The 56,410-nt window shown below is 34.3% G+C and overlaps 4 protein-coding genes across 4 annotated transcripts; 3 read left to right on the forward strand and 1 right to left on the reverse strand.

Annotated features, from left to right (window-relative positions):
• Nucleotides 1-8,043: 8,043 nt before the first annotated feature.
• On the forward strand, nucleotides 8,044-8,957 carry LOC127788802 (fasciclin-like arabinogalactan protein 11). Its single transcript, XM_052317416.1, has one exon. The coding sequence runs from the start codon at nucleotides 8,082-8,084 to the stop codon at nucleotides 8,955-8,957; it is 876 nt and encodes a 291-aa protein (XP_052173376.1). The 5' UTR covers nucleotides 8,044-8,081.
• A 2,059-nt stretch (nucleotides 8,958-11,016) lies between these two features.
• LOC127788856 (fasciclin-like arabinogalactan protein 11) lies at nucleotides 11,017-12,008 on the forward strand. The gene has a single exon (XM_052317507.1). It carries the CDS (start codon nucleotides 11,070-11,072, stop codon nucleotides 11,820-11,822), a length of 753 nt encoding a protein of 250 aa, XP_052173467.1. The 5' UTR covers nucleotides 11,017-11,069; the 3' UTR covers nucleotides 11,823-12,008.
• A 1,538-nt stretch (nucleotides 12,009-13,546) lies between these two features.
• On the forward strand, nucleotides 13,547-14,431 carry LOC127788803 (fasciclin-like arabinogalactan protein 12). The gene is made up of 2 exons (XM_052317417.1): nucleotides 13,547-13,792; nucleotides 13,932-14,431. Exons 1-2 carry the CDS (start codon nucleotides 13,570-13,572, stop codon nucleotides 14,429-14,431), a joined length of 723 nt encoding a protein of 240 aa, XP_052173377.1. The 5' UTR covers nucleotides 13,547-13,569.
• A 2,874-nt stretch (nucleotides 14,432-17,305) lies between these two features.
• Nucleotides 17,306-19,730, reverse strand: LOC127787965 (zinc finger protein JACKDAW-like). The gene is made up of 4 exons (XM_052316072.1): nucleotides 19,201-19,730; nucleotides 18,721-19,117; nucleotides 18,066-18,283; nucleotides 17,306-17,970 (listed from the first exon to the last, which is right to left on the reverse strand). Exons 1-4 carry the CDS (start codon nucleotides 19,319-19,321, stop codon nucleotides 17,408-17,410), a joined length of 1,299 nt encoding a protein of 432 aa, XP_052172032.1. The 5' UTR covers nucleotides 19,322-19,730; the 3' UTR covers nucleotides 17,306-17,407.
• Between the last annotated feature and the right edge of the window lie 36,680 nt (nucleotides 19,731-56,410).

The raw sequence follows: 56,410 nt of genomic DNA on the forward strand, positions 1-56,410 counted from the left end.
TATTAAATAGATGATTAATGTAAAATCAAGACAATTCCTTTATTTTCTTTGTTTTTATTAACGCACCATCACGAATGCCCTCGCTATTCGGCCTCATGATTTCAATAGAATAAGTAAATTAGAGAATCCAACAGACAGGTTTCGACCACTAGTATAACTGTAAATGTGAGGGTGGCAAGCATTTTTCATTATTTAGGGTCGCTCATTACCTACTCAACTATCTCCTAGCCAGAGCATTTTTCATTAAGATGATTCTTTTGATTCGAGGTAGTGTGGTTTTATTTTCACAAAAAGTGTTTAATATTAATTAATTAATTAAATTAAATGAGCTTTGCATAATATAGTTGAGAGGAAAGGAGGGCTTGTTTGGGAGTATCATTTCTCATTTGATTAACTGTGAAAGCAGCTAGTCATGATAACATAGGACAGTGCTTTAACTTGATGGAGGCTAGATAGCTAGAGGCAGTTGATTTTTTATTTTTTTTTAAATATGGGGTAAGACTAAGAATTAAGAGACTCAGACTTTGAGTCTGATATGGTCTCAAATGATGCTTTATCCATCTGAATTAGGCATTGTGATTGATAATTGTTTTTAAAATTGACATGACACGCATAATTATCAAAGAATTGAATTGTACCCTTATTAAGTATTATTAGTAACATCATTTACCTTTTTATTTCTTAAACTCGATAAATAATGATAAAAAGAGCACAAATTTATCTCCGAGACATAGATCAACTCTCAAAGAAAGAATCGTTGGGTGTTGTTTTTTGAACCCTTAAGTTCTGTGTTCGAGTTATATCTATAAGAGAAAATTCAACAATAAGGAACTATTCTGAAAATTGAAAAAATGTCAGATCGCTCTTATCTCAACAGAGAAAGGCTAAAGATAAAAATTGACTGATGGGTTCCCTGATTTACATCTCTTGCTGAAATTATGGGACCGAGCAACAGGGGTACTCATGATGATGCGTTAATTATTAAAAAAAATGAAAAAAGTAAAAATAAAAAAAAAATAATAGTAAAAGGAGTAAAGTTTAATAGATGCACTGATTGGCAAAAGGAGTAAAGTTTCAAAAGCAAATACATCACATTCTCTAGCCTTGGTCAAACCATAAGTAGGGGGCAAAGTAGTGGAAGAAGAAAATGCAAGCATCATTTGGCCCTTTTCAGATGGTTAAAGAGAACAAAATAGAAACTTTGTATAGAAAAGTATTTGATAAAAAGATTAGAACTAACTTGAATTAGGATATTAAATGATTACAGAGAACATAAAAAATTATAATTATATATAAATATGTAAACAAACTAATTATATATACATTTTAGCGTTAATTTAAATTACTATTTTAACAAATCTTTGTATAATTTGTAATATAAAATAAATATATTTGTTAAAATATTTCTAAATATATATGTGAATATAAAGAAACATAAAATGTATTATATATAAATATAAAGCTTTGAAAGCATGTATATAAATATATAATAAAAAATTAAATGGCATAGAGGAGTCATTTTCCCATTTTCGAATCATTTCCTATTTCTATTTCGAATCATATTTATGTCTATTTTTTTAGAAAAATGTTTATTTTTACGTTTTCATTTTGTATCAAAAACGTTTTTCATTTCTTTTTCCATGTAATCTAGTCAATACCAACATATATGATTTTTTCATTTGTGATAATAAAGATGTTAAACGGGTTAAGTGACTTATGGGCTGGTCAAATCCTACACGTGATGAGCTCGATGAGCTGAATCAAGCCTAGTTCATTATATAAATAGAGTTGGGTCGACCCAACAAATTTGGGCCCTTGACTCAATCCACCAGGTCAATTTGTTGGGCTTAACTCATTGGGCTACCCTAAATTTATTTTTTAAAAAGAGAAAGTTATAATTTTGTATATCTTATCACAATTATATATAGTCATGCACAAAATGCTATGCTCATTTTAAGTAAATGTTAAATATATGTTTATTGAATGAGGAATTTTTATAAGTTTTAAATATTTATAAACTTTTATATAGTTCTAAAAGTATAATTAGATCATTAAAAACTAAAAAGTTGAAAAGATTGAAAGATAAAAGTTTTAATTTTCAAACATTTAAATTTTAATACTAACTTCTAAGTTCTTAAATTTTTTATTTTAAAAGTTGAATTAGTATTTTTAAAAATACTTTTATATCTCATACATAACATAAATAAATATAATTTTTAAATTAATTTGTAGACTATATAAAAAATAGGCTAATCTAATAGGCTTTTGTTGGACTCAGCCTATTTAGGTTCTTGAGCTTGAGCCTTGCCCAACTCATGAGTTTGGTGGGTTGAGTTGGTTCAATTTATCTTAGGCAAGCTCATAAGTTGAGTTAGGCTCTATTTTACATTAATGAGCCAGGCCCAAATTTGACTGAGCCCATTTGACATCACTATGTGATGGGTGAGAAAAAATAAAAAAGGAAAAGAGAAGAAGAAAAAAGTGAATGCTATGTGATGGGTGAGGAAAAATAAAAAAGGAAAAGAGAAGAAGAAAAAAGTGAATGCATGTAATTGTCGATCACTCTTCCTTGGTAGTGGCAAATACCTCTTTTCTTTAGTGAGAGAAAGAATAAAAGAAAAACGATGAATAGTTTTAGTTAGGGTTTTTATAAAGACATGGAAGAAATTAAAATTTGTGCTAATTCTTTGGGTATATTAAAATATTTTAGCCAAACTCAACAGCAACCTAGCCATTTGGATGATGATACATTGAGTCTTCTCAACTCAACCAACTCAATGCAATTGGTCTTCGAGTTGGGATTGCCAAACATTTTGTGTTATTATGTTTGAGCCGCAACTATAAAATGATTCTTTTTTGTACATAAGAAATTATAAAAAATGTAAATCCTCAGTGGACCTTATTTTAATGAAGCCCATGAGGCATTCGGTAGACCTTTTACCAAGGGAAGGGCCTATTAAGGCACATTTGCATGAAAGAGTTTAAAGGCCTCAATAAAATATGCCTCTTCCAACATTGTCATTTCTATGCAATTGGTTGAACATCTCCCTTTCATTCTCTATTTTCTTGTCCGATTTTATTCTAATCTCCTTATGTTTTAATCCCAAAAATTCCACCATGGGATCATTCAATTTAGTATGTTATTCCTTTCTTCACTAGATTTATGGATCTCTTCTTTATAGGTTTGATATAAACCCTACTCATAGTCGATTTTTACATATTCTCTCTCTTTCTCTCGACTATTCTCTTGCGATTGCTATTAGTTGTTAGCCTTGAAGAATTTGAGCAATTACTGTAAAAAACAAGTAAATGCCTACCTTTCGTCATCTTTTTTATTAGTTCTTTTTTAGTTTTGTTTTAGGGGTGAAGGTCGAGGCCAGACTTCTGATTTTTTGTCTTCAATCCTCTAATCCCTCTCAATTTAATCCATTTATTACCAAGCCTTTAGTCTAGTTGTGAGCCTTTTACATGTAATTTACGTCTCCTTCCTCTTGTTGATGAAACCCTAGATCTATCCCTTAGGTGATTCAATCTCGTTACCCTTTCATCCCATCTCAACTACCCCCAAACAATAAACAACCAAGGTATGTGATTGCGACCAAATAATTGAAACACTCATCTCTTTAGAGTGTTTTTTCACATCACAATTTAGTGTTTTTTTTTTATTTTTTGGAAACATTTATCTTAAAAGGTTTCGCCTAACTCTTAAGATTTATATATTGTTTTCAAAATTTTCATTAACTCATAAGATTTACAACTTGTTTTCAAAATCTTCATTTGTTTGACCTTTTATTTTCATAATTTTTTTTTCTAAATTTACTAAAGATTATTCTCATAAACAATGCTTAGGGAGGTTTATCTTTAGTGGTCTTGCATTTTCATTGAAACTCTGGCATTCGATTTAGTTTTTCAAGATAAAATATTTGTGAGTGCGCTTATTTTAATAGATCAAATTTAGATTAAGTCATTACTCAAATTAAGAAATCTAAATTTCAAAATCATATTATACTCATTCTATTCCATTCGTCAAAATCGTTCTATCCTTGAGGTTAGCTTGTAGATTAGAACGCTTGTTTTAGGCTGTTGATTACTTTAGTTCTTGATTTTTATTTTAAATGTTTCTTATGTGCTTTCATATAATGTTAAGTGACTTTGTTACTACCCAAACAAGCAGCAATTGAAGGTTATACCTTCTCAAGCAGTGTGAATGGGGATTTATATTATGTTGGTAACATTTCGAATTGAGCGATAGGAAGAACCGAAATAATTTATTCTGATAGGTTTATGCGAACTTCTCAGGGGATTATCCATTATTGAGCTTCCCCAGCTCAAACACGCTTAACCCGAGAGTTCCTTGCATACATTCAGCCCAAAAGATATTCAACTAGTGTTGTTTTTTCCTTACTTATCATCGATATATACTACCATTCTCCAGACTCTTGGGGTATTACATTTTCCTCACCTTGAGCACATGACGTCAGCGTCATGCAACCTTACAACCGATCCCAAATCTCCCCCCTTTGCATAGCCTGATGTGGGATTCGCCTGAGGTGCCTACACGCACCCCCCTTAGGGACTAACATCCTCCCTAAAGTTTGTCCCACCATCGCGCTCAAAAGTTCGGGGGTCGGCTCTTATACCACCTGTAACATCCCAAATCGAGTGACAGGAAGGACCAGAACAATTTACCCTGATGGGTCTATGCGAATTTCTCAGGAGGTCATCCATCCTTGAGCTTCCCCAGTTCAAGTACGCTTAACCCGAAAGTTCATTGTCTACATTGAACCCAAAAGGTATTCAGCTAGTGTTGTTTCCTTTCTTACTTATCATCGATATATACTACCCTTCTCCAGACTTTTGAAGTATTATAATGTTAATTTTACCAAATTCATATACTTGTTCAATTTATAAATTTTACTACATTTCACTTTAATTGCATTTAAATGGGAAAGTAAGAATGGATAGCATGATTCGTCGTATCTTCATAATGTCATAAATCATGTATGATATCTTATAAATATAAACAATAAAAATGCATTAAATTACTTATTATGGGTTTAAAATAAAACTAACTCCTTACATGACACATGAAGTAGCTAGTTAAAACCTTGTATGCTAGCCTCTAGGGCATGGCGTAAGTGACAAAATTCTTAAGGTTTTTTTTTGGCAATAGTGGGGGATTAACTTTTGGTAGAAACAAAAATATCCTATTTGATAGAGACTAACCGCATATCCGCTTGGAAGTGTATAAGTTTGCGACCACATCCAATTTACTCGAAAATGAAACCAGAGGAAGACTAATCTCCTCTAAAATTAGACGGACAAACCTCAGACACTTGAGCCATAATAAAAAAAAAAAGAAAATCTTATATGCTAACTACCATGTTAGGTAGCCGTTGGTGCATTGCATCCCTATCCTAATTGCTTACTTGGTATGACAAAACATGGGATAAATTGTTGCATCATTCTCATTTCCCAACTTCATAATATTTATTGTCTTCACTGAATTTGTGGAACATTTGACTCACCCCACCACAAATTTTAGTGTGTAGGTTGGAGATTGGGAATCCGCATTCACGACATTCATTAAAAACTAATGATCATGGTACCTATGCTTTAGAATACTACATACGCTACTATCCAATAATTAGAATAGATTTTTTGACTTAGAGGTTAGAACTCTTAATTTAAATATGTAATGAAATATTGGCACATTACCCTTAAGAATTATGGGACGTCGATAAATGAATTCTATAAACATTTACAATATTATTATGTTTATTTATTCTCATGAATGTGAATGGATGAATAACTATAAAGGATGATAGGTTTACTATTTCTTGGTGAGACTTACAATCCCATTAAGGAATAGTGACAGTTATGATCTTCTAATTTGGTTCATGACAAAAAATGTTCATTGTTTAAGAGTATAGAAAGGTTTTGAACTCACGACTATATATTTATGATAAGGAATAGATCATCGACAGAGTCACATGATTAGATTATCAATAGAGTCAAGTGATTCTCATTCAAATTTTTTATAAAAATTTATTTGTTTAGCATTACTTGTCTCTATTATTACATTTGCATATAAAAACAATGGGTTAAATTCATATCCACATTCACATGGCTTTTCAATAACAGAAATTGTGGTCCATGGAGAATCTGTCTCTTTATTCCATCTGTTGATCCATAGAACCAAGGGCCCTTTGCAAGTTTGCAACCTTGTTCACATCTTTCTCTACTTGTCCTTTTTCACTTTCATTGGCAAATGAGAATGGGGCTTTGCAGTTCAGTTGGCCACTTGGTTTAGCTCACTTTGGCAGTAGTTAATATCTGAGGATTTTAAATGGGTTCTGTAACTCGTTCTAGTTTTGGGCTTTACATGCCTTTGAAACTTTTTCCAACTTCTCCTTCCAGTGTGGATTGACCTCGGGGCTCCCAAATTTCCTATGAAAATGATATACAAATTTTCATTAAAAATACTTAAATAAATAAAATAATATAAAATGGCATTTATGAAACTATGACTGGGTCGTTTTGTATGAAACTTTTGTGAAGAAATTGTCCTTCTACCAACATTATTCTTTAAAGGATTATACTATTACTGTTTTTGAACATGTAAAGTTCTTTATAAAACTTTGTCTTTGCATAGCAAACTTCAAATTTCCCATGGGCATGTGCATGGTGATATTTCTTACGGACATCCATCCAATACTTCCAAGTGCTAAAACATATACTAATAGTATGAATGACGGATGATATGTTGCTTGACGTGGACTAGTAACAATATGAGTGAGGGATGATATGTTGCACGACGTGGACTAGCAGGGGGTGTGTGGGTCCCTCCTCCTCTCATGGGACTCACACCCCTTGTCTTGATTTACTTGCGTCAGGGCAAATTTTATATTACCTGATGCGGGCATACAAGGGGGAGAGGGTCACGGTAGGGCCCACGCCACTCTCTGAGTTTGTCTGTGTCGAGCAAATATTATGTTGTCCGACGCGAGCAACATAACACTTCACTATATATATATATATATATTTGAATAGAGGATGAATTTTAATAATGACAATAAAATTCATCTTTTACAACATGATATAGGTTTGAGTTGTGAAAATAAAATAAGATTAAAATTATGTAAAACAACGACGCTCTCTCGACTTTCGTAAAGTGGAGTGTCTCACCTGACAATTTAATTGGTGGCATTACTAACTAAAAATTCATACATAGAAATAAAAATTTCCCCTCATATATGATATTTAGATGCAAGTATATATGCACTGATTTTTGCATTAGCTCACAAGTCAAGTTTACACATCCCCCCTGAACAGCTGAAGGCTCAAGCCCAATCAGATGAAAGAAGTGCTTAATCTGCTTGATTTTACATTAGGCTTTTAGCGCATTAAGTAAGGTGTCAATTAAATGGTTCTCAATGCTTATCTATGAACCATCGAGGGAGATGCTAAACAGTGGAACACCACTGCCACAGCTGGGAAAAGATTGAATGATTGTAATTTTGAACCTTAAAATCTCTAAGAAATTCTGCACCAAAATGATATAATAAGACATGAATAATTTTTATTGTTTCAATATTGGAACATTGAGGAACAAAGAGATCAAATTCGGGTATTTCTTGAACTATACTTCATCGAGTATGTATAGTTTGGTTGAAACTAGGTTTACAAATGTAGGCTTTGTAGTATAATTAGAGTTAATTAAGGTTTCCTAAGAAACCGATAAGATGGAAATGGATTGTATTCTAGTGGATCTGGTTCTTACACCAAATGTTGGATGAAGAAGCTTTTCTCATGAAGAACTTCAATCAGTCACTTAGGCTGGTTTGTTTTCCCCATCAGCTACTTAACTCTCCGTCTCTACCTTTCCAGGATGGCTAGGACATTAATGTTCTCTTGCCACCTTATAATACAAACCTCTTACCTAACTTCATGCCTCTTTCCATCTCATCCAAACTCAATAAAAGGCCAATTCTCTTGCAGCAAAACATGTGCAATTCTCCAATTCAACACAAAAAGCAGTAGCTTGCCTCATACTGCATACTAGAGCAAATCCCACAAAAATGGTGAACCAAATCCTCTTCCCATTGTCACTTGTAGTGATCATCCTCTGCTTCCCCAATGTCTTTGCTCAGGCTCAGGCTCCGGCACAACCCCCGGTTACTCTGCCTCCACCAGTGGCCCCGGTTACTCTGCCTCCACCAGTGGCCCCGGTTGCTCAGCCACCCCCAGTAGCCCCGGTTGCTCAGCCTCCAGCTCAAGTGCAGCCCGTGACAATGGGGCCGGCACCAGCAGGGCCAACCAACCTCACTGCCATCCTTGAGAAGGCTGGTCACTTCACCACTCTCATCCGGCTGCTGAGGAGCACACAGATTGATGCTGAAATCTACAAGCAGCTCAACGATTCGAGCCAGGGCCTAACAGTTTTTGCCCCAACTGATAATGCCTTTGGCAACCTCACCCAAGGAATACTCAACTCATACAGTGATCAGCAGAAGTTCCAGCTGGTGAAGTTCCATCTCCTCCCCTCCTTCTTTTCCCTCCCCGAGTTCCAAACTGTCAGCAACCCGATGAGCACAGAGGCCGGGAGCAACTCTCAGTACCCGCTAAACGTGACCACTACCGGCAGCGTGGTGAACGTATCAACCGGGGTTGTTAATGTAACAGTAGATGGCACAGTTTATACTGATAACCAGTTGGCAGTGTATCAGGTGGACCAGGTGCTTCTTCCATTATCCTTTTTTGTGACTCCAGCACCGGCTCCTGCACCATCATTATTGGTGCCCAAGAAGAAGGCTCCATCTCCTTCAGCCCAATCCACCAGTAATTCTGATGATTCTGATACTAGTACTACTACAGCTTCCGGCGCAATTCGATTGGCAATCAATGCCATGTCCCTTGCAGGATTTGTTGTTGCAGCACTGTCTTTATGTGCTTGAGTCGAAAACCGGTTGCTGTGGATTGTGCTTTGTGTACAAGTGTGCTGCTATGCAGGCACTGCCTCTCTTTTATTGTTTTGACTTGAAAACTGTTTGATGTTGATTGTCTTTTATGTCACACTGTTTCTATTTTTTCATTGAAATAGAATAGTTCCTTTTGAGTAATCTCTCTCTCTCTCTCTCTCTCTCTCAGTGAACTGTTCCCTTTAAAAAAAAAAAGAACTCATCTATCAAGGAAACATGTTTATCTTTGAGCAATTGGTGGCTGAATAGTTAGGTTGTGTGGAAATTTGAAGATAGAAGTAGTCCCCCCCCCCCCCCCCCCCCCCCAAAAAAAAAAAAAAAAAAAAAACAGCCAAGATTAGTGAGTGTTGTATTTAAGTGAAGCTTCAAACGGCAGCGTTTTGCGGAAGGGCAGTAGGGTCTTTTGGCAACCCCCATGACTGCCCAAAACAGCAGCATTTTGGGCCCTAGGTGGAGGGCCAAACGGCAACCGTCTTTGCTGTTTCCCTTGGCGTGCTTCTCTTTGTCTTTTAGCCTGCCTCTTCCCTGATCGTTGATGCTCTGCTATGCCTTTATACGATGTAATCTGCATCACTTGAGTCTTCTTTATATCAGCTACAGTCGTCTCGAGATGTGTAGTGGGATAGCCTCCAATTATCTGCTTCCATTAGGGTTTGTTCAATCATTCTCTGATTCATTCTTTCTATATAGATGCTTTGTTCATTTTCTCTCTAGTAAGCCTCTAATCTTTAGCTTGTGGTTATGGGGCTGTTTTAATTTAAGAGTCGATTTTTGTACAGTGAGATCTGAGAGTATTCTTTGTTTGTAATCGGTGGCTGTAAACAGATTTTATCCCTATAGTGCAGTGAACTCCTTTTGTCGGAACTCAACATGAACGTAGCTCTCTTTAACGGGTGAACTACAGTAAATTGTTTATGTTCTTTGTTTTAATTTGTTGATTTAGGGTTGAGCTTCATCTCATCCCAACAGTGAGACATATGCAATTATTTTGAACAGATGAGAGAACTCATTCAACAAATTATTGAATTATCCATAAAATATTTCTGTAATCAAATTGATTAATTTCAGCACCTACTTTCACCAGATCCATGGCTTCGATGTGTTTCCTTCTGCCATATCCTGCCCGTCATCAGATGAAAGCAGTGTTCAACCTGATTAATGTACCCGAAAGCCGAAAAAGAAAACAAAAACAATAACACAGTTTGAATGTAGAAGGTTCTTTAGTATGAAATGCATACAAGCAAACAATCTGGATGCCTTCTCCAAGCTCATAAAAGCTGTTCCTTTTTTCTTTTTGCTAAGCCGTCAGATTTGAGTGGTAATATGAGAATAAACTTGCACTGCAATTTGAAGTGTTAGGAATCTGTAAGAAGTTATATTTATGCCAAAGAATTTAAAGCTACTTTTACTCCATCTGTTGAGCACAATTGTAAAGACACAGATTTATCCATTCAAGGATAAGCAAGTGGCTGTTCCTAAAAGTTTTCTTGTCAAATTAAAAGTCTTGTTCATAATTCAACATTCAGAACTCAGAGAAAGTAAAAGAACAAATTCGGCTATTTCTTGAAGACAAACACAAGAAGCTGCCGGTAAAATTCTATTGCAGAACATAAGAATACACCTCTTGATCCCATTGATACTGCACGAATTTCTTGAAAATACAAGTGTTCCGTCAACAGATCTTTCAAAAAAGAAAAGCCATCTCACTTGACATCTGGTTCCAAGAGGGGATCTAACAAAAAGTTAGAAGTGGCCTTAATTTCTACATAAAGGCTGTCCCAACCTCAAAAATGAAGAAAACATGGTTCACTGATACTAACAGTACCTCAACGGCTTGCCAAATTGTTTTTTCCCCATTGCTAAGCAAACTGCTAGCTGCTTGAACATAATCTCTCCTTTTCTGTATCTCTCTACCTTACATGAAAAGTGGGATATGAATGTATTCTTTCAACCAGTAAAATGTGTCCCATTACCTAACTAGACAATCACTTGCCATCTAACCCCACTCAATAATAACCCAATTCCCTTGCAACCCTGCCTATCGAATTCTTCTGCATTTTATGTTCATAACAGCTAGGTTTTCAGCAGATGCAGAGTAGCAGAAAGCTCGATAAAATGTTGAAGCAGCTCGTCCCACTATTGCCACTTATCCTGATCTTCTTCCTCTATTTCCCAGCAGTTTTTGCTCAGTCTCCAGCACCAGCCCCGGCTCCATCTGGCCCGCCTAATGTTGTTAAGATCCTAAAGAAGGCAGGTCACTTTTCCAAGATGATCCGGCTGCTAAAGAGGACAAAGATGGATGACAGAATTTTCTCACTGCTCAACAACTCAAACCCCCTAACCATCTTTGCTCCAACCGATGAGGCCTTTGCTCACCTCAAATCAGAGACTCTAAAGTCGTTAACTTTCCAGCAAAGGATTCAGCTGGTGCAGTTTCATGTCATCAATAATATGCTTTCCTTCTCAGACTTCGAAACAGTTACCAATCCATTGAGCACACAGGCAGGCGACAACCGCAAGTATATGTACCCGCTCAACGTGACCATGACAGGGAATCAGGTGAACATATCAACCGGGATTGTTAATGCAACAGTGACAAACACTATATATACTGATAACCTGTTGGCATTGTATGAGGTGGACAAAGTTCTCCTCCCTCTGCACTTCTATGTCTCACCACCTCCCGTTCCTCCACCGCCAGCAAAGCCAGTGGTGGAAGTTCCTCCTCCGGAATCCCCTCCAGCTGATGATTCGTCCGATGCAACACATAAGATTCACCATGGACTCACTGTAATATCTTTCATAGGCTATGTTGTTGCAACAATTTATTTATGCCTTTGATCCGACAGCTGCTTCATGATCATTGGCTTTTGTGTGTGGGCAATGTTATTTTTAATTTCAACAAATGATTCCATTTCTCTTGAATAAACTCTCTCTCCCTCCCGCATTGATTCCAACGATTAAAACTCATGCAAAATTTTCCAATAGATACATGATTCTGCCAAAAGAATTGGCAAAAACTTAAAACTGCAATTTCTATTTAAACCGTATTCAAGACTGGAACGTATTTCATTTGAAGTCAAAATCATTAGATTCATTTATACTGAATGGAAAATTACCAGAAAAACCTTTCTTGTAAATACTAGCTTCTATCTTAACATAGTATGAGAATTGATGGGGTATGCTTTAGTCTCTTTGATCAACTCATTACAACAATGCAGGCCTTTAAGATCCAATTGATCCACAGATCAAAACCCCTTTATTTTGACAATCATGTAAACAATTGAACGGGATGTTTCACCAACCAGAACCTGTCAGATCAGTTTAATGCTTTATCCTGTCAAATCCAAAACATAAATAGGAAAGAAGCCCCGATTGATACTCTCACTTTTATTAAGTGATGCTTACTTCTGATCTTCCTGACAGATATGAAGAACAAAATAATAAAGAAAAAGATCGAGGGAAAGTAGCATCTGTCACCAACCTCTAGACATCCAAATCAAAAGGCTTGAAAAGAGGCCTCAGAGAAAGTTGCATCAGTCACCAAACTTCATATCATTTGCAATTGTGACACATTCTGTTCTGAATGAATTATGCCAATCCTAACCCTCAGAATTCTGCCAGAAACTATGTATGAAACCAATTCAAACTACTTCACTGCTTGCTAAGAACAAGTACACGAACAAAACGAAAAGAAAAACCAAGGAAGATCATATTTTGCCAGAACTTCTTTGATCTTGTACCAAGTTACTGCATAGATGACTTAACAGTAAGACTTGGTACATCCATTCCATGGATATGTTAACAAGGTATACTGTGTACAGGCAGAACATCAAGGCTAAGATGCATCGACAGACTCAGAACAGTAATGCTACGTTTTGTACTAGGTATCAAATGGGTCTGGGTAGAACTCACTCATAAAAGCTAACGCAGAGGAGGAGAGTGCCCAAACCAGATATAAACAATATAACAAGTAACTTAGCAATATGGGACAAATCACAAATGTAACTTCTAACACTAGGATCTGCGGATTCCAAACAAGCAAGGGGAAGGCTTCGAACAAATATGATAATCTGTTCCCTCCCCTGACTCTCACATGCACAAGAGAAACAGCCCCCCTCCCCCCCCACCTTCTTTTTTTTTTCTATTCATCGACAAATCATTGTTCCAATCATAGTCATAGCCCAGGTAAGAGACAGAGCTGGCTAAGTGCTGTTGAGGGGAGAAACACAATCAGCCATTTTCTTTTCTTTTCCTTCCACAAATCCTTGCTCCAATAATAGAAAATGAAGCTGTTGCCGAGTAATTCGAGCTACAGAACGGTGATAATTCCAGCCATTGCATCAAAATCCGGTGGAGGAAGGTTTCTTCATATCATTCAGTGGCAATCACATTACCAGCTGTTCTTCCCCCATTAGCAAGCAACTTCTCTGCTCTCACACCTTACTGATAATGCCAGAATATGAATATTACCTTAAAATCTATCCTGCTACCTAATTTCACTCTCAATAAAATCCGAATTCCCATTCATCCATCGCAAGCCAGACTAAAGAAAGTTCAGAAAACAGTACTGATCTTCTTCATATCAATGGCCAACAATCTTCTCTCACCGTTGCCTCTTCTTCTTATCTTCTTCCTCCACTCTCCCACGGTCTCTGCTCAGCCTCCGGCAGCTGCTCCTGCGCCGCCCGGTCCGCCCAACATAACGGCAATCCTCGAGAAGGCCGGCCACTTCAGTAAACTAATCCGGCTGCTAAAGCACACCCAGATGGACGACAGAATCTACAAGGAGCTCAACAACACCGAAGAAGGTGTTAGAATATTTTTGAGAATATTGCTAAATTATTTACTTATAATTCTTTATATATCCAACGCAACATAATGCATTTGGATCGATATTTTCTCTCTTAGCACATCATTTCTAATAATCTCAAAATATTCTAACTGAAGGTCTGACTGTCTTCGCGCCGAACGATAAGGCCTTCACTGACGTGGAGAAACGCCGGCTGATAAAGTCCTTCTCGGAGCTGCAGAGGATTCAGCTCTTGCAGTACCATGTGGTTCCGACTCTGATTCCCTTCTCGGAGTTTCAAACTCTGGGCAATCCGGTGAACACCGAGGCCGGAAGTAACACCGACGATCAGTTTCCGCTGAACGTGACAACGTCGGAGGATCAAGTGAACGTGACAACTGGGGTTGTGAATACTACAGTGTCAAGCACAGTATATATCGATGACAAGCTTGCTGTTTACGAGGTGGACAAAGTGTTGCTTCCCTTGCATTTCTTCCCGGCGACGTCTGCTCCTGCTCCGGCGCCGGCCAACCCGGAGAAGAAGGCTCTACCTCAGCCGGAAATTTCAGCGGCGATGGCTGTGACTAGGCGGGAACCGGAACTTGAACGCGTCATGCTGTTTGCTTTGCAGTTTCTGTTTTTCCAGTATTTTCTTTGAGTTTGAGATGAGAGCTGCTGGTGCATGCAACATGGACTTTTCAATTTTCTGCTCGTTATAAACTCAATTTTCATCTCTTCTATTAAAAAAAAAAAAGGAAAAAAAAATTCATCTTTATAAATGGCCTCATCTAAATTACACCACCAAATGCTAAATTTAGATAATATTGGGTATTCCTAAAATGATCCAAAAAGAAGAGTTAATCATATTAAAATTAAAAAATAAAATAAACTTTACCCTTTTTTAAATTTTAATTGAATTTTTATTTTATCACGTATAACAGTAGCATATCTTGGATCGTGCTATATATACAAGTCCGATGACCGAATCAGACTTCATCATCAATCATCGAACTTTATATCAATCATGAAGTCAGACCTAATATCATCATGAAATGTAGCCTTATAAGATTTCATCTCGACCAGACTTCATCCAATTGGGCTACATCCATAGACAACAAATTACGTTAGGGTATTTTTAAATTTTGACATCTTCAATTATCCTTTCGATAACTTGATTAATTGTACAAGTAATATTTTTCAGCGTATCTTAGTTTTAGTCTCATTCAGTTGAGTCACCACCCATATTAGACCTTATTGGTAAACTATGATAAATTTTTTTGGGCCTCTGCATCGAACAAATTATAAAGTTACACTGTGGGCTAAGCCCATTTAACTATACAGTATACAAATTGGGCCGTTTGTGGCCCAAATGAATTGTTACTAATTGAAGAGGCTGACTAAACTAAACTAAAATATATATTTAATTTACTAAAATATCCCTAAGGTCTAACATATTTATGAAATTGCCGCAATTGCTGTAAGTAGCCCTCCTAGTCCTAGCTAGGCAACAACACTTACAAAATTTGTTTTAATATATATGCAAAATTTGTTTGATTGTCTAATCCACCAAGGTTTATATTAATTTGGTTATTTTGGCTAATTTTAGTTATTTTAGCCATTTTTGCTAACATTTTTTAATTTAATTTATAAGTTAATTTGATCGATAACCAACTTCTCTATTTTGAATTGTAGAATTCATTTTTTTATGTAAATTAAAAATTAAGTTGCATTTTAATACGAAAAAAATGTTAATAAAAATAATAAATGCTTGACTATAAAGGGAAGAATTTTATGCGCTAAATTTCTTTTTTTATAATTATTTTAATAAATAAAATATAAATCCTTTATTTTATATATATCATTATGCATGGGAAAAGGGTTTCTCAAAAAGCTTGCCATGACAAGGGTGCCCTTATTGCAATAAAGTTGGGGAATACTTTAAGGTCTCAAAATGGTATCCCTTTTTGTACATATTTCCATGGATGCGTAAAGGGGCACTTTTTAAATGACTTGTACAATATGGTTTTCCCCACCACTGCCTTTAGGGTTCCCTATTCCAAAAATAAAAAGGTGCTTTGGTAAGTCAAAACTCAGTGAGTGTCCTTTGGAGTGAACCCTATAGGCTCCTCCTAGGGACAACAGTGGCCTGATCTACGAGGCCTCTCTTATTGGTCTCCTACGTACGTACCCTAATCACAATACAACACAAAGTCATTGAGCAAATACGATATAAATAATATTTTTATACAAAATAATGTATTTTATATATGTGTGTGTGTGGTTGAGAAAGAAGAAATTTATTAAAATATCATATTGTAATGAAATAAAGTCACTTAATACTTAGTTATTACTTGGTTCATAAATACTAGCTAAGTTGTCAGTACTGCCACATCATTTCGATAACTCTTGTGTACAAAAATTCAGCAAAAACTAACACCATTTCATTGCAATAAATTATGGGGCTTCACAGTGGATTTCGCCAATCTGGGGCCTAAATATTTGGAATAAAGAAAAAAAAAATTAATTAACATAGATTTGAAAAGAAGGGGAAAGATTTATTTTGAGAGAGAACATCAACTGAAACATTTCCCCAAGGGGCCTTCTTGGGACACTGGACATTCTGTTCCACAGTTCCAAGATTTTACTTTGTTAATTCATTCAATCAAGAGAGAATAATATATAAGATTCACTTTTAATTTAATTTTATACATAAGCACAAAAGTCAAGGCCTACTTCACATCCCATTCTTTTAAGAAACCCACCCCTTTTTGAAAGTGAAAAGTTCCCCCAAGAATTGTTTGGGGAAAAGGTAAAAATTGAGGTTACCCAAGGCACATCTAACCTTTTTTTTCTTGAACAAAACAAACAGAACTTCCAAGTACGTACAGGAAAGATTATTTAGTTTAGTTTTGAAAACAGATAAATTGAATAGAAAATTATTCAGTCTTTAGTATATGTTTTCAATTAGGAAAATATGTAAAATGTAATATTTATGATGGGTGGTTTGTTTATGATTTGATGAGAGGATGACGATGGTGATGGTGAGGGTGTGGGTGAGGAGGAAGGGGCCAATGTGAAAGAAGATGAGAGAAGAGAGACAATAAAAAGAAGGTGGCATATAAAATCAAGAGAAGAGAACAGAGGGGAAAGCAACACATCATTCGTGTGGCATCCATTGCTGCCCTTGTCACTTCACTTGTTCACTCTCTTTTTCTTCAGGTCATCTCACAATTTTAATTAATATATAATTAGGACGAGAGACCCCAGAATTTGTTCAACTATTAATTCTTGTTACATCAATTTTAATTTGGTTTGAATTTTTTGCAATTAGGCTAATTAATTAATTCGAAATCTGAATTACAAATCCCATCATAATTATATAATAATAATTCATGTAAAACTTGAATCTACCTCACCCAACCGGCCGGCCTCTCGCTTCAAGTCGCGGTTTATCGATCTAATTAAGATGTTTACTTGGCATTGGGTTTTGTTGAAAATATATATATATATATATATGATAAAATCAAGATGATTTGCAAGGAAGAGATTTGCTGTGCCACATGAAGAGTAGATTAACTAATAAATAAACAACGTACACTCAGGAGTTGTAAGATTCATATGTAATATTACAGCTTCAGTGGTTACCACCGAAATGGCTCAACCCCATGGAAGATGCAAACTTAGCCAGCTCCTCATGCAAAAATGGAGCTCCACCTCCCATGCCCAGAAAATCTCTCGTCAGGTTGCTCTCCACCCGGTTCAATCCAACCGATGAGCTCAAATTTGAACCACCCATTATCCCGTCGCCGGCGCTTACCAGAATCTCCGGCGCCTTCGAAGCTGCCGAATTCATTGCTCCTAAAGTACTGTGGGCCATGAATGGCGGACTGGTGCTGGTTGTGGAGCCCATCTGCGCCGCCTTCTGCAGCAACGCCGTGGCCGACATCGGCGCCACCGACGAGCTGGGTTGGAGCGCTTGCTTGTCGGAGTAGAGAGAAGTCATGGCTCTCGCCATGCTTGACCCTTTGTTTTCTGCTCCGGCTCCGGCTCCAGCCAGGGCAAGGTTGGCCGGCTTTGAAGTTGCAATGTTCTTGTCACTAATCCATTGTGATTGGTTATAGGTTCCGAAACATGGCATCGGGCCGAGCAGATTCGCCGGCGCCATTTGCAGCATATCAGGCAAAGAACTGGAAGAGCCTGATGAAAAAAAATATATGACTATAATTAAGAAGAGTTATAATATAATTAAAAGTTAAATTTAAAATTTTCTATTTTTGGGTTCTGGTGCTCACCCATGAGTGAATTCCCCGCCGGAAAGACGCCATAATTTGGTCTGAAACCTGCACCAAACTGGAGGTTTCCGGCGTCGGGGCCGGAAATTCCAGCCGGCGGAAAATTGTTGACACCCTCGTTTCTGAAGTTCAAGTTGGTGGCTGCAACAGAAGTGAGTTTTGCACTCTCTTCAGCCAGGGCGTCACAGAAAGCTCTGTGGGTGATGAAGCTGTCTTTCCTGAGCCAATAAAACAAGAGAGCCCATTTCAAGAAAAGATACGAATTTCCGGGAAAATTCAATGCTCGTCCATAAGCCGGCATTAAATTCGATTCTATTTGCATTAAATTCCAACAAAAATACCACTGTAATAATTCTATCTGAAGCATTTATTTCTTCCACAAAGTGCCAGCTGAAGTTAATTACTCACGGCCGAAACTAGAACAACACTGAATTGAAGCTCAGAAAGTTGCCTTTTATGATTGCAATATTCTGAATCCTAGCAATTTATCACCTATATATACATATATATACAACTCTCTCTACATACAGTTCTACATGATTAAACATATAATTTATTCAAAATAATACAAATTAATCACTCTAAATGTTACGTGTTAAGATTATCATATTTTGAGCTTCATCTCTTAGGTTTATGCTCATCCTTCTAATAATACCTGGAAAAGAGGGTGCCACAATCGCACTTGTACTCTCTAGTCCCGCAAGTCTTCGAGTGGGCTTTCCAGTCGGATTGAACCGCGTATTTCTTCGAACACTTTTCGCACTTCCACTTCTTCTCGCCGTGCTTCCGGCTGAAGTGCTTCTTGATTCCGGTGAGGTCGCCGAGGGCCCGGGACCGGTCGTGGTGGACGCAGGTTTTCTCCGGGCATATGTAGACCTTCTTCCTCACCTCCTTGGTGGACTTCTGCTTCAGCTTCCATGGCAGATTGTGGCCTCTTCTGTGAAGCTGCAGGTTCTGGTCTCTTTGGAACCCTTTGTTGCAGATTTCACAGATGAATCTGTTAGTCGCCATCAGAGTCTTTGGCGATAGAGCAATCACCTCAGCATCTGGATCTGCAAATTACAATAAATTAGATTAAACTACTGCATATGCATATATGTATGTATGTATAAACAATAAAATTAAGCTTGCTTGCCTGGAGTTCCAGGGAGATTTCGCTTCTTCTTGGCTACTGAGTTTGGTTTAGGGTTAGGGTTAGGGTTAGGGTTCGGATTGATTGAAGTGGGAATTGAAAAGATTTCAGGGGACATCATCATTTGGATCGAATAATAATTCAGTAGTGATTTGTGTATCAGGAGATGAAGTAGTGGAAGTGGTACTAATTAGAAGCTGCAACGAGCAAAAGCCAAGAGCTTTGGAGAGCAAACACAGTAGAAAACAAAAGCGATTCCAAGATTTTTAACAAGAACAAGGAGATAAATTCTGGGTATGATTTATTATTCAAATGTCGGACTCCCTGGACCGTGCCAAAAGAACAAGAAACCCCCAAAAACCAAACTCGAATCGTGAAACCAGGAAAATATTCTAAGACTTCGGATGCTTCTTACACAGAGAGAGAGAGAGAGAGAGAGAGAGAGAGGGAGGGAGGGAGGGAGGGAGCGAGCTAGCTGGGCTACTACCCTTTTTGATTTCAAGAAGAAAACACCAAAAGAACCATGAAAGCTATAGAGAATATTTCACTCTTCTCTCTCTCTCTCTCTCTCTCTATGAATTTACCCTTTTGTGTCCTCTCTCCTTTTATCTTACCCTTACTTTCAAGGTCGGTTAGCAGTAGAGTTGGATAAGATCACAATCTTACCTAAAAATTAAGAAAAAAAATATGGCATAAAAAATTTAACATAATTCATCTTTAATGATTATGTTCACAATTCTAAAAATAAAGACTAATCCATTTATTTTATAATTTTATAATTAATCTCAATAAAGCAATAATTAACAAGTGATATATTTTGAAGCTGGACCACGTCTCTTTCTATCTCTACAAATATTATTATATTATATATAACGCATTGAAATAGTGAATGTATGTAAGTAGGAATTGGCTGTATGCTGCTTGAAACCAGAATGTGTAGAGTTGTGTGTGATTTGTCGCTTTTGGAGCTCAAACTCCGAGAACCAAAACAAATAATTAAGTACAGAATTTTCATATTTATTTTTTATTTTCCAATGAGGAAACACCCAGAAAGTGAATAAAATTATAAAATAGCTGATGAGCTGCTGACCAGGAATGCTGCCGTTTCAGTAGTCTTACTGCTACTAATAAAGTACTCTTTAATAATTATTTTCCTCTTTCTTTGAATTGCAAAGTTACCCTTTTTACCTGACAGAGAACTCAAGATGATCAAGTTGCATGTGTGTGTGTATGTATGTATGTATATATATATATATATTATTATATACGTTAACATCATAATATTAATTGTAAAGAGTAGATTTTGTATAGATTGTGCCGAACTCATAGATATGTGTACATGAGTCACATGCACGTATAAATGAAGAGCAATATATTGGTTTCCTTTTTGAATATTAAACATTAGGAACTTTTGAACATATATAATTCTTGAAAGAAATGTATCAGTTAAGTTTCATGTTGAGTTTCATCTGCATTATTAAACCAAATACTTGTTTGTATAAGTATATAGATACCCCTTTCAAAAATTCATTTAATTAAATAGCAAAAACAAAACCTATTTTTTCTTCGCTTGATAAAAAAAAAAAAAATCATTTGATGAATAAGTTTTCCAACATGAATATTTCAGAAAAATCACCCCTATTGGAATCTTTAGAAAGAGCAAAACCTCTTGCAAATCGAAAATCCTTAATTATTTAAGTTGTCATTGTTGAGTTTCATCATCAATAGTACTATTGAATCAATTATCATTGACGATGTGATTATAACATCCACATCAACATGCTGCGTATATTGTAAGGGACCAAGTTGCCAACCAAAAAAATGGGCTTTGCCCTAGCCACTGCTATCCTTGGGATATTGCAGCCTCTCCTTTGGCGGCCTCTGGAGAGGGGAGGGCTGAGAAGCAGCGTTCTTCAAGCAAGTTTTTTGGCTTCTTGTGCCCTCACTAGTAAGGGGTTTATCCAAGGAGGCATTTTGATGTGAGGGTTGAACACTTCGTAACTCGCCATTAATCTAAGAGAGAAAGAAGCTACCTTTCTTCGATCCACCTTCCAAGCAAGGAAGAGAGCAAAAATGGATCGTGGATGGTGATCATTTAGGTTTGAGGATCTCATGCGATGGAGCAAACTCTTTGATCGTGTTGCATTTCCTCTAGCAACCTAGCTAGTTGCACACCCACGATCTATTACGTTGGAGCAACTTAATTGAGAACAACGATTAGGGTAACAACTTCAAATTAGGTTTTTCCAAAACCAAGGAACCTCATTGCAGCTTATTAAGTACCCTCCTTGGCTATACCTATAAAGCCTTGCCTTGATTTGACAAGCCCTACATTGGCGTAGTAAGTGTCACACCCTCTATTAAGCCCATGAGCATTAATACCTCGACTCTAAGGTCCAACACAGGCTACAAACAATGTTCTCTCCATGAACATATCTCAACATATAAAGCATGACCACTACTTAATTAGGGATTGTCGTACGCTAGTGTCGTCAATATATTGAACATTGTGACACATTTCTGACACATATAAGACATACCCATCTAGTGTATCTAATAGTTTATTAAATTTTTTTAAAAGGATAAGGGAGGGCTCATGTGTGTCCCATATGAAACCACTTCAAAGACTAAATGTAATTTTTTTTCCTCTTTACTTTTACAACTAATTGATAAATGCATGATTCTTTTGTTTTTTCCATGTTTTAATTTCATAACTGGATTATGGGGGAAAAAGATGATTGGACTATGAGTTGATTGCTATAGGTTAGAGTTATACATTTGAAATTTTGGCTTATGAATTGTAGATACATATTTGTGAGTATAAAATATAGTTTTGAATCTTTTGATACTTTATTAACTTGAAAAATATAAAAAATATTTTATTAAGTTACATTTTTTGACCGTTCATGCCCTACTTTTTTAAAAAAATGACTGTGTCCTGAGTCCTGGGTCCACGTTAATTTGTTCTTCATAGATCTCAACTAACTAATTGATCCCACTAGCTAGCTAGTAGTAACATGTCCTTGACAAATTGGAACCACTAATGGTGATATCCTAACAAATTAGGATCGATTATATCTCTAACAAACTTATATAATAATGATTGAGTATAATAAGGATCAGGGACTCTCCAAAATGAGGGGATCATCAACACCTATAAATACCATGGAAACTTACAAGGGACCTTCTCTTTTCTTCTTTTCCAACTTCATCTTCTTCAACTCTATGGTGATTTGTATTATTGAACCCTATTCTGCCTCCCTAGCTACTATATATTCATTAGCTTATTTCATCCCTATATATATTTTGGTGCCTTCAAATACCTTTATTTAACTAGATCATTGACTCAAGTATTAAAGGGCATTTTCAAGCAAATCTAAAATAGTCTTGATAAGTTGTTTTGCAAGTGATCAATTAATTCGACCTGAAAAATATACCATTTTTAAAATTAAATTATTGAACTAACAACATCACCGTACTCTAAGTCATATTCTTTTTCAGGTCATATAAATTTATAGATGCTTAATTTTTGCGACATCAATACTTGTTCTTAGAAATATGTAGATTTTATTTTTTGTTTTCTAGCTATTTTATTTTTTATGTTTCAAAAAACAATCACCCTTGTCAAATGTTCATATATGAAAAGACACTATTTATTACGTACAAATGAAAAGACACATAAAATTGATTAAAAGATAAGGAATCCCCTATTTACTTGGAGAAAAGAAAAGATAAAGAACCAATTGATTAAACCAAGGCAAAAATGTATAAATATAGACAGGTAAAGCAGAAAATAGAAAAGAAAACCTAGAAAAAGGAGAGAGGCCCAAAAATAGTTTAATATATATCAAAAGATGATAGATGAAGTGCAGTTTCATTATTAATTTAATAAATATTCAATATTAAAATGTATTATAATATAATTAAAATTTATTAAAAATTAAATGAGTTTGGAAACTCATTTTCTTTTGGGAGTGGAGAGTGAGGGTTCATGAAAATTAATTAATGAATGAAAAAGAAAGAAAGGTCAATAAAGGATGAGGCCTTTACAGCGCCCTTCGATCAGAGGGAAAATCATTACAACATAATTAAAGCTGGGCCTGCCCCCAGCTCTTTAAATATGTATATATATAATATATATGGATATATGTTGCATGCAATGCAATGGCAGAAGCTTCAACAATGGAGGTGGCGGTGGTGGCCCAGTAAACAACTCGAAACCAGCAGCAGCAGCAGCAAAGAGAGGGAGAGAGGGGGAGACAGAGACAGAGAGAGAGAAATTACATAGGGTGAAGGGTGAGTTACGTTTCCCAAGGAGGGGAGCTGGCTAGGGTTTGCTTTTTGGAGGATGATGATGATGATGATGATGATGAGTCGGTCCGTGATGCCTCCGGCTGTCTCACTGCTGACTGTGTTAAGGGGTCCCACTTTTGTCTGCACTCTCTCACTCTGCCACCATCCATTCCCATCACTTAAAAAAAGTATCCTTCCATCCAACAGTGTGTGCATGTGGCTCTGATTTGATGGTCTCCTCCTCTATATTTCATTCAACTATTATATCAATTATTCCTCTTTAATTATTATTTATTTTAATATATATATTTTTGGATTGATTCTTCCATCCACGTCATTAATTAATTTCCAAAATAATGCATTTAAATTATTGTTGTTTAGTGTCTCTAGCTAGTGTGTTATAACCTGCATAAATTGAGTTTCGAGACTGTGTTGGATCAATTATTTAATGTGTTCCTTCATAAATAACCATTAATCTAAAAGACATCAAATAGTTTAAATTCTCAATCTCATGCATATTATAAGATATTCATTACTATTTATTATATTAATCACCTTTAAAATGTGACACTCATATTTTATTTATAATAATACGTCTTTAACATTAATTAAAGTCATAAGCATGCAAAGAACCCTAAACATCTTCAAATAAAAAAATTTCCTTTTTAAGTTTAAAGAAATTTCATGACCATATAAAATGATAAGCACCCTTATTAATTTTATTATTATTATTATTATTATCCTAATCTTAATTAGTTAGTGAATAACAACCTCAATAATTTTAATTTCCATTTGGTGGGACAATCGATTTGAAACATACATACAATCACAAGCAAGCGTGAATTCAGAATAGTAACGCCTAAATTTATATATATTAATAGAAAGATACACATATTTAGCCCATTACTTTAAAAGTACGTAAAATCTACCAAAACAAGCAATTAGTAACAAAAATAGAAGGTGCTATATATATAGTCGTGTTAGTTGGGCAAAGGGTTTGGTATAGAATTGAAATTTTATGGCAGAAGAGTCAGGACGTACCTATATATATATATATATTAATTAATCACATAATGTCAAAGAAGATGGGAAGATTGTTTGTAATTCATAAATAGTAATTTAGCCTTCTTTTTTTTTTAAATGTGGGCTAAGTGATTGGAGAACATTTTATGGATGTCAATTTAAACGATTTCCTTCAGATGGAAGGGTTTAATAATTCTGTCATCTCAATCTCAACCGACCATCCTTATCACCATATGTAAAAAGATACTTGATTTGACATTAGAATAGGGAAAATTGTTCTCCATATTACTATAATTTTTTATTATTATTTTGATAAATCCACGCTTCACCCGACTAGTCTCGAAGGAAATTGATCTTTTCCCTGATTCAGCCTCTGAGTAAATTGGATGCGATCGTAAACTTATACACTCTTAAGAGAACATGCGATCAATTCCTACTAAATAAAACATTTTTATTTCTACCAAGAGTTGATTCTCTATTAATACTCTAAAAAAAATTAGAAATTTTATCACTTACGTCATACTTTAGGGGTATTATAATTTTAATTAGACATAGAATAGAGATAGAGGAAATGAAGTTAGGAGGCGAGTCATTTCGGTGTGAGGATAAAATTATTATTATTATTATTATTATTATTATTATTACTACTACTACTAGGACGAAAGTTCAACTGTGACGGAGTTAATTAAGTAATCCATTAATCAATTTCTTCACAATACATGGATCAATGTAAAAGAAATACTTGAATCAAGAGATTAACACGTGGCATAATCTCAACAATCTAACACATATAGGTTATTTGAAAGGCATCCAACCCTATCACAGGGCAAGACTCCACACTCGATTATTAAGGGATATGGTTTCACTAGCATGGCTTGACAACTTGACACCATGCTTTGAGCCTTTATCCTAAGGTTACGTCCCAGGTAAGGTGTTTAGTTGAAATTATGTTTGGACCATCACTGAATGGGTTATAAAAATTCTAAATTTTCTAACAATAAATAAATATTTACTATTCTCCTACTCGTTACTTTGTTCCTCTTTGCTCATTCACCTATTACCAAACACTAATTTAACCATAAAAGTTTAGGTGAAGATTAAAACCCCAAACTTACAGAAGGAATCATAAATGATGGGCTCCATTTTCTATGATAAAAAAACTTTTTTTTCCTCAAACTAATGTATTTTAAATTATTATATACATGGCAATATTTGTATGAAAAACGTACGTCACTAAATAATTGGGGAGCTAGCAAACACACTTTGATTTGATTGTCAATTGATTATCAATTGTGTTTGTGTTTCTAATAATATTCGAATTAAGTCAAAAGCCAACAAAACATGCAAGGATTTGGAGGAGAGGGGGGGCTAGATTTATGCATATATAAAGCCAGCAAAATCATGAATCAAGACCATATATGCGATCGATCTACAAAAGAAAAATAATAATAATAATAAAGTCCAATTATAAGGGCAAGGAAATTAATGAGCTAGCTAGCTAGGGGGTGGTTGTTTGCGCCACAAGGGAAATCAATTGATATGTTTTTCTAATGACCACTTGGAGTTGAGCCAAAAAGGGTCGTGTTTCAAGACAAAAAGAGCCACAAACACAAAAATATATCCTAGGAAATGAACATCAAACAAAAATAAAGGAGCCCTAAAACTAAAAACAATTAATGCTCAACCATTTATTGTGAGTTCTTAAGCAAAATAAGAGCACGAGCTTGACTTTAGCATCGCCATCAATGAAGTAGGGACCATACGTGAATAGGGCTCGATATCGTTCATTGGCCTCGACTCAAAGAAGAGGGGCCAATACCTTAAAGGTGTCTTCCTGAGTATCATGGCCAAATCAACTAGGGGCCTAGGGGTAAGCAATGAACAAACCAAAATGCTTAAAAGTGACTATATCAAATCAACCCAAACTTTTAAACAGCAATCTTGCGAAAGAAATTGTCGGTTATAATTTTTTAATTTTAAAAACCATCCAAAATAATTTAGGTTAGATTTTGTGTTTCCATAAACTGGCAAGTTGACGATTTAAATTTACTATCTAGTTATAAAATTACCAACTTTTAATTAATTATCAAGTAAACTCACAAATTCACAATTTTTAGTTTAATGATTTGAAGTGAAGTCTTTTTACCTCCTAAACAATTTTCCTTTTCTCAATTTTTTGTTTTTTTGTTTTTGTTTTAAAGACCTAAACAAGTAATTTATATTTTAATGATTTTAAACTCATGAAGAATTGGCTAATTATGATTTAAAAATAAATAAACAAATCACCTATCAAAATTTGATTTGAAAAATATGCTGAAAAACCCAAATCAAATCCCATATTGTGAAAGATCAAAATGGTGAAACTTCAAATGCTGGGTAATTAAGAGTAGAGGAAAACTTCAAGCAACACCGATTTAGAAGAGTCCCAGGAGCTTGATATATATATATATATAACAAGCAGCAGGGGCTGGAGCTCTATTTATTATAGATTAATTAATGATCCATTTGGGTTCTTCTAATCTCACCTAAAATCAGTTGTTCATTCTTGCATAGCTTTGTTTTGTAACATGCAGGATTAGCCACTTAAACAACAAAATTGGAATCATTTGCAAATACCTGTAACTAAAGATATGGGCGGGAATTTCAGTGATTTTTAGCCACAAACCATGGCTAAATCGGTTTCAAATTTCTAGCATATATGTAACATTTGCAAAATTTAATTTTTGCTCCTGTAGTTAAGCAATGTTTTTCTTAGTGAATATTAATTTATAACGATGTTGCAAAAGGTATATGATGAAACTAGAATCAAGAGCAAAATTAGGAAGAGGCCTGCTAAAGAAGCTAAAAATAGCTGTATAAACTTAACAATCTAACCCTTATATATTAGCTGACTAACAACTCTAAACTAACGGCCAAACAAGTTTACATACATAGCTAACAGATGTAACTAATTTTGTTTATCATCATACTTGCTAATAATATCGTGTTGTGATGAATTACGTCCTTGATACACTCTCTCAAGATGAGCATAAATGTTTAGAATGCTCGTTTATCTAAGAAATGAAAGAAAACGACTTGGTTGAAGACCCTTTGTGTATATGTTTGCTAAGTGAACTGTAGGCACAAATTGAGGTGTAATCACACAAGCAAGCACCTTTTACAACACAAAATGACAATCTATATCTCAATCTGCTTCGTCCTTCAATGAAACACAGGGTTTTTTGCAAATTCGAAGTATTGACACAACATGATGTGAATGATCAATTCCCATATCTTTAAGCAATGACAACTATCATAAAACTTCACAATAGGTCATTGCTATAGCTCCATACTTTGCCTTTGTCGAACTTAGCAACTAGGGTTTTTTTACTTAGAACACCAACTAATTAAAATATCTCTTAGGATCACACGATAACTAAAAATATAACACTTAATATCTAGATCGACATCCAGTCTAGTCACTATATGTGTAAGCTCTCAATTGTAGTGACGATGAGGCTGACATAAATATACCTTGATCAAGTGTCCCTTTTAAATATCGAAGTACTATAAATCTTCCTTGAAGATGAGAATTAGATGGCCTAGTGAAAGTAATGTATAAAAACTTTCCTACAAGTTATCTATACAAATTGGGATCTGACAACTTAGCATCTGACACTTTTAGACAACCTATGATTAGAATCAATAGGTGTAGAAATTGGCTTTGAACCCAAATATCCATATTCTTCAATTAGATCCAATGTATATTTCCTTTGATACAAAAAAAATTCTTTTCTAAGATCTTGCCACTTCAATCCCAATAAATATTTAAGAGGACCTAAGTCCCTGAGTTTGAATTGAGATCTAAGATAGTATATCAATTCATCAATATGTTGTTGTAGCTAGCTAGTGAACTAGCAATGAAAATATCGTAAACATACACAAGAAGTGCTAGGAAAACCACACCCTAATGTAGACTTTATAAAGAGAGCTTAATCAAATTTTGATTGAAAAAATCCATAAGCCAATAAAGAGGTAGAGAATTTGGCATTCCATTGGAGTAAAGCCTATTTTCCATAGAGTGATTTATTCAATGTTTTAAAAATCAGACTGCATAGCGAACCGGTCTATTAACTAGATCACGAGTCAACTAGTCCGATTGGTTAAATCAAATGGTCCACACAGTATTTACAGTGAGGGCATCTCTTCCAGCTTTCAGTCTTGGCTAATTCTCTCACCATCAAATCCACTATCCCCCTTTCATCTTCGTTCAATACCTGAAACTACTCACACGTGATCTTGCCATGCCAACGCACATTGCACGGAACAATCTATGAAAAAGAAGACATTCCGATTACTTTATCATTGCTTTCTCATCGTTAACCCAGATCGCAGAACAGTCACAGATAGTATAACTTCTCGAACGTCGGAATCACAGGTTCGCACAGCAACTCGTCCCAACGCGCCGCCATTTCGGCGGACACCCTCGGCCGGCACTCGTAGAGTTCCAACACGCCGTTGCACTCCAAGCTTAGTTTTATACCCTTCAACAAAAACCCAGGTCAACCCGGTTTCGGGTTCTGATCCGATTCAAATGAAAGTCAACAATAAATATATAACCGGATCGGGTGGTAGATCAGTTCCCGGTTTAACCGGTCGAACCGACCGGTCTGGTCCAATTTTTAAAATATTCGATTTATTTAATTTGTGAATCATCTTAAGAGCAAAAGCACTTGCATCTGCCCCCACTACAAAAAAAAAAAAAAAAATTGGGGCGGTTTTAAAAATTGTCGCAAAACATCATATTTTGCAGTGAATTTTTTAACATTTTGCGGTAATTTTTCAAAATCGCAGCAAAATTCATTAAATCAAATAATTTTGCAACGATTTTCAAAAATTAGTCTCCAAATTTAGAAAATAATTAAAAAATAAAATAGAATTTAGCGATGAGGACGATTTTCGAGAATTCATCGCTAAATTTAAAAAATAATTAAAAATTTTTAAATTAAAATTAAATTAACATTTACAATAATTTTTAAAAACTACCAAAAAATTCATTAAAAATTTGAATTTGACGATAGTTTTTGAGAAACCATTGCTAAATTTAAAAAATAATTAAATAATTTAAAATTAAAATTAAATTAAATTTAGTGACGATTTTGAAAAATCGATGCAAAATTCATTAAAAATTGGAATTTAGTAGCGGCTTTTAAGAAACTGCTGCTAAATTCAAAAATAATTAAATAATTTAAAATTAAAATTAAATTTACATTTGTGATGATTTTTCAAAATTATCGCAAAATTCATTTAAAATTTGAATTTTGCTTAAGAAAATAATTAAAAATTAAATTAATAAAAAGAAATATAAAATTTTAAAAATAAAATTTAAAATTTAATTTAAATTAATCACAAAATTCATTAAAAAAATAAAAAGAAGTTTAATAAAATTTTAATAATTTTAAAAAAATATATAAAATCTTATTTTTATTTTTTAATCAATTAATTTTTTTAATTTAACTCAATTAATTTATTCCTTTATTCTTTTAAAAAATTATCAATTAATTAATATTTTTTAATTTATATTAAAAAATATAAAATATAATTCTGAAAAATAATGGTTGGATTAGTATATAATTAATATAAGCGGATATATAACAAGGTGGCTTCGCAGATCAAATGGTTATGCTTGCGCACAGGCATTGGCGTTTAGGGGCCAAGCTCGAGCGACCTAGCCGCCCACACGCTTACGTGGGGGCGAGAAATTAAAATTTGAAATTTCTTAAATTTTTGTAGCGATTATGAAACTATCGCACTAAAATTAAAAATTAATTTTTTTTTAATTTTTGCATCGGTTTTGAAATCGCCACTAAATATTTTAAAAATCGCCGCTAAAACACTTATTTTGCGGCAGTTTAAAAATCATCGCAAAAAATATAATTTGCGATGATTACTCCAGCAGTTGCTGAAAATTGTCGCTAAATACTCCGCAACGCCTGATTTAGCGGTGATTTTGAAAACTGCCGTTAAATCTCTTTGCGACAATTAAAACCACCGCTAAATGCAAAAAAACCCGCAGCTAAATGCTAATTTTTTTGTAGTGCCCCTACAGTTCATAACCTAGTGGGATTTTCATATACACCTCATTTTCTAAATCGTCATTCAAAAAAGCATTATCCACGTCAAGTTGACATAGAGACCAAGCAAATATTGCAGTAAGAGAAAGGAATAACCTGATTGTGGTTTGTTTAACCACAAGACTGAAAGTTTCTTCATAATCAAACCCAACAACCTGATTATATGCTTTGGTACCAAATGCGCCTTACACCTTTGAAAGGTACCATCAACATTAGGTTTTATTTTATAAATTCACTTACACCCTGTGGCATGGTGAGTAATAGGCTTAATAGTCTAGGTTGAGTTAGATCCTAGAGTTTCAAGTTCAACTTTCATAGCATCTCTCCAATGAGCATGTTTGATTGCTTGGGAATAAGTTTTAGGTCTAGAAATTTGGAAAAGAGAAACGGTAAAGGCTTTATGGGAAATAGGAAGCTAAGGAAAAGAAAGAAAGCTCTCAATGGGGTGTGACAATATGCAGATTGTTTAAGTGAATGCTAATAAGCATCTAAGTAATTAGGTATTTTAGTGATTTTGTCACTCTTCCTAGATGGCATTGGAACTGATGGAGCATGAACAATAGAATTGTGGGTTTGAGTTGATGAGTTAGAAGGTGACATAATAAGTGTAAATTATATAGAAGACAAGGGTAAGTGAAAAGATGGTAGAGAATGTGTTGGAGAATGTGCTGAAGTGTTTGACTAGAGAAGGAATAGCATTGGAATTAAGAGATGGATTAAGAGACACAAACTATGGAAGACTAGAAGAGGGGTTGAAGGATTGAAATCAAGAACATAAGAATGGGAGAGAAAGTCAATATGGATTTTAGGAAGAGAAGAGGAAGACACACCAGGAACATAAGGAAAAATACTCTCATAGAAAGTGACATCTTTCGAGATGAACATTGAGTGAGTTGTGAGATCATAAAGCTTGAAGCCTTTAGTTTCAGCAGGATAGCCAAGAAATATACATTTTATGGCTCGTCGATCAAATTTCTTTCTATTATGGGAAAGTGTATAAGTAAAACAAAAAGACTCTTAAAATGGAATAGTTAAGTTGTTTGTGAAAGAGAAACTCATATAATGCGATTCTTATTTAAGTAGAGATGTGGGAATTCTATTGACCAAGTAAGTGTCGTAAGCACAGCAAGGATAGATGATAAACAATCAAAAGTTTAAGGCATGATGAATGTCACTAAGATTAAGGATAATTTTCACTTTCAAACGATGTAGAAGGCTAAGGTGGCTATTGATGTTTTACATTTGTGGTTAGTTTTGATAATGAAAAACAACATTTGGTTTTGATCTCCAAGTCATGAGTCAAGTTTATGATTTTCAACAAAAATCAATTTTAAGTACCTATGTGAAAATGAAAACCGAATGATCTATAATTTTCTCTAAATCTAGAAGATTAGTACATGATAAGGAGACATATATGAAAATATTTTCATTTTGAAAAATTATCTCCCGGTATTTTGATATCTAATATTTATTGTTGTTAAAATAATTTTTAATCAAATTTTCAAAAAATAGAAGGTATATATTTTGGGAGTGGTGAAATTGCTAAATTCTGAATTTGTACTAAAACCAAAATTCTACTTTCTTATTGTTATGGATTTTGATTTTTTAGATATTTTTATTGAATCCAAATGGAAGATACTTTCTTATTTACATTTATGTATTAAAGTAAATGAAAGATATAATATAAATAAAAAAAATGTGGACATTTGCTTAAACTAAAGAAATGTAAATATGTTGTGGATTGTATCTTCAAAGCAAAGTTCATTTTATACCATCAATGAATTTTTATCTTGGCAAACTATCAACAGTTTGTTTCAAGATGTCGACAATTTCAAACATTGCTCTCTGTATCTAAATGTCAACAGCTCCTGCATAAAAAATGTCGACAGTTCTTCAATATTGTTGATAGTTTTTCATCAAATGTCGACAGTTTATGTCGCAGACAACTTCCAATGGCTAGATTCTCCACTATTCACGTCTCCAACGACTATATTTTTAAATGGGCTCGAAATGCACTATAAATAGAGATCAAATGGATGAATCAACACAACCAAGAGATTACATTCCAAGCTCCCAAATGCTAAACTCATTGTTGTGCTTCATTGGTATATTTAGTTTCTCTCCAAGGCTTTGTATTCATTTTGTTAAATTCATTATCAAGCCTTGTCTTTATTTTTGAGAGAATTTATAACTGAGAATTTTGTTTCTCATATCCTTTCGTATCTTGTATCTCTTTGTATTTTTCCTAGCTTGTTTTGCTAGAGGGCCAATATTGCTTGTATGAGGATTTTGATTCCTAACTTGTTGTGCTAGAAGACTTGCTTATTGAACCAAGGAGTTGAAATACCTACCTTGGTACTAGAGGGCCTACTTGTCTAAGTAAAAGGTTGTAATTTCCTAACTTGTTGCTAGAGGGCCTATCCGAACAGATAGGAGGTTTTTCATGGATTGATTGAAAAAATCTTTAGTGAGGAGTTAAGGTAGTGAATTAGGCTTAATTTAAGCCGAACCACTATATATTGTTGTGTATCTTTTTTGCTTATGCTATTTCCTTCATTTATTATTTCAAGCATTTCAATAATCCTCACTTATTCTAAAATCTCATTTTTCATCAAAAGGATTTTCAAGTTCAATCAAAATTTTAAAACAACCCAATTCATACCCTCTTGGTGTTGGTGCCATTGCTATTCAAATCTAACAGCTATCTTCTCAAGATATTATAAGCTCTTCAAAAATATATGTGCACTCACTATTTCAAGAATAAATTAAGGAGCAGCAAAAAACAAAAAGGAAGAACCCAACAATAGAAAGTATCTACTTAATTTTGGTGTTTTCTTGTGTGCTACAATGGCTAGAAGAAGTTGTATTTATAAGGAAAATTGGTGTGATGTTGGAGGAATAAATGCCACGGAGAGGATGTGGATAAAGACTGCTTCAAAATGGAGGGATAAAGACAAGGGCTAATCTAAGAACTAAAGACCAATTCTACCTCGCGAACCTATATGTACTTCATATGCAACCCATAAAGACATAATGAGAATAAAAACAAGTGAGTAGATTTGTAATTTAGCAATGTAGAATTGGAAGAATTGAAGAACCATTTGAAATATCACTTATTTTGCAACAATAAATGGTAATCAAAATGGCATCTTTCAAAATTTGATAGGTAAATTGGCTTGAAAAAGGAGAGATCTAGCAACAACTAATAAATGTTGATGCCTTCTCAACAATTACATTTATTGTGGGGTAGTTACACGAGCTAGTTTGATGAATAATTCCCCTGTCAGCAAAGAATTGAGACAAAATAAATCCGAGACCACTATTTGTTCGAATGTGTTTAATAGAACAACCAAAATGATTCAACACAAGATTATAAAATTGTGGAATAAGAAGATTGGCATCTGGGTTTGATCTCATTAGAAAAACCCAAATCATTCTAGTGAAATCATCTACAATAGCGAGGAAATAATGATATCCTCCTATTACAGTAACTGAATAGGGACCCCAGATATCAATATATACAAGTTCAAAAGGGAATGTAATAGTTTGTACATGAATAAAAAATGGAAGCCTTTTGTACTTAGCTGAAGAACAGACATGATTAGAGTCACATTGTACATCAGAATGTAAATGTTTTATAATTTTTATTCTATCATTGGACATATGTCCTAATCTAGAGTGCCAAAGGCTAAATGTAGAGGATATTGATTGCAGCTACAAACACATTTGAAAGTAGAAGAGAACTCTTGCATGGATTGATTGAACTATGGTTGCTAAATGAAATATAAGCCAACAATAACTTCAGCAACTCCAATCGTTATCCAAGAAGATTTGTCTTGAATGAAGCAAGAAGAACCAAAGAAGAATAGACAAAATTTGTGACTGATTTAGTTGACTAACAAAAGATTGAAATGGAATGAACAAATAGCACATTCTCTAGGAGAATACTAGGATTAATCATGATAGTGCCAATGTGTGATATATATAGGTGTTATGTGCCATTAGAAAGTTGAACATATTTACCTTGAACATTAGAATAGGTTTGGAAAAGAGTTAAAAGAATAGGCTATATATTGTGATCTGAAACTACAAAATCAATTAGCCAAGCAAAATTATAGATTGTGGACATTATGCTAAAAACATATGAGGTGGGATCAAAAGAAAATGATGGAGCAAGTAGTGGTGATTAAGGGAAGATAAATGACTAATAAATGACTAGCAAATTTATATAAATGACTAACAAGTGTAACTAATTCTGTTAACATGAGTTAACTTGCTAATAATACCATGCTGTGAAGAATCACGTGTGTTAAGAAAATTATATTTTAATTTATGAAAAAAATAATTTTCAATAAATTTGGTTTATTGATGATTTTTAAAATATTTTTCTATAAATGATTTTAAATCAGAGAACTTCATATTTATATACCTATATGTATTTCCATAATGGCAAAATATGTTTATATATAAATCGAGCATGATAATAAGCTTTTGAGAAAATATTTTTTTGAAAAATCGGCTAAGTATAAAAAGTTATTTTAAAGTTTTCAAGTATTGCTCAGCATTCCATTATAATTAATTGAGTATTGAAGTAATTCAATCAATTATGGCAAAGTTCTAACTCAAGTATGTGTTATACAAAATCTATTCTTCTAAAAGATCAATCGAGTCTGGCACTTCATATAATCATAAGTAAATTCTTCTCATACTCAAGTATGCCCGGAGATTAACCAAGTATCTCTAAAGTATCAAAATTTGAGCATATATTGAATTAAGCAAAGCCTATGTTATAATCGACTAATATACTTGAATTAATCGAGTATTATTTGGTTGATTTTTCAAAGTATTTTTCTATGTACATTTCAACTTAGTTGATTACATGCTCTTAGCAAAAATCTTTTAATCAATTATTAAGAATTTGTCAGTCAAGTGAGTTATGCATGCTCCTTATTTCTTTAAACTCAATAGAGTATTTTCATGGGTCCTATTTTGTGCTTCAAAATTAATTGAGTATGGAATATTCATATTTGAGTATACATTTTTATTAGTCGAATAAGTCTAGCCTAGTAGTCAAATAATTAATGTGTGTTTTATGTGACTCATGAGTTAATCGAGTAATGCTTAGTCGTCTTTGAGTATGCTCTACATAATCGATTACCTGATTCTACTCAGTCAATTGGAATGGTTTTATTAGTCGAGTAACTATCATCTGAATTTGAAAATTATGACCATTAGGCGCATTCAATACCTGATAGTTTCTATTTTTTAGTTCATTAAATACTAATCAAACAACATGAGTTATCTTGTATGACTTAATAAATGTTGTTAGAGAAAAAAAGTGGTTGTTGTGAGACAAAATGGAACATGCATTTTGAATTTTGTCATGTCAGCTAATATATTCAGTGTAAGAAATCTATAAATAGGAGAAGGAGCTGCTTGAAGAAAGTTACCTAATCTATTCACGCTGCTCATACAACTTCAAACGAGCCTCAACAATACTTCGTATTCTTCAATCATACTTCTCACGAGCTTGTTATTCTAAAATTTTTCTATGAAAATTATTAGAGAGTGAGCATTATTCCATATCTTGTAACTCTCTCAGTCAAGAGAAGAACTTTTGTGTTCATTATTTTATTCATCATTCTCTTGAGTTATTCTTTCATAATCATTTGTAAACTTGTAAAAATATTACACCTTAGTCTTTAAAAGGTAGTGTTTCTAGCTTAGTCTATTTGAAAAGTGAAGTTGTAAAGATTATAGCTTATCATGTGAAAATGTTGTGGTTGTGGCTGAACTATTATAAAAATTCAAGTGTAAAGGTTTATAGTGAGTCAGTTAAAACTACCAGATAATATAATACTAGTGAGTGTAAATTCTTTGTCGTAGATCAATATAGTGGAGTAAACGGTTGAAGCTGAACCACTCTACATTTCGTGTAATGGATTCTTTAATTTATTTATAGCACTTCATTTTTTATTTTTTTTCAGTCAAGTTTATTAATTAAAAAATGGTGAAAAAGTTTAATTCATCTCCTCTTAAGCGCTAACTATTCTATCAACATCTTTGATAGTGTATAATTGAAAATATAGATAATTGAAGAAATAGAATTTATTTAATGGATTACCTAATAAGATTAAAGATTTGATATGTTGCATATTATATCGTGCACATATGAAAAGAAAAATTGCGTTCCATTTTGAATCGGACCAAGGGATTAAAGGAAACTTTTTCTTATAAATTGCCTAGTTGTTAATATTATTACAAGTTGATTAATTAGCACGTTAACTAGAATTAAGAACGTTGCCCGATTGCTCATTGGGCTTGCATTTTCCATCGTCTGGATATATAATAAGACCAATATTTATCAATATTCTATAAACATTAATATTAGAGAATATTGTGTACAATTATCAATGTTCATGAATGTTATGTGCCCACATTTGTCTATAATAATGTGGGCTGTCGCTTATACATAGCATCATGTTTTTTTACAAGGATTTTGACTTTGCATGGGCAAATCGACACTTTTTGAGCCCAATGGGGACTTGTCATCGATCATATATATTGTCCACAAGATAAATATATCCCTTGAGAAACTCAAGACCCTAGAAGAAGGGACCCTCCTCCTATATTATATGCATGCTAAAGAGAATATATATATATAAAAGGTATTAGAAGAGCATATAATTAATAATTCATCTTCCTTTGGCTCCATGCATTCAGATCTTCCCCCACTAGCGGCTTATTCTTTCTCTCAACCAAACTTTTTCAGATAAAAAAGAGAACAAATTCATCTAGTGATAATTAAGATTGTTATAATATAATTTTTGTTAATTAGAATTTAATTTTTATTTGGGTGAGCTCAAATATATGATGTGTTTGTTTGATGTACGTAATTAGTGAATTTTGTTACATATCCAACAAACTTACTTAATATATACTTAAAAAATAATAGCTATCAACGTTCTGGACGTTCAGAATCTGTCGATCGTGATTTATAGGCCCGTAATGAATGAATAAGCCCAAATGCAAGGAGGAGGAACGGAATAGAATGTACGTTGGAGGTTTTTACGTGCTTCTGCTAGAATGATGCCTATTCTACGACTATTCTATGGTTATTCCAGTAAAATAACAGTATAGCATTCTCGTTGTCCCCCTTTACAATAGTATTTTTGACCCCTATTTATAATGAGGGGTGTTTACAATTACATAAAATACAAAAGTATAAAGATGACATTATGGGAGACAAGATGTTATTATCAATTCTATAAAATCGGGAATGAGCTTCGTATTACCAAGGATCTAGTTTGCATTAGATAAAGTAGGTGGATCCTTACCTCCAGTTATTCAACAACAATGTTGTTATGCGAACTGGATAGTTTGACCAGCGAGCTAAATAGTTAGACCAACAAACTAGAAGCATCGCTGGGAGTTCGTTGGGTATATCGCTGGAAGCCTTGCTAGGAGCTTGTTAAAAGCTCGCTTGGTTCTGCGATCTGAACTCGGATTTCAGCAATGTATGACCTTGTTCTGATGAATTTGAGCTCAGCTTGGACCTATTGGGCTTGAGGCGATTTGGGTCATCCCGCTGGATCGAGTCCAGCCCATAAGAAGTAATACGGGAAATACCCATAACAAATGTAAACAAAATTTAAATTTATTTAACAAAAAATATAACAAGCCAAATAAAGAATATATATATATATATATTGTAGCTAGTGATTAAGAATGGTAAAAGAAAAATAACGTGTTTGTTGATCAGTGGCTGGACTCACACAATTAGTTCTTCCGTATTTTAATAAATCTAGATATTTATTTTATTGATAAGAATGATTGCTCTATTGAGATTGAAGTGTCACATATTTAAATTGTGTTTTAAGAATAATTTAATCAAAAAAATATTTATTAAAATGCAAATAATTTATTAAAATTGTGCCTTTTCAATTATTATAATTAGAAGGGAGGCACATTTTACATAATAATAATTAAAAGAGAGGACAAATTAATTCCAAGAGGAAAGGGGACAGATCTGTGTCCGACCAAATACGACATTACCTGCACCCATCCGTTTCATAGATTCCTCAGATAGATATAATAATTAATTAATGAACGCAGGAGAGAGAGAGAGAGTGTTGAGAGTTCCCATAATTAATTCTTAATTTATTTGTTTATATTCCCAATTAAGCTATACATGCCTGCTGGGTCTTCCAAGTCAAACCTATATTTGTAAATTAACGGTGCGTGATTCACGATCACAATATATTTTAATTAAAAGTAAATTAATGTTGCTGGACGGCTAGCCCCCATGAAACCCGTCTTAGTGTCACATTTTCATGGTGCCTACTGCCTACATCTAATTAATTATAGGTTGCATATATAATAATCATGTTAATTAATTAACTAGTCATCTTGCATGGGTTAGAGTGCTTATTTCTCGTTCTTAGGTCAAAAATGGCAGCTTAATTAACGCACCAGACTCTGATGATGTCACATCAAAAAAGTATTTTTAAGTGGTGACTACCAGCAACTGTGGCTTCTTTTTTATTATTTTATATATTTGCAATGTGAAGTCAATTAAATTTTTATGGAGAGAATAAATTGTAACAAGATTAAAAATTTAATGATTATTATATGATAAATTAAAATACAAGAACTATTTTATTTTATTATGGAATATAAAACTTAGAGACCAATTGTATTATTTAGCCTAGAGATATGAAACATTAACATGGTATTCATAATATATCTTTATATATACGTGCTATTATATAAATAAATAGGGCGTTTAGTGTTATAAAACTTTATTAATAAAGTATTTTTTTAAAATATTATCTACATATATTGTTTAAAAAATAAGAATTAATTATATTAACAACTTTATCAATCACTATACTAAGATACCCATAAAAGGTATTTTCACATGAAACTTTTATGGACTCAATATGCACAGATTGATCCAAAAGTGGCCAGGGGCCCACACACCCTAATGCATGGCAAATTATTATGCCAATAATATCTAATACTTTTGGAGACAATTATAGCTAAATGATGAAAAGGATTCAAAAATAATCATGTTATGGATTTAAGTTGTGAATTTGATTCACATCTCTCTGACTAATTCTATATTTTAAGATTTACTTATTTAAATAAAAATTAATAAGTAATAACTATAATCATTAAGTGTTAATGACAATATTATGTTATTTGCGTCTAGCAACATAATATTAGTCTAATTCGAATAAATTGAGAGTAGAGCATAGGTCTCATGGAGGAGAGATCCACACATCCACCCCTTATAAATCCGCGTCGAGCCTAATACAAATAATATAATAAAGTTGCCCCACAAGTATAATCCAACGATTAAGATCGAGCTTAGTTGAAGAGCTTTAGACTGTAACCACTATATAGTCAATGTGTGGTCTTGAGTTCGATTCTTAATCGCTGAATTCTGTGATTTACCTTCTCCCTCTATGGAGTCGACGAAGACCCTTAAAAATGAATAATTTCACCGAAGACAACATAATAAAGTTAAAGTTGTGTTGTTATATTACTGACAGGTCAATATTAATTTTTTTTTTATAGATAAAATATCAATATCACTTTCGATAGAATTATAAAATACCCCATGGATGTGACATATCACAGCACTTAGACACAATATCTCATCACCTACCATGGGACTGTAAAAATGTATTGAAAATTATCTTCTTTTATTAATATTTGCTAAAAAATGTCAAAATCAAGGAAATTAAAAAAAAAGACTAAAATACGATCAATGTCATGTTGGAACATCATCAGCTTTATTCCTCCCTCCCTCCCGACACCTAGCTTAATGCTAGCTCTTATCATGTTTCTTCTTTCCCTTCCAATTCCAAACAAATAATAAAAATGATTTCTCCAGCCAATTATACAAAAGAAAAAAAGAGAAGTAAAGCGGAGGAAGAACGAGAACAGGGAGCAAAGAAGGGACATTTTTGTCTTTTCATTTTTAAAATTAGGAACACCTGGAATACGAATTTTGAAATATGAAAATAAAATAACAAACAGGAAATTACATTTGGCACCCCTCAAAATTTCACTAGATTACATCGCAATTTTTACATTTTAAAAATTACATTAATCTCGTATCTCCTAAATATTTAGATGTTTACAAAATTTATCTAAATATATAAATGTTAAAATATCTTTATGTAATATGTAATATAGATATAATGACAATAGATAATGGAAAAAAAAACTTTTAAGCAATAAAAGTACCCACTGTAACTTTTAAAAATATGGAGAAAAAAAAAAGTAGTCTATTCATGCCAAATCTTATAAAATGGCCGTTTATGTTTCTTTTCCCACATTTGGGTTGTCTGATAGTTAAAAGCTTATTAAAAAGATTAAAAAAGTCTAAAAATTCACATAAGTGTAAATTAGATAATTTTAATATTTAAAAATCTTTTTAAATATTTTTAAAAAATAATAAGCAATTATTCATAAAGAATTATAATTTTAAAATATTTAAATAAACATCTATAAGAATCATATTCTTAATGAGTTCCAAAATATAAGAATTCTAATCTTAACAATATTAGAAAATGTTAAAATAGACGTTATCAGTGAAAATTTTAATCTTGCACTATTTCAAATTATTCTATATCTCTTTATAAATAAATAAATATTCATTCTAAAAAATATACATTTCTAACACATGTTTCAGTACAATCTTATCATTTTCAATGTCTAACTTAAATATCAAAATATTTGCATGGGAATCCTTTCATACCCTCTAATTGTTTTTTTTCTTCCAAACTTAAGCGGTCAATGACAATATTTTCAGTCAAATAAATTAATTATTATATTTTAATAACAACACTTATAAAATGTGGTTTACGTTTATGTTTCTTTTTCCGCCCTTGAGTTCCCCAAAAATCCATTTTAATGCTATACACGCTAGTAGTATATATAACATATGTTTAAAGAGGAAGAGAAAGGACAAGAAAAGGGCGACTCAATGCAAAAAACTTTAACCCGACGCAGAGAGGGTCAGTTATCAGTCTGATGAAAACTATGAAAAATAGTGCTATCTACGTGCTGTCCTGAAAGCATCACAGTTGCAGATCAGAGAGCCCTTTCGCTTGCAATTGCGAGGAGCTTCCACTCGCTCTGCATGCCAACCAAGTTTCCAACCCTCCAAGGACCATGACAAGCAAGAGAGAGAGAGAGAGAGAGAGAGCGCTACGTTATGCTACCCTACTCTTAAACAAGACCCTGCTCCTAGGACTCAACGTTCTTGTCCGCTCCAGAGAACACGACACCCAAACATGGATATATATGAACCAACCAAACCACACGATTAATTCCACAAACTTCTTCTCCGCAAACACCAAACTCGGGCACATCCCAGGTTTTGTTTTCTTCCCTGCAGAAATTTTGTCCATGTCAACTTCAGGAAAGGTTCTTCACGCCCTTTCGATTCCTTTTTCTCTTCAATTTCTGGGCTATCAACGAAAACCCACAGTCGTTACCTTTCTCCGCAACGCACAATAACTCACAAATCCAGTAAATGAACACATAAAAATTTGTGTATAAAGTCACTCCACATAGACTCTTCAAAGTCATTGCTTTTTTTTAATGACGAGGAACCCACAGCCACTATTTTTCAGGCACGCGCGCACTGAATAAATCTTAGATGTACTTAACACTCGTAAAGCACACGTGCAAGTATACTAACAAAAAGTCGTTGGATTGATGTCACCAGAAATATTTAATCCCTAACCATTGATGCGAGGACCATACCTGCTTAGCCTCTAAGCTAAAGCCTGGGAACAGCCATTGGTTTTGAAAGGGTAAAGAGTATGGACAGGAGAGGAGACATGGAAAGAAAGGTAGTCCAAGGGCAAACAAACAATCCACATTGCCAAACTCGGCCTTATTACGTCACTTGCAGGGTGATTGTTCTGGCTTTTGGAATCTTATACGGAAAAAGCTAAGTAGTGGGCATGGCAAGGATGCAGCCAAGAAAGTAGCTAGCATCTCTGCCAATTATTCTTCTTGTGTATGGTAGTATTAGACTTGGGTTACTGTGGGTTCTCATATTACCAACTAAATCCAGTAATTTTTTTGAAAAAAAAAAAATCCTCAGGGAATTGATTGGAGGAAAAAAAAATCTCAACTCCTTTGGTATGCATTTCAGTTTTCAGTTTCCTGTTTTTGTTTTCTTTTCTATAAACAAAAATAAAAAAATAACACTTGGTTCCCTTATTTTGACTTTCAAAAATATGAAGACAAGAAAAAGATATTTGCATAATGTTCATTTCGTTTTTATTTTCTTTGCCTCCCCTACCCTCTCACCGCCAGCAGTCCAAATCATCGAAGGGATTGTCGTTATGGTAGGGAATGTTAAGAAAGGTAAAAACGTCCTAAAAAAAAAAACTCTATAAAAAATTCCCCAAGTATTTGAGGATAACTTGCGGTTGTAAACCACCTATTTGCCTTAAACTTGTGGTTTCAAGCCACAAGTTCAAGTGACATGGGTTCTTTCACCAACCAAGATTCTCATTTTTGACTTTTCTACCCTACAACAGTGTAGTTCGCAGCCATGAAGTTCCACGTGGTTCAATGCTTACCCTAGAGTTTATGCAAACACCCAGTTTCAGAATTTTATTTTCAATCTATTGCCTAATATAAAATCGGTCCCAAAACAAAACAAAAAAAGAAAAGGACAAAACGGTTCGCATGGGGAATAATTTGAATTCGGCTTTAATTGGCAGTATATCATTTCAAATTTCACCTATCTTTATTTAAGGATCCAATCAGCAAACTATTAACAACTATATAGCTTAAGATTTAATCTTCTTTCATATCAGAAAATTACTGCTACAGGAATTAAAAGTATTGCAAAGCAAGCTAATTTTTCTGTGACAAATCACAGAATTGAATAAATGCAACATAAGCATTCTCATTAGTATAACATTTAAGCACATAATCAAATTTCAAAGATGATTATTCCGAGATCTCTTAACCTAATTCAACTTCAATCATGGTCTAGCTAAAGCATACTTGATTAATTCTTCCATGTGAGACTGTGCATCAATTGTGTCTATTCAAAAGGCTAGACCTTGGACTTTGGCCCCAACTAACCTGTCCATCCCTAGGTGGGCGAGCAAACAGACTATGAGTTTATAAAGAAGGTGGGACACTAAAGGCTGAAGGCTGATTGTGGCAGGACCCTTCAATTTCCCATGTTATAAAAAAAAAAAAGAAGCATAATTCCTAATTTCCTATGGCATCTGGGGTGTACCGTTGAATATAAGTAATCAAACTATCTGGCTGTTTCATATGGCTTTTTGTATGTAGATTGATACAATCCAATAGGTTCTCACTTTCTAAGGAAAATTTAGGTTAAAACATACTGTGCACTTCTAAGATTTGTATAAATTGAGAGAATGCCTACCGCCTTATTGAAATTACATTGACTACCCCTATTATTCAAATGTTGTATTAGATTACTCTCTCCCATTAGATTTATGTTATAGGGGGTATCGTTGGCAATACATATTTCTGAACATTGGTTTGACAGATGGGAGGTTAGTGGAATTTTCAAAATGCATGGGCTACGCCCAGTAATTTAGTGAAACCTCAAGTGTTTGGGAAACTAGTACATGAAAGCCTGTTTGAGAAAGCTGTTTCTACTTCTAAAAAAACCATTGCTTTATCACTTTCCTCCATTTCTTCCATCATGGAAGTGTTTTTTGATTGATTAAGTGATATACTTAACAAGAGAACATATGGGACCATTCAATTTAATTGTAATTCTGAATCTAATTATATAATATTCCCATGCAATTTAGTCATCTCATGAATTTGTTCATTTACCAACCTTATCAAAATTACAGAGCAAAAATCCAATATATTCACTGGTTAGCTGTCCTGTCTTCATTTGTTGAATCACTATAGTGGTCAAACTAGTCGTAATTCTCTAGGGAATAAGAGGCTAAAGCACAATACACTCCTAGGAAAGGGTCAGCAGTGTCCACACAAAAAAGTCACAGGTTAAGACAAACTGTTGCTTTCCCTTCTATTTCATAGAACCTCTACATGTAATTACCTTGTCTAATTTTATTTTATTATGCATCATCCTCTGCTGATCTGCATCATAATAAGACCATATATAGCCAATGCACAGTGCTCTTCTTTCAGCAACCATCTTGATTGATATTATCGGCAATTAACTTGCTAACTACCTAGGTACTTTCATCAACAAAAAGAGAGCCTTCTCCAATGGAGGAAAACTACAATTCGGACATCCAACTTCCACCAGGTTTCAGATTCCACCCTTCCGACCAGGAGCTCATCATCTACTACTTGAGAAACAAAGCAATCAAGTTCACTGCCAGCATCTATTATTGCTGAAGTAGATCTTTACAAGTGTGATCCTTGGGAGCTTCCAAGTCTGTGTAGTACCCAAAACCAAATTCTAATTAGTCCTTTACTGTTCTGTTAATAGAACTTTGTTTTCCGTTATACAGGTAAAGCATTGTTTGGAGAGGAGGAATGGTATTTCTTCACCCCAAGGGATAGAAAGTACCCCAATGGAGTGAGGCCTAATAGGACGACAGCTTCAGGTTATTGGAAGGCCACAGGTACCGATAAGCCCATTCTCAGTTCATGCGCTGCAAAGATTCTAGGAGTGAAAAAAGCTCTGGTTTTCTACAAAGGACGCCCTCCTAAAGGGGCAAAGACAGAATGGATCATGCACGAGTACAGACTGCCGGAATCATTGATGTCGTCTTCCAAGCAAAAAAGCTGCATGAGGGTAAATTTTAGCATGAGATTTAACCTGATATAGCTTACTAAGGAAGATCCAAAAATGTATCTTAAATAGGTCATCGTGTGCTTACCCATGCAGTTACGCTTCTTAGTTTCATCTTAGCAAGAGTTAGACGTTTTGGTGAATTCTAAGCATGGACCAAATGATAATTTTTTTTTTTCACAGTTGGATGATTGGGTACTATGTCGAGTTAGGCAGAACAGCAACATCAAAAGGAATGGGGAAGCTAAATATGTGTTTAACAATAGGCCTTTTGAGTCTCAGAAAGGAGACAAGCTATGTTCTGCAAATTCAAATGCTAATCTTGAAACCATCAGAGATTTTCTATACAGAGAATGCATGGTACCACCATCCATCTTTGCATCTCCAGATCTACCTTTGGATACAGGTTCTAGCATAAGCCCTGAAACAAGCAAAAACATCTCCATCTGTTTGTGAAGATCGTTCCAACCCAAACTGTATGCAATCCTCATTTCCAGCTTTTAACATCTTAGTTAGCGGGCAGAAGAGAATGCAAATTTTAGGAAATCTATATTGTTTCATCCACCCCGAGAAGAAGCTGACCAACAGAGATGATCAATGGAGCAATGATAACACTGAATTGCGTTTCTTCCATGCAGACCAATCTGAAGGTAACAACTTCAATGCGAGTGAATGGAGATCTATAATCTAATATCAAGAGTTAAATAACTCAGCCTAAACTGTCGGTGACTGAAGTGGTCTGAAACCACGTGGAGATAAGAATTTGGCGATTTTCTAGGGGTAAATATTTCATGTAAATAAAAGATACTGGAAGGAGTCAAATAAGTCTTGTGCAACAAAGGCAGTGGATTAGATCACACACACAGCACGATTGATTTTCATTAGATATGCTTCACAAACAGATATCCTAGCTAGAATGACCTGGCATTTTGGAAAATAAAGCAAAGTTTGAAAAACCAAAAAAAAACAAAAAACAGAAGGATGTTTATTCCAAAATAACTAGTGTTCTAAATTGCCGTGTAGCTGAATTTCTGGTCACAGGTTCTGTTTGCGAAGCATTTCATTATCCAACTTACATATATTGTCTGACTAGAAGTGTACTGTTGTGAATTGAATGTAAATGTCTACACATTTTATGTTGCAACTCCAAGTCTCCTCTCCAAACACATGAATATTTGAACCAAACGCAATAGAATGCTATTGTATAAATTATTGGTTGTTTCTAAATAAGTAATGGGTTGTGAATCTAGAGATGTTGAGGACAAGATTCTACCATGTGTAATTTGCAAAACATAGTTTTGGTTAACAAGACCAACATAGAATAAACATTTTAAGAGCAGTGAGCGCTTATGATTAGGAGTAATTTATTATGTATAGTACTAAACTGGATAACGTTTTTTTTGTTTTTTGGCTATTAGAAAGGAAATATGAGTTTAATTAAAGAAAAATGTAGAAATTGAAACTAGGACAATGAAGAACACCCCACCAATTTTAAGAATCTACTATCATCTACAATGGGTGGTTAAAATTGCATTGTCATGATCAAATATATCAAATATAATACAAGAAAGACATATGACCAACTACAAAACCAACAATTTGGTGTTAAAGTAGGTAATAACAAGACAAATAGTTTTTTTTTAAGTAATAACAAGACAAATAGTTGAGGGTGATGTTAAGAAGTGAGAACAAAAGAGCTGCATTTTTTAGTTGGAGATAGATTGCAACACAACAACATCATCACAAGCCTTAATCCCATTAACTGGAATCAGTTCTAGTTGTTCAACCATCACTATCCACAACCATATATTTTGCAAAGTCATAAAGAATGTCACAGGTATGAATAAGAAACACTTGAATAAACTTGGGAAAATAAAAAGTTCAACTAGTTTTCGACAATACTAATCACATAAATAAAGAAAAGCAAAACTTGGGAAGGTAATAACAAGAAATGCTACAATGCATGCATAAAGTTGAAAGAAGAAATAATATTCAAACAAAAACCTCAAATTATTAGGAAAAGAATCTTTTTGTCGAGTTCATGAAATGTGAAGTGAAAGCACTTTTAGTTTTTCTTTTTAGTAAGTAGAAAAAACATAGGACAAATTAAAAGAAAAATAAGATCGTTGTAAAATGTTATGAAGAATAAATGTCGCCGCAATTCAACTTGATAAAATCCTAAACTCTAGTTCCTTTACACTAGACTAGTCCAGTTCTATTCCTGATGATGCAGAGCCGATCACCTTCTTCTGTCCCTGGACCAAGTACTTGCAAAAAGGGTGGGGACTTGCTCCCCATGATCCCTCCGACGCTTAAGTCAGTTTATAGGGTTATAAATTGGAGATAGTAATAGAAAAAATAATAGAAAAGTCCTTTAGAATCATATCCCCTTACCTGTAGAGGATGTCCTCTATTTATAGATGACGTTCAGCCTACCCTGAGAAGATCAGATAACTTTCAGATGGAGATAAGATAACATTCGATTGAGAAAAATCTTAAGGTGTTGGAGAGATTCTTGTTTGACTGAGTTTTCCTCTCTATCTCTTCCAGTTCAAAATTATAATAAAGATTATAAAGATAAGTGGAGCTCTTAAGACTTGACACGTGGCGATCGCATATTGGCCTTTACTGGCACACATGGCTCCAAGTTAATGGTAACCTTCCAGGGGTAGTATAGTAAAATTGCCCCCTGTAAATATTCCCTCATCACTTGCCCCCCACTCCTTGAGCTGATCGAGTGAGGAGGTTGGGCAGCTGAAGGAGTAGTTGTCACTATTTTTCTGAGCCTCTGTAAAAAAGTTCTACTAAAAATTGGGTTAGCAGTCTCGGATGCTGAATTCGCTTTTCAAGTCTCCAAGTGCCCTTTGACTCTTCCCATGCAGAGGGTGATTAGGTCACTTGAGGTGATAGAGACGTTCGAGGATTTTCCTATGGTACAGAGGGGCCAGCTCTTAAATTAGTACATATATATATTTTTATTGTTATTTTTGGCCTAGGGCCGACACTATGCTGGCCGAGGCTGCGTGCCTTGGCTTCGGGGGCCTAGGGTCGAGGCTATGTTGGTCGAGACCGCGTGCTTCATCTTCGGGAGCCACTGGCCGAGGCCACATGCCTTGTCTTCGAGGCCGCTGGCCGAAGCTGTGGTGACCGAGGTTTCCCTCTTTCGCTTACTTTCCAAAACTTATAAAATCTTGGCCCTTAACCATTTAGCTGTACTAGGATAAGCTCTACTATCCCGGTGAGACAGCTTTTTCATGTAGCACTGCTTACTTAGCAAGAATCTTGATCATTCGGCTTTCGTTTGGAGGTTCTTTTCGAACCGGGGGGGGGTTATATCAAACCTTCTTTTTGTTTTGGGAGTGATTCCTTAGGGTGGTCCCCTTTGAGCCTTCGATGGTCGAGGTTCGTAACCCCGAACTTGTTCCTTAATTCTTAGGGGTGGTCCCCTTTGGTCTTCATTTGACGGAGGTTCGTAGCCTCGAACTAGTGCCTTAATTGGTAGGGGTGGTCCCCTTTGAGTCGTTCATGTTTTCTAGTTAGGGATTTGAGGCCCTACGAGGATCACATTTGATCCTTTCATCTTGAGTGTTCGGGGGTTCGAGGCTCCCCGAGGATCATATCTGATCCTTTGTTTTTCAGTGTTCAGGAGTTCGGGGCCCCCCGAGGATCACATCTGATCCTTTACTCTTGCGTTGTTGAGGCCTTTCGGACCTTCGGTTTTCATGTGCACATAATGGCTTGGATTATAGTTGATGACCGAGATTTTAAAGAATATTTGATATTTTATTTTTGCGGTTCGACGAAATGTCTACGTCCGCAATTAAAGAATAATAATATTTTATTTCTGCAGGTTCGGCGTAACACCTACGTCCACAATCAAAGTGAGTTTTGTTTTCGCAGTTCGACATAACGTCTACGTCCGCAATAAAAGAATAATCATATTTTGTTTTTGCGGTTCGGTATAACGCCTACATCCGCAATTAGAGAGAGTATTTTGTTTTTGCGGTTCGGCGTAACGCCTACATCCTGCAATTAAATAATATTCATATTTTGTTTTTGCGGTTCGGTATAACGCCTACGTCCGCAATTAAAGAGAGTATTTTGTTTCCGCGGTTCGACGTAACGCCTACATCCGCAATTAAAGAATAATAATTTTTTTTTTCCCACGGTTCGACTATAACGCCTACATCCGCAATCAGATAGAGTATCCATATATATATATTTTAACTCAGATCCATTCTATATCCGCACCTTTAGCAAATTTGTTGTCGATCTGCTTTTTCGACAACTCAGATTTGTTTCTTCAGCACCCTAGATCTCGAACGTTCCAATCCATGCGCTTTTTGGGTGTGATTTTGAGTAGTTCATGGAAGAGACTCCTAAATGCTTTCGCCACCTGAACTTCTTTTGTCTTCAATTGTCAACACGACCGGATGCCAGTTAAATAAAAAACATTGACCTCCAAGCCGCCGTCATCGACAACTTCTCGCGACCGCTATTTACGCTATGTCTGTTCTTGGCTATTTGGGGGTCCTGCATATTTTGCCTTTTTCCAGGAAAGCTTCATGTGGAAGCTCCTTGCAACATATAATATAATATATACATATATATGCTTAATGTTAGTGGGTCTGGATTTGCCTTTTTCTAATAATCAAGCTTCTGTAAGAAACTACAAAATATGCACAGAGAGTGTCTCGCAGGAGCTTCTTTTGTATAATATATAAATATATATATATAATATAGCAATCTTTTTCACTAGCTTCCACATAAAGCTTTTCTCAATATATTATAATATAAATGTATATGTATATGATGTATGTATGTGCGTATGATACAAAATAATAGCATAATTACTTTTCTTTTTTCTACCATGCCTCAACCAGAACTTCTTACAGCATATATATACATATGCATATATGAATCTTTCGGCCTGCCCTTTCAATTATTTTTTGCATAGAACAATAATTGAAAAAATAAAACCTTAGCAAGCACAAAAATATTTAAAGAAACGAGCGTACCCATGATGCAATCAGCACATACGTGTAATTGAGTTAAATAGATTTCATACGGTTTGAAATTGTGCTTGGCAAACAGAAAGAAAAGACGAAGGCCCCACGGTGGGCGCCAATTGATGATGCAAAGCCGATCACCTTCTTCTATCCCGGACCAAGTACCTGCAAAAAGGGTGGGGACTTGCTCCTTGTGATCCCTCCGACGCTTAAGTCAGTTCATAGGGTTATAAATTGGAGATAGTAATAGAAAAAATAATAGAAGAGTCCCTTAGGAATCAGATCCCCTTACCTGTAGAGGTTATCCTCTATTTATAGATGACGTTCAGCCTACCCTAAGAAGATCAGATAACTTTCAGATGGAGATAGGATAACATTCGAATTGAGAAAAATCTTAAGGTGTTGGAGAGATTCTTATTTGATTGAGTTTTCCTCTCTATCTCTTCCAGTTCAAAATCATAATAAAGATTATAAAGATAAGTGAAGCTCTTAAGACTTGACACGTGGCGATCGCATATTGGCCTTTACTGGCACACATAGCTCCAAGTTAATGGTAACCTTCCAAGGGTAGTGCAGTAAAATTGCCCCCTATAAATATTCCCTCATCAATTCCTATTCAAACCCACTGCAGCTGTCCTCTATTTACTCCTTATGGGAAACATCCTAGTGTTCAATTATGGATTTTCAAGATGTTTGATGGTTTTAAGTTCTACTTAATGCAACCCTTACACACATTGTAAATAGTTTCTCTTGAGAGATCTCATGGTCACATTCATCCAAATTTTATTTTCGTTAATACTATAGTCAATTTCAACTAGACCCTTGCAAGGTATTCAGTGTTGGCACTTAGGCCCCAAATATTTGAAATATAGGCATTAATCTCTCCTGCTGCTAGCCTTCCCCAACAATCCTTAACTTAAAGAGCAAAAATAGTATTTCACATATAGTCAATTTCCCTCAAACCCTACCCCCACGAGGTTTCGCATATTAGAACCCAGGCCCCGAAAGTCCAATTGTAGTATTTCTTTTCTCATATTTGAGTTTTTGGGGTTATACACACACACACACACACCAAAAAAAAAAAGCAAAGAAAGACTAATAGAGTTCTTTTCTCAAAATTGTACATTTGTACTTTTCAGTTAACAGTTGTAACTGCCTAAATACAACTTGTATCTTTCAGTTAACAATTACAATTGAAACCTAAAAACCCTATAAATAAGGTACTACTTGGAGGAGGATGGGAGATCATTATGTGAAATAACAGAATTCATTTCCTCCAAAACTTTTGTGTGTGTGTGTGTGTTCTTTCTGAATCTCTCTCTTTCTCAATTACTCTCTCTCAATTTATTCCTAAAAATCTAAGAAACCCTAGGTCAGGTCCAGGAACCTAACAGTAATTACAATCTAAGTTAACATTAATGGTAGGGGATCTTCTTGCCAAACAATTTAAGTCTAGGTTCCAATGCAAGAAATGTTACAGAGTCTAGGTAAAATTAACCCCTAATTACATGTTGGGCAAATGAAACAAGTGGTAGTCCTTATCAAAAGATAAAACCAACACAATTAACTCCAACATTAACCATGATTTTGTGAATCCAATGAACTTTTTTTTCTTTTTTCTAAATGCAGCTATGTAGATCTCTAAAGATATTAGAAGAGGTTAATTTGGCAGGATTCAAATCAGGCTTGATTCTTGACCAGCTCAGCTTAGCTCATAGTTCTGAAAGGTGCAAGGCGCAAAGGGTCCTAAAGGCTGAGGCGCGAGCGCACGAGGCGAGGCACGCCTTTGCGAAGCGAAGCGCACCTTTTAGAAAAAAAACTCAAAATCTTGTAAAATCATACAAAACTATCAAATTATCAATAATAACACATGCATATCATTAATGATTCATTATCTTCAAATTCTAAACTAATATCATCAAAGTTGATTCATTCATCATGCAAATTCTAAACTAGAAACATCGTCAAAGTTCAAACTTAAAGTCTCAAACGCAAACAAATACCAATCATCATGCAAAGTTCTAAACAAACATATAAACACTACAAGTCCACAATCAATAAAGAAGTTTTAATCAATCATCATCGAGGAGATCATCAACATCAAGGTCAATATCTTCATCATCCCCTTCAATCAAGAAAATGTTTTCATTTTAAAAAATGCTATTTTTCTAAGTCTAGAAGATTAGCGCATTATAAGGAGACATATAAGAAAATATTTTCATTTTGAAAAACTATCTCCCGGTATTTTGATAGCTAATATTCATTGTTGTTAAAATGATTTTTAATAAATTTTTCAAGAAATAGTAGATATGTATTTTGGGGGTGGTAAAATCGTTAAATTCTAAGTTTGTACTAAAATCAAAATTCTATTTTCTTATTTTTAAGATTTTGATTTTTTAGATATTTTTATTGAATCTAAATGGGGGGTACTTTCTTATTTATATTTATGTATTAAAGTAAATGGAAGGTAAAATATAAAAAAAAAATGTGGACATTTATTAAAATGTAAATATGTTGTAACGTATACATGTTGGAACTGAGGAAATTGGAGGAATTGGGCTACCTAGATTTTAATTAAAACCTAGGTTTCATGAGGCGCACCTCTCGCCTCGGCTCCTCACTTTGCAAGGCGTGCGCCTCACTGAAATCGCCTCACCTCGGCCCAAGCAAGGCGCTGAACTGGCGCCTTGCGCCTAGGCGCCCCTTTAACAACTATGGCTTGGCTCACAAAAGTCACTAACTTTGACCTTATTTTTTACCCTTTAAATATTATAATTTGAAAAATCTTCATGAGACACATAATTGTAGCTCATCAACTCAATAGATATTAGATAGAAAAAGTTATGGCCAAAAATCAAATGTATACCAAGTTAAACTTTTCAATTTTCTTTTATTGAACCCTAAATTTGATCTCAACTACATCCTACATTCTTGAAGACTTCACCAAGATTTTAGCCATTTCAAAATCCTATGTCATGCATGAAGTAAAGAACTACTTTATTTTGTTTACAAAAAATATTGTCAAAACCTAAGGATCTGTTCTTTTTGTTGTTTTCAGTTCATTTTCAATTTTCAATTTTCCAAAATAATGAAAAAGTATTTAATTTGTTGTTTTCAAAAATGTATTTTCAAAAACAAGGAACAATTTTGTAAAGGAAACCCAAAATAACAAAAAATTGTTTTGACTGAACGCATAAAACGTTGTTGCTCTCATCTTCTCTTTCCAATCCAAGTTCGTCTCTTCTCTTCCTTCTCTCTTATCTTTCTCTTCTATTCAAGCTCGGCCATTGACCATGCCCACCACCGCTATCACTACTGCAAGCCATCATCAACCGCCCCTTGCAACCAACAACCCGAGCATCCAACACCTCCATGGCAGCAACTTTTCACTCCCTCTCTTTCGCTATCTGCTCTCTCTCGCAGTATCTCTCTCTTTCCCTCACCAATTCTGCTCTCTCTCCCTCTTTCATTATCTATGATATATATGTATATACGCGTGATTGAGTTTGGCCAAAAGATCTTATTGGTTTTTGAGTATGTTGGTCGATAGGAATAAAAGTGTCAGGTGGTTGCCTTTGATTGCCGAAACCACCGGCCATGGTGGCCAGTGGCAACTGCCAGTGCATTTTTCAGTTTTGGCCAAAAATTAAAAATCAGATATATGAAAATTTAGCCGTTAAATCTGGCCCATTTTTGTGTATGTTAACTCCCTTGTCTTGGCATTTTTAATGGTAGATTCTGATCGTGGAATTCTCTGGCCGGCTGTTGTCGTCAGCGACTGCTGGTGGCGGCGATTGTGGTTGGTTTAGGCTGTTTTTATTATTCTTTTCATCTCATTTTGGTGCTTAATCAATAATCTAGTCATTATTTGTCTATTTTCACTTTTTTTGTGTCTAAAGATTTCAAACATAAAGTTAAAGTTAAATGGGAGAATATTGAAGATCAAGATGTGATCAGATCTATATTAGTATACCTTTACTTGAAACTTGAGGGTCATCTTTTCGATGCATTATCAAATTTATTGAATAAAATGTTATTAAAAAATTATTTTTAAAATTCTAAACAAAACATATTTTTTAATTTTTTATTCTGAGAAACAATTTTTTAGAATAACAAACCAAATATCTTTTCAATTTTTTAAAAATAGATTATCAAAATAAAAAATTAAAACTCAAAATTAAAAATTAAAACGCAAAGAGAACGGGTCCTAAGATTCTAACAAGTTGAATGCAAAAATACAGAGACATCAATTCAAATTTGAAAAGCATAGCATCCGACAACATCACGCCAATGACCTGCTTCAACATTAGGCATATTGAACCAAGGCACACACAACTAGCTAACAAATTGGCCTTAAACTGGAACAAACTACTAATTAATGGGCCTCAAACTTGTACCCGCAACTAATTAATAACGGGACTCAAACTGAATCAAAGCCTATATAAATGTACCTTTGTTTATTTTTCCAGACAAAGTCTACATCTAAGAGTAGTGCATTCTGCCATAACTTAGAACCGTACGAAATTCTCCAGGAACTATACAACAATCACAGCCATTCTCTGATAGTTGTGGAGTTCTTTTCATTTACAATCCACAGTTTTCGGAACGAACGGTTCCTTCTACTCATTGGCATCCATGATATTGAAAAGATATAATAACATTCTTACGTCTTAATATAAGCAGAAGTTCGAAGAGACCAATCAAACCTGGTTTACGGCCGATCTCTGGAACTACGGAAACTCCTCAACTGAGCTTCGATGCGTCGAATCTCGGCGTCAATGGCAGCCGCATAAGCCATTCTCCTCTCCTCCAAAATGCGGGAATCACAAAATCTTTCACTGAAATTTTCAGAGGGGCAAAGCCGCCAAAATGCGAGGGGTAGAGAGGGTAAGAGACCGGAAGCTCGGCGGTTATTTTTATTGGAATAATTTTGCAAAATAAATATGATTTAAAGGTGTTTGGTAATAACTCGCACCCCTAAAGGATTGCTATATTTAAGCCAATTTTAACTGAAATTTCATATAATATTTATTTTTTATTAAATATTAATCTGAAGTGTTAATATCTAAAAGGTTAGGAAAATATTGTAAAAATAAAAATAAACAAGGAGCATACATTTTTTATTTTATTTTCATTTTTAAGCATTATATTTTAATTGAACTTATATGCTAATAAAAAAATAAGTGTAATAGTTTATAAAAATAAAAAAATACATATATTTTCTATTTTATTTTTAAGCATTATATTTTGATTAAACTTATATATTAATTGTTGTCGTCAAGATATAACAATTAATTTATTTAATAGAAAACGTCATTGTCAATCTGCCTAACTTGGTAGGGAATAAAACAATTAGAGAACACGAGGAGACTCTCGCGCAAATATTCTGACACTTAACTGATATATTAAGGATGATAGAAACTCTAAAGAATAATTTCTAGTAGTATCAGAAATATATTTTTTTTTTAAATAAGGGTTTGCCTATTTATAGAAAAATATGAAATAATCTTAGGTAATTCAGGATTAACATTCTCACATTTAACATCGATTTTAACATTTCCTAATTTTATTAAAATTAGGATTCTTATATTTTGGAACCCATTTGGATTGATATTTTTATAGATAATATTTATCTCAATATTTTTAAAAAATTTATAAATAATTATTTATCCCTTTCTTAAAATATTTAAAGAAATTTTTAAATATCAAAATTATTTAATTTGCGCAATAGTGCAGGACCCTGTTATGAAAAAATTTACTCCTTTTAGTCCAAAGAGATATATTAGACTTTTTGACTTTTTTTAATCTTTTAATTAACTTTTGTCTTTGACACAATACTAATAATATATGTAATTATATTTTTATATTATTTTGTTGGCCCATGCGACAATGTTTGCCACGCTCGTAAAATAGTTAATACGCTTCCTAATTGATAGAAAAGAGTGTAAGAAGTGTACTGATTATTTTTATGAAAT

Source organism: Diospyros lotus, chromosome 13 (assembly GCF_014633365.1).
Source record: "Diospyros lotus cultivar Yz01 chromosome 13, ASM1463336v1, whole genome shotgun sequence".
NCBI lineage: Eukaryota > Viridiplantae > Streptophyta > Magnoliopsida > Ericales > Ebenaceae > Diospyros > Diospyros lotus.

Bases quoted from the DNA above. Each gene is read 5' to 3' on its own strand.
- LOC127788803 (XM_052317417.1), top strand. From the start codon at position 13,570: ATGGCCAACAATCTTCTCTCACCGTTGCCTCTTCTTCTTATCTTCTTC. The intron at 13,793-13,931 runs GTGTTAGAATAT...TTCTAACTGAAG, and splicing joins GCTCAACAACACCGAAGAAG to GTCTGACTGTCTTCGCGCCG.
- LOC127788802 (XM_052317416.1), top strand. From the start codon at position 8,082: ATGGTGAACCAAATCCTCTTCCCATTGTCACTTGTAGTGATCATCCTC.
- LOC127788856 (XM_052317507.1), top strand. From the start codon at position 11,070: ATGCAGAGTAGCAGAAAGCTCGATAAAATGTTGAAGCAGCTCGTCCCA.
- LOC127787965 (XM_052316072.1), bottom strand. From the start codon at position 19,321: ATGATGATGTCCCCTGAAATCTTTTCAATTCCCACTTCAATCAATCCG. The intron at 18,284-18,720 runs GTATTATTAGAA...TTATTGGCTCAG, and splicing joins TGTGGCACCCTCTTTTCCAG to GAAAGACAGCTTCATCACCC. The intron at 17,971-18,065 runs GTGAGCACCAGA...TTTTTTCATCAG, and splicing joins GGCGGGGAATTCACTCATGG to GCTCTTCCAGTTCTTTGCCT.